The sequence below is a fragment of the Ambystoma mexicanum genome, chromosome 5q (genome assembly GCF_040938575.1).
Source record: "Ambystoma mexicanum isolate Mex_15411 chromosome 5q, UKY_AmexF1_1, whole genome shotgun sequence".
In the NCBI taxonomy this organism is placed as follows: domain Eukaryota; kingdom Metazoa; phylum Chordata; class Amphibia; order Caudata; family Ambystomatidae; genus Ambystoma; species Ambystoma mexicanum.
Window position 1 is genome coordinate 855,696,947 of NC_090933.1, and position 72,089 is coordinate 855,769,035.

The following is a 72,089-nucleotide window of genomic DNA, read 5'->3' on the forward strand; positions in this document are numbered from 1 at the left end:
ACAGCGCTACTGTCCGCGGACACACCAAACACAACAGCGGTGCCTACCACCTAAATAGATACAATATTTGAACCAACTCTTACTCCCCCACCATCCCCAAACAGTCTTACAGACCAACACACTTACCAAAATTGTATCTCCCCACCATTTGACACTGCGCTGTCCGCGGACGTCCGCGGATACAAGATGGCGGGCGTTTCCAAAAATCTGATGCACTTCACGCTCTTCACCATCCAATCAGCGGACACGTCGTATGCCCGCGGACATGACGCAAGTCGTTTAACCAATCAGGACACTGTCCGTGGAGCGAACAGGGAAAAAGAGTCCTCAGACCGAACATAGATATCACACATTTTTTTTTACATACTTTTTGGTCATACTTTCAAAAACTACTGGACGGATTTTCACCAAATTTACAGAAGCACGCTTTCGGGATCAAGCCGCTGCCCCTGCCGCAAATTTGATGAAAATCCGTCTAGCGGTTTGGACTGTAGGCGTGAGCAAGTTTTTTCCCCCATTCAGTCTATGGTAAAAAAGATGTTTTGGGACCCCCCTATAACTTTGCCCCCCCTGAAACAAACCTCACCAAACTTTGTAAAGAAATTCAAAGTGGCCCATACACTGTTTCTGCAAGGTTTGGTGAGGATTCGTCCAGGGGGAGCGCAGTTATAGGCCACCACAAAAGTGCTCTTCCTATGGAAACAGCAACTTAACCATAACTACATGGCCACTACCGTGGGCCGTGTAATTCAGTAAAAAAACTTTGGTAAAGGGAGGTTATGGTTAAATTGCGCTATTAAAAACCTATGAAATTCACCTCCATCATGTATGCTCCACACAATTCCTATGTTTCTACATGAGTATCTTAGTATACTAAACAATTTATAGAATGCTATGTGTATCACTGCATTGCTTAATGCACTACGTACCTCATGATATTTATTCCAATGACCGCTGACACTTCATCAACATTACAATGAGAACCCCTTGTACAGACTTTTCATGAAAAGTAAATGGACATGTGATATCATCATTGATGTCATCAATGACATTTGTGATGTCATCTTTGATGTCCTGGGTGTTTGATGTCCTAGCAGTGCATGGTGGTGGCGCGAGTTATGGTAGCTTAGCTTACCATAACTTGCGAATTTCAGGGGTTTTTTGGTTTTACTTGGAACCATAACGTTCCTGTAAGAAAGTTTTTTTCACTGAATTTCATAGGTTATTAGTAGCACAACTTAACCATAATGTCCCTTTAACAAAGTTTTTTACTGAATATATATATATATATATATATATATATATATATATATGTATACACATTACATGGCCACGGTAGTGGCCATGTAGTTATGGTTAAGTTGGTGTTTCCATAGGAAGAGCACTTTTTGGGCGGCTTATAACTTCGCTCCCCCTGGACGAATCCTCACCAAACTTTGCAAGTATATGGCCCACTCTGAATTTTTTTGCAAAGTTTGGTGAGGATTCGTCCAGGTGGGGAAAAGTTATAGGGGGAGTCCCAAAACTTTTTTTTTTCCCATAGACTGAATGGGAAAAAACTTTGCGCACGGCTACAGCCCGACCTGCTGGACGGATTTACACCAAATTTGCGGCAGGAACGGCGGCTTGGTCCCGAAAGCGTGCTTTTGCAAATTTGGTGTAAATCCGTCCAGTAGTTTTTTTAAAAATGACCAAAATGTAAGGCAAAAAAATTAGTGATATCGCGGACGGACTTCCCTGTTTGCTCCGCGGACAGCACCCCGATTGGCCCATGGCCTTGCGTCATGTCTGCGGACATGTGAGATGTTTGCTGATTGGATGGCGAGGGGCGTGGAGCGCGACAGATTTTCTGTGGCACCCGCCATCTTGTATTCGCCATCGACCGCGTACAGCGCGGTGAAACGTGGATAGAAAATTGTATTTAGTGCCCTGTGTTGGTGTGTAAGAGTGTTTGGGGAGGGTCGGGGAGTATGAGATAGGTTCAATGTTTTGTTTTTTTATGTGCTAGACGTTTTTATTGTGTTCAATTTGGCATCAATGATGTCATCAATGACATTTGTGATGTCATCTTTGATGTCCTGGGTGTTAGTGTTAGCAATGCACGGTGGGGGCGCGAGTTATGGTTGCTTATCTTACCATAACTGCCGAATTTCAGGGGTTTTTCGGTTTTACTTTGAACCATAACGTCCCTTTAACAAAGTTTTTTCACTGAATATATATATACATATATATATATACATGTGTCCAACCCGGGTTAATGTAGTGCCTATGGGTCATTTACAGCCTGTTAGTTGGTTTGCTGTATTTTGAAAGAGGGCAGAATGGCAATCCCCTGTAGATACTTGCTTTTGCACAGGATCACACTTTATGTTTAAGTGCAGAAGCTGGGATTTTGGGAATCGCATACAGATGTGATGATTGCCTGGTCCTGACTCGTGAGGCTTTTGGGAGTAGGACCTGAGAGCAATATTCTATTTATAAAGTGATGGGGTTATTGAGGCAGTGGTGGGGATGTGGACAGTGGCACCCCAATAAGAGACCGTGTTGGCCAATTCTTAAGGAACATGTATTGCCAAAGCTGATGGTTTGGGCCTTTGTGTAGTCAGGTGCATGGAAAAGCTTCATGGTGTGGGCTGTTTTAATTATTTAAAACGAACAATCGTTGTCAAAGCCAACAGCTTGGCCTTTTGTATAGGCGTGGGAAACCAACTTTGTGTATAAAGCAAACTCAAATTGGTTAGTTCACGGTGCAATCAAACGTATGGGTGGGCCCTACGTCATCTATTTATACTAAATATAGAATTTTAATAAAATGTATATACAATTCATATCAAAAATGATATAAATAATTATATTGGATTTCATATAAAATGTATATCAATATTTATATAAAATGTATATCAAAATTGATATTAAATATACATCAACGTTGATATTAAAATGTACATTAATATTTACATCAAAATCTATATCAAAATGTATATACAATATATATAAAAAATGTATATACAAATGTTTATACAAATTGATATTAAATATATATGAAATGTATATAGCATTTATATAAAAATGATCGGGGGTCAATCAAATTGATGTAAACACATTGGGATTCTTATCAAATTTATATAACATTGATATCAACTTTATATAAAATGTATATCAAAGGGGCAGGACTATGGAAAATAAGCAGGGATAAGACCAGAAATGGGGGCATTTAACTTGGGACAGAAAGGTACCCCTTCTACTACTCATTCCTTTATTCTAGCAGACTGAATGTAACTTGTGTCGTGTGCTCCGGTAATGCATCAATGCAGTAAAAAAGTAATAATTGATTTGTTGCACACAATACTGAACACTATTGCTCCAAAACTCTGCATATTTATGTATCTGATTTATGAAACACTTATATGAGAAGTAAGGTAACGCTTCACATAGTGGATGCACCATGAGGGTTACAGGTAGACTACAAGGATTGTAGAGGTTGCTGGGATGTCGAGTAGAAACAGTGGGTGGGTGGGTGTTGAAGAAGAGCTGAGAGGAGTCATCAGAGATTGGCAACATGGTCTTTGAAGAGTATGTTCTTCAGGTCGTTCAGTGCTGGTATAAAGGGTTACATTGCTATGCACCTCTCTGTGACATGTCCTGTTCGTTTGTTGGAAGAATCGAGATCTAAAGTAAACTGATGTGAGAGTTGCTCTTTCGGTGCCCATTGTTCCTTGAAATGATCTACCAGATATTAAGAGTGGGTACCTACTGCTACATCGCCACACATCTGCAGGTTGCACACCAAGATAAAACACTCATGATAGCACACACTGTTCACAGGTGCAGACCAGACATTATCCGTGTTTGTCACTGCAAACTGCTGATTCACCACACACCCAGCCTACAAACTGCATACTGCTCACAGCTTCCGAACATCCAGCCTACACACATGCACGCATGCTCCTCACACACCAGGCCAACAAACTGCAAAGAAGTACTGCTGACAGGTAAAATCCAGGCCCAAAAACTACCACAGCACACACTGCTAACAGGTGTAATCCAGACATTACCCCTGTTCATCACTTCAAACTGCTGATGGCCCGCACACTGAGCCTACAAACTGCATACTGCACACAGGTTCCACACACACAGCCGACACACTGCATACTGCACAGAGGTTCCTCACACACTAGGCCAACAAACTGCAAAGAAGTACTGCTGACAGGTAAAATCCAGGCCCAAATACTACCACAGCACACACTGCTGACAGGTGTAATCCAGACATTACCCCTGTTCATCACTGCAAACTGCTGATGCCCCGCACACTGAGCCTACAAACTGCATACTGCACACAGTTTCCACACTCACAGTCGACACACTGCATACTGCTCACAGGGTCCGTACATCCAGCCTACACACATGCACACATGCTCCTCATACACCAGGCCAACAAACTGCAAAGAAGTACTGCTGACAGGTAAAATCTAGGCCCAAATACTACCACAGCACACACTGCTGACAGGTGTAATCCAGACATTACCCCTGTTCATCACTGCAAACTGCTGATGCCCCGCACACTGAGCCTACAAACTGCATACTGCACACAGGTTCCACACACACAGCCGACAAACTGCATACTGCACACAGGTTCCACACACACAGCTGACAAACTGCAAAGAAGTGCTGTTGACAGGTAAAACTAAGCCCAAATACTTCTGACAGCGCACGATCCTGATAGGTTCACACCAGACATTACCTGCCTATGCCAACTGCTGATGCCCGGTACACTCAGCCTACACACTGCATACTACACACAGGTTCCACACACCCAGCTTCAACACTGTAAAGTGAATTAAACCCGGTTGCAAGCTCACACACCAGGCCATCAAACTACAAAGAAGGGTGATGGGTAAACACCTGGCCTAGACACTAGAGTACAACAGCTGTACTGCCACTGTCAAAGACATTATAATGAACTTCAGTGCACACTGTTGACTAATTGCACATCCCGTCATTACAGGGACTGCACACACCAGCACACTGCTGCATAGTGAGAACTGCATAGTCCAGCACACTGTTGACAGGTTGTGAATCCCGTCCAGCACGAGATGCTCCATTGTGGCAAGTGGCACTCCAAGCAGACACTCGACAATGCTTCTTTGTAGCATATTCAGCACAAGCACATCACATGCAAGCAGCATGTCTATGCAATATGCTGATGCCAATACCCCGTTGTGTTTGATTATTTGATGATCACAATACAAGGGGCATTTGACTGATTTTTTTTCTTGTAATGTTTTAGCTGAAACCCTGATGCAACCTCTTAATGTTTAAACTTCAGCCTGGTGCCCAGGAGAACACAAACAACAATAAAATAAATATATCTCTATGAAAATAACATAGCTTCCTCAGTTTTCAGGAACGCTAGCCCTCAGCCCACATGCATGCGGTGCAGGCCCGCGCTATCATGAAATTGTGACTACATCACTGCTCATTAGCCTACCAAAAGCCACCGTTTGGTGAACGGAAGGGAGGACATAACAAATACCGTACTATGGTGCCTCCTGGTCACATCCTTTGCAGGTAGAAACGTGGAAACGTGAATGTACAGCAATGCTGCACTTAAGCCAGTGCTGGTTTATAATAGAAAAGCCGCATTAACAGGCAAATGGAAAGGGAATGTGTATTCTATAGAGACTGCATTCCCTGAATGGCTTCCCGGTAAGATGGACGGCCGTAATGTGGCATTACACAATGAAATCCGACGAGCAAGAAAACCTCCCAGATGAGACGGAGCAAGTTGCAAACTGCAGCATCTTGTGCAGCTTCCTTCCAAAATCACTGATCAAAAATGCAAGGCTTTCTCTTTAGCTCTCCCAGAGGTAAGGCGCAGGAAAACACTGCATGCTGCACAAAGGAGAATGATGGAGCAGTCTTGTTTAATATCTTCCCTGGGCTTGAATCTGTCGGAAGGTGCCGCCTGTGCACTGAATGCAGATAGAGCTATATAATATTGATTTAAACAACTGCTTCCAATGTGTACATTCAATGAACGCACATTGGAAGTAGAAATCATAAGAGAAATATGAAAATACATGCTTTTTACAAAAGCCAGACCAAATAATAGCAGGTTGAATCTATAGTTTTCCTCTCTAATTTCCATTTTTCTAATGTTGTGTTTGCCATCATGGTACACTTAGAAAGCAGATTTGTATATATGCACCGTTTGGCAGTAGGAACATACACAACTTGCTGTATATTTTCTTGACTGTCCGCTATTGCATTGGATATAGGCTGGTGTCCAAAGGATAACACAGTCTAGCACGAGCCTGTCTACGAGTAAGACTGCAGCCTCTCTCTCCCTTGACTCTCAAGAACATTGCAGGCATATCTTTGGGGTAGAATGTGGCAGCATGGGCGGGGGTGAACATAGGCTAGATTCCTCCCACATACCCAATGATTCTATTAAGCTCCCGAAGACTTGTGTATTAGGCCAATGCAAAATGCACGGGAGGCCTCAGTAAACAAGGCTAGGTTGCATTGCGATGGCTGATTTTACTTGTCTGATTTTGCCCAAATCTAGTGGAATACATCTGTTGAGCATAATATTAATGGAGTACAATATTTACCCAATTGTGAGTATTTTCCTGTGGCATGAGGTATGCATGTATCGGTATAGACTTGAGGGATGTCTCATAGCTCGAACAATCAGGCTTAATAGGCATCCTCAATGTAAGAATGCTGTGAGCTTTCCTGGGAAGAGGAGGACGTTCCATAGCCAAGCCTACTGAGCAGAGTAGCATCATCCTCCCATTTATCAAAGGTGGGAATAACCAATAGATTGTTATCACTGGAGCCTGAGTGCACTCTATCAGGTCCATTTATGTTAGTGCGGATTACACGTCACAGCATCATTAGTGGTAATACGCGGGCCACTTTCCAGCTTCTCTAAGTAGAGCAACACATCAATAAACAATGCACACTCTGACATGTTTTCAGTAAGTACAAGAAAGGATTAAGTCAATCAGCTTCTATCTAACTGCCACATGTTCTGGTTGGAATACAGGTCAGGTCAGCAAGCCATTGCCAAGTGCTGCAACTGGTGTATGTGTCTAGGTACATCTCTTATTCCTCTAGCTACCCTGAGAGTCAGATCCAGGACCTGTAATGAAGCTTGGAGAAGGAGCAGATCCAGGACCTGTAATGAAGCTTGGAGAAGGAGCAGATCCAGGACCTGTAATGAAGCTTGGAGAAGGAGCTTTAAAGACATTAAAACAAAACACAACATGAAAAGAAAGCTTGGTCAATGGGAAAGAATTGGGCAGAAATTGCGAATTGTAGTACAACTGAAAAGCAGTTGCTGGGCATTAGGCAAGATATTGAAAGGGTTAAATAGGCACAAATGTATGATTTGTGGCCTGTACTACCGACAACAAGGCTTCAACCTGAGCTGCAGAGAAAATTGCGGGGGTGGGTTGAAAGCAAATAATGCAGAATATTGAAAAAATACAATTAATATACTTCCAAACAAGCAACTGAAGGAATATCTGTGTTTTTACAATGTCACATACGTTTCTGTAGGAGCTAAATCCCCCTCCACTCCTGCAAACCCAATCTGTATAACTTCTAGGCTCTCAGTCACCCAATGCCAGCAGGAAGGTAAGCGGCATAGCAAAATACATGCTGTCTTCTAAATGTTCTAAATATTCTGTATCCTGATATCTTTGAGAACAGTAGTTATCAGGGAAATGTAATAAGAAAAGAAAACGGAAGCCCAAGGGACACCCAAGCAATACCGCACATAGGATGCTGTGTGTTGTAACAATCACCTTCAGATGCCTGCAATAAAATACAATGAAGAAAGCATGACTCCATTAAAGTACAAATCATTAGAGAAGCAGTAAAATAGGGTTGAGTGAGTGGTAAAATGTCCTACTCACTAAGGAGAATACATAAAACAATCCTAGAGGTCCAGGCCTAACAGCTTGTACTCCTACAGGAGGGCTCGTGTGCCCTTCCAAAGAACAACTAACTTGCTACATACCTGTGCTAAGAAGATTTTCATCAGAACTAATGCATTTACACTTGACTTTGGCTTTCCTGGTTCCCTTACAGTAAATCTTCCAATCTTTTTGGCTTTGGCATTGCTTGTTTCCCTCCAAAACCTGAACTGTTAGGGAAAGACTGCCTAAACCTTGCTCAGAATTGCTACAGTGCTGCTTACCTGTTGATGTTGCTCTTTGCATTCATGAAATTACTTATAATAATGATGAGTTAATTCAAATAAGTGCATTCACTTACCTGACTGAAGTCACTCCGTGTGTGGACAGGAAAAGTACATAATACTTTACTCACCTTCTTTATTTCTCATTATTACCCTAATGTAAATTTGATGTTGCTGGTTGAAACAATATGTCTTTAGTTTCTAATTGCCTTGTGTATTTATCAAATAAATAACTATGTGTGTGAGAGTTTCTTTGGATGCATGCATGTTAGGCTTTCTGTCTACTGATTTACAGCTCATATTCCTCCTCCTAAAATAAGCCTGGCTGCTCTGCCACTCTACCAACCTTGGGTAGTACATGCCTATATTAGAAATTGGGGCCCTAAAATCAAGGGATACACTTTATAGAATGCAATCCAATTGGACTTTAAAAAAACATGCCTAACACTGCTGGTAGGTGGTGGGATTTGTGTAATTAAAATACACTGACTATTGGAAATGCTTGTGTCCAGAGAATCCATCCCAAGTTCAAGAACACAAAGAGCAATCAATCGGACAAAATCAAATTCCAAGGACAACTCAAAATATACAAATCAGTAGTCCGTAAAGCAAAAGAAATATATAGTACACCACAAGAATCCAATTGGCAACTGACCCTCAAAAAGAAATCATCAAAGAAATCAAAAACCCTATATTCTGCAACAAGGCATCATTCCATCTTAATCAATGTGTGACAATATCACCAACCACCTAAAAACAATATCAGAAGCAATCCAACAGACTATTGAAGCAAGCCACGAAAGAATAAAAACAACCACAAGTACGGAACTACTAATAACTAGTGCGCCACGGACCATAACAAATCTCAACCAATTTGAACCCATTGATGAAGAAGCCTTCTCCATATTAATAAATGACACCAACCTCACCATATCCCCAAGTGACCCATGCCCCCAGGCATCTACAAAGAAATCCTCAGCCACTGCACCCCTTCAACTTACTTCCGGCTGCTGATGAACCTATTCCCTAAACACAGGAAAAGTACCAAATTCCTTCAAATCAGCATAAATCAAGCCACTCCTAAAAATCAAAACAGGAAGTGCAGAAGAGCCCACTAAATACAGACCTATATTTAACCTACCCAGCGAAACTACTGGAGAACCACGTAAACAAAATTCTACTCAACCACGTAGAAACAAACTGAATAATTGACCACTCATGAGAGGAACGGAATCAACACTTCTATGCATATCGCACAACCTAAAAATAAATCCAAAGAACAACACATGATCTGGCCTCATATTACTGGACATATCAGCCACGTTTGGCACATTCAGACATACAACCCTAATCGAAAGACAGGAGCAATGCGGGGTAAAACACTGTGCTTTACAATGGCTAAAATCCTTCCTCACCACCGAACGGAAAGGACTCAGCAACAGCAATTTACCTGTGACACCAAAAATATCTACTGTGTCGTACCAAAAAGCTCTAGCCTTGCCTCACCCCTATTCAACATCTACATGTCCGCTTAATGAAAATCATTAGAAACCATAGGCTGAGAGCCTACAACTACACAGATGACACCCAACTCATCGTCAAGATAAACGCAGCGCATGACGCAAAAAACACTCTGAACAACTGCCTCAATGACATATACAGCTAGATGACAACCAACAACCACAAGCTTAACTTGACCAAAATAGAAATAATGATCTCACCCCACAGACAATGCAACAGACACACAGCAGAATTGGCCACCTTGCATGGGAACCCAACCCGAAACATCAGCCATGATAACAAATCTGGGAATACTCATGGACACCGGACTCCCACTAGAGCTGCAAGTCAATGCTATAACTAAGAAATATTTCTACCTCCTGCAACTACTTAGAGGGACCGTCCCCTACCTCTCCTTCCCACACAGAAACCTTGCAACCATTTCCCTAGTACCATTAAGATTTGACTACACAAACAGCCTCTACCTTGGGATGCCAGAATGACTCACTAAAAAACTCCAACACATACAAAACACTGCAGCAAGGATTATCTTCAGATAAAGCAGAAGAGACCACATAACACCAGTCCTGAGAAGCCTACATTGGCTCCCAGTGAAAAAATGCATTCATTTCAAAGCCCTCTGCATCGCCCACAAATAACGGCAGGGACAAGAAGCCAAATTCCTACAAGCCAAGATCACTTGCTACAAAACAGAAAGAGACCTAAGATCGAAAGAAGTCCTCCAGATCTAAATGAAACTGTGTGAGAAAAGGAAATGCACAGGAACCACATTCTCACGTCTAATTGACAATCTATGGTACTCAATCCTGAAGGAGATAAGAATGGCAGAAGAACACCTCACGTTGAGACAAAAAGTGAAAACCTGGCTATTCAACTCACAGTGATTAACATAAACCAGGAGCTCCCAGTATCATCACTAGGAACTAGAGACCATCCGACAACTGCATGAACCCTGTGACTAACAAAAGATTGTGTAGAAAGAATGTGGGGTATTCAGCGAGATAAATTCTGCGACAGGGCAGTATTCAGTGAACCTACTAGGTTTAGACACTTTGTCACATTTCTAGTGTCAAATGAATATCCCCCATGTTCCAAAAAACTATTGATCAAAAAGACACTGAGTGAAATGCTCATTTATTGTTAAGCCTTTATGTCCATTGGTTAACACGTGTTTCGGCCTCGAGGCCTTTTTCAAAACTGGACATACACGTGTTCATCATATGAAATGCACCATCACCAATATTAGTACATCTGTCACTTGTAATGCAGAAAAGTACATTTTGAAATGTAATTTTTGGGTTATTCCTCGTTAGACATAGTCACAAAGTTAAGTTCACCTTGCAGCCATGATCCCTGTAAGAATCTTAGTGTACGAAAAAGTGTATGTCCGGTTTTGAAAAAGGCCTTAATCATTGCACGTCTGCAATCATTATCCCAGAAATGGAGAGTTCAGAAGGACTAGCCTTGTTTTAGTATAGGTGGTAATTCATTTTAACGCAAATGATAAAATCAGAAGTGAGCTGACGGTTTTTCTATTAAGTGAGTTTAGAAGTGTATGGTGTGTGTGTGTGTGCAATCACCTGTTTACAACATAAAATGTTTGCAGTTTGCCTATTTGGGCATAGCTCAGCATCGTAGATAAGTTGCTGAGAAAAAAGTGATAATGTCACATAAAAGTGTAATAAGTCCAGTGTCTAGGACAGGTGTTAGGGTATATTCTGATGGGAGTGTTACCACAATAAAATATACCACAAAAACAAAAATGTCACAAGATCAGATGTATCTCCTCCAGAAAATATATCCAACACTCTGCTACATGGTCCCCCCACTTGTGCAATATGAAGCATATCTGGCTTATCATATAAATATATAAATGAATGAATGCTGCTCCAACCACCAGCCAGGCCTTTGTTATTGTGAGGCACAGGGAGCATAGGAACTTTTTGGTTGTCTAATGCCTCATATTCCAAATAATGGGATAGTAGTTGCTGGTGAGTGTGTTACCCCCAATTTCTTTTTTCGCATGAAGTGGAGTACAATGACGTATGCATGTACTGCTGTTTGAACAAAAGGGTGCAATTGGAAAGCTGCAGAGCCTGTTCTATTTCTGTTTCGTCTGCTTCACTGTCCGACATGGAATGAAAAGCAGAAATCAATGGTGAGTTTGCTTCAGGGATTGTTATTTACTTACCAGAGATTGCAAAATTAATTATGATGGCTGCATTAACACAGATTAAATAATAATCCTGTACCACTGCCAGGACACAAGAGATGGAGGGAGTGGGAAAAAGAGGAAACCAAAGAAGTTAGAGCTGCAGAAGTGAGGGAATCAAAATGACAGATCCAAGTTTCAGTGAGATACAAAAAATCATACTTATAAAACAAAGACAAATCAAGAACAAGATCAGTTTTAGAGACAACAGCTCTTTCTTCCCTTTTATTCTGCTTGGGTAATAAGAGGCTGACGTCATAACAAAATTCTCATTTTTACTATAGGAATGTCCTGTTGTGATCAGGATATTACCACTCACCCGTTGATAGGCAGATAGTATTAAAGGTGGTGCAATGAAATAATAATGAGATGTGCTTTGGGGTATGTCATCACTAATGGTGGCCACCCCTGGGAGAACAGCCAAATCACCTCTAATGGCAAGTAGGGACTCTTTAGCCAACACAGAGATACCAAAACTCAATCGTTTGTAATATGTAGTCCTGAATGCATTGTGAATGTTGTAAAATTCCTGAAGGCGATATGTAATAGGAGCTGATGGTAACCTGTTTTTCCGACTAACTTAGAGAAACATACACATTGCAAGTCCATAATTACATCATCATTTGTAGGGATGATGTGCCCCTCATGTGCAGACAGATTCTTACAGGCCCATGTTGCTTGGGTTTGTTGCCACGTCATTCGGGGATCCGCAAGGAGTGGGACCATCCACGTTGTTGATCATGTCTGCGGAAAGTAGCTTATCCAACTCCTTTTTGACTGAAAAGGAACTGGCTGTGTTTGAGGACCACTGGCTGTACATTATCATTGATGTGAAGTCTTATTGGATTGTTTTCCAGCTTCCCACCTCCTTTGAATAACGAGCTGTAGCTGCTGACCAGGCTGTTCATATCCTCTGCCTACACCCTATATTGAAACTTTATGATGCAAGGGGCTTCTGTGGAATCAAAGCAGTCTAACACAGAAATTCAGTATAAATGTAGTGATATGGATAATCAGTTAACTCAGAAGGAAAAGCAATTTAGGGAGAATGAACAGGAACTGATGCACTTAAAAGGGGTCTTAGATGCAATAAGACAAGACAAGGATGATGCCATTTCAGAATTACAAACACTTAGAAAGAGTAACATGGAGAAAGATAAGGAATGTCATGCCATAGAACATGAAATGGTTAAAATGTAGGAAGAGAATGACAAGAAAGACAGAGATTTCTACCAGTGTCAAGTGCAGGTATGCGAACTGCAAGCTGTGATCAATAAAATTAGGGATGAGAATTCTAATATTTGTCAGGAGGGAGACCGACTTCATAGACAATGCAAGGATTTGGAACAGCAAATATTTAGTTTTAAATCTCAGGAAAAGTGACAAGGCACTACATTTAATGGAGCTGAGATTAACCCTAGCTCTGCCCGAGGGAACAGTGTACCAATGGCCATTCATGTGGTCCTGCCGGGGGATACAGTCATTCCTACCCACCAGAGAACAGAAATGAGTGACAGAATAATGCCCCCCAAAATGCACCCCCAAATGCACCATGTAGCCCTTTAAAAATCATGAAATCAATCAAAACTTTGATTAAACCATTCAATAAGGGAAGCAATTGTTGCATAGAAGACCATTTAGAAACAATCCACAACATATTTAAAGCCCTCCAGCTACCTAGGGAACAGCATAGACAGTACCTTCACCTAACACATGACTCAGCAGCATTTAGGGTTTCAAAGAATAGGAAAACCTTTCATGGGCAGACTTTGAGAAAGAGGTTAGACATAAGTTCTCACCTTACCAGTCAATACAAGAGGCCAAAAAAGCAGCGTATACAACGACTGCAAAGCAAGATATGTCACCTCGCCAGTTCCTCCAAGAATTAAAAAGAGCATTTTCCCATTTTGATATATCCTTTAATCCTAATTCTGTGGAATGTAAGGCTGCATATTTTTATGGTCTCCAAAAAGATATTAAATCACAATTAATTTGCAAATTTGACAGGGAAAAATCGTTAGAACGGATAATAGAACAGGGGACCAAACTATATGATGTAATCTATGGTTAGAGAGAGGAAGGGTTTAGGAATAGGGAGACAAAATCAAAATCTAAAGAATCGACACCAGCAATAATGGAGATAAAATCTGCAAAAATGCCACTTCAATCAGCCCAAACCCAAGCAAGGAACAACATGACAACTAATCAAAGGGGCACACTGCCACAGAGGACACTGCCCCAAATTCCTATGTTCCAATCAGTTGATCCAAGCATTAGAGTGGCTTTCATTAGTCCGAGATACATGGGCCATGCCCCTAGGGTGGGATTTCATCCTGATATGTCCGACATGAATAACAATCAAAATCAACAATCAAAATCAAATTAACAATGGCCCGTACCAGACATTGGGGCGTAGAGCAGATTTGATCCTAATACAATGATGATATATGGCCACCACGAAAGACCAAGGTGCATGGATAGATTCATTGAAAATGAAAATCAGCATAAGGGACAATTCCCTCCCAATGAAAGGCAAAATATGAATTATGTCCTGCGCCATTATAACCAATCACCACCACCAGTCAACCATGGTCAAAGAATGGTCACGCCACGCTCCCCACCTCCTATAGCCCATGACTTCAAAAGCAACACAAATAGAAATCAATCTCCTGACAGGTACCAGAATAGGCCCAATCAGAGTGAGTTTAATCAATATCGACCCAGGCCGCAAAGAGTGGAATCCAGGGACATGGACAGATTTCAATGCCTAGTGGACCAAGTTAGAATTTTGTCTGAGCAAATAGGAAAACACTGTGCAATTCAAAGACAGGAGCCAAGTGAAGGTGCAGAATGTCATAGGAGTGATCGTGTGTGTTCTGACAAGAAGTGACCATTTAATAGCCCCTGCATTTACAGAAGCTCATGACTCCCTTTTGTTCTGAATTGCATGCTGATCCATAAATAAGAATACAAATGAATGAAATCGAGACAAGGAATGCCCACACACGCAAAAAGGGAGTGTGATTCAATTTAGAGATGAACCAGACAATTGAAGTGTGTGCAGATGAATAACAAAAAGTGGAAAATTAACAAGAAAAACCTAAGAACAGAGAGACAGATTTAAAATAAACCCCCTGATGAAGAGCTGGGATTAGTGGTTAGAATATCCTCCCTTGATAGTCAGAAAACTGTGGAGTTCCAGACAGAAAACACGGTAGCACAAAAGGAGGGTGCAGGTCAGTCACCTGAGGAGTATTTTGAGCCACAAATGTTCCAATAGACTGAAGGGACAGACACTATGCAAAACAAAGGTCGGCGTCCTGCACCAGAAAATGACAGGCTGCCACGTGACACTTGTGAAAAGTCAATCAAAAAGCCGCAATGTGAACTCTGATAGTCCCAGGTCAGAGGGGCAGTCAGTGGCTGCACTCCGAATGGGTTCCGAGCAAAGAAAAATAGACCCAGAAATTCAAAATGAAGTGGGCAAAATATAATTTCACATGCCCATGTGTTTAGAAGAAGCGAACAGGCGTTAAGAAAGGTGAGTGCTGAAATCAGCAAAAACTCACACTTTTTGTGTAGGCTAGAGGAAGTTGAAGACAGGTATTATGCCCCTATCACTGTGGAAGAAACATGTAATGCATTTGCAATGATTGACACAGGTGCACAGGCCATGATAATGTCCAAGGAGTTGGTAAAAAATATCAATGAAGGCACATTCCTACAAAATCATATAAAGGTGAGGAAAAACAAAGGCCCTGTGCACAATTTCAATGGTGAGGAAATACCTTTGGAAGGTGCGACTGAGGTTGATATATTGATAGGGAAGCATCGGGTGAGACAGGATGTATTGATTACATCCATCAGTGAGATACCTTTCCTCATGGGAACAAATTGACTGAAGAGGCTGTAGCCCCTCATTGATGGAGTAAATGGGGTCTTATGGTCCCTAGCCAAAAAACCATTGAGGCCTGAGAAAGTGATGTCACAAAACAACAGTATAAAAGAATGCCATACAGTGGCTAAGTCAGAAAGTGCAGTGGAAGTGTAGCTTGTGAATGGCTGTGTGCCTAGTGTCACTGCCATTCTCATATGTTGGGGTGAAATGCGAGGTGATAAATAGAAGCAGTCTTTGGAGATTTGTTTGGACTACAAGAAAAAATGTCAAACAGAAATAGATGAAAACACATTATGATTTTATTTAAAGGAAGAGAAATGCAAGCCAAATGTCATTCCAGAGAAAATCACAGGAAAACACATTTGAACACTTGTTGAAATACACATGGGAGATGGCGAGCTGTGGATCCCAATCCATATAAATTGGCATTCTGAAGTGATAGAAGCCACTTTAGCACTTGAGCAGGAAGGAAGTTTGATTAACGAGAAAATACTCCAGCAGATCATTCACAGGGAGGATATCCCAAAATTCCGAATAAAGAACCAACACTTTTTCAGTTTGGATGACCCAGAATCAGGACAAAGGGTTGTAGGAAGATGCATGTTAAAGATTACAATTGGTCCTATGAATATCCATCACAATGTGTGGATAGTGAGCAGGATACATAATACATGTTACATGGGAAATGACATCATGCACCGAAAGTGTATGGTGTTAGACTTCCTCAATCACAAGGATTGGTCCAGATGGGAGGAGCTGCGCCTGAATTTGAGTACAAGAGACACATTTATCATTGCGTGCAGATGGCCCTATATGTGATTGAATTGTAGGTGAGAAAGGATGTTACTGTTCCTGCATTTACCAGACATGTTACAATAGTATTAAATATAGAAAGGGACAACAATTAATAAATTCTGATGTGTGTGTATGCCTAAATGAATCCATGAGACAGCAAGGGATAGAATGTGAATATACACCACTGGTAGGGATTGGGGATGGACCCATTAAAATCCTGAAAATCCTGGTGGACAATAGAGGATGCTAGGATAGTCATTTAGAGTAGAATGTTGTAATAAGAATGGCAATACAAAGATCTCATTATACTACTGATTTCAGTAATGCAGTGATTGGGAACGTCCCTTAGAGGTATGTGACTGCGCAAGGTGAGTTGCCCGAATTCTTGGATTCTCAACGTAAAAGAATCTTTAAAATGCAGTCAGTGTATCCTTATGAATCAAGCGAAATAGTGTGCTGTCATCAAGATGATTGTATCCTATTTGATTTAAACGAAAAGAAAAAAGAAAAGCAGCATATTGAAATGGAAGTCAATGTTCCAAAGTATATAAATGTGTCAACTATCCAGAGATAAATCCACCCGGTTGGAGGACAGTATGGAGGTTCCTCCTTTGGAGAATTTCCCAGAGTTCTCTAAAATGGTAGAAGAGCAGATAGAAGCTGCAGGTGCATGCACAACTGAAGTAGAAAAGGACCAATTGAGAAAAATATTTGTGGAATTCAGAGATGTTTTTGCCAAAGATGAATATGATTGTGGGTTAACAGATTTGCATGTTGCCACATTGCCAGAAGGGCATGGTAGGGAACCAGTATATGTGTGATAATATCGGTTGCCCCTGGCATGTTCGGAATCACTAGCTGAAATAATTAAAAATGTAGAATCCAGAGGGATCATTAGGCCCATTCATACCACATCAAACACTCCCATATTAGGTGTGTTAAAGCCTAATTGTTAATGGCGTCTGTATGCTGATCTACGAGAGTTAAACAAGAGAGTGCCTGTTTCAAGGTGGCTGCTTCCATTTATTGATCAGGGTCTCGCACAGGTTCACGGCTCAAAGATGTTTACCACATTACATCTTACAGATGGATATTGGTGTGTGCAAGTCATCTTCATTGTCCCAAAATATATGACACCTCATTGGTTACACAAACTATACATCTGTTTGATACCTGGCCCTCTAAAATTGGTTGGCACCCTTGTACCCTTCTGAAATATTCCACACACCACAAGCAGCACAGAGCCTGGTACCGCAGGTGCTTGGGGGTTTGGCCTGGTCATGCCTCCCCACACAATTAGCCCCACAATCTTCATCACACTTGCAGTCTGCCAGTCAATTAAGGCTTTGAACTTTGCCTTGCAGAAGCTCTCTGTGCCTGAGAATTAAAAGGAGTATCCTCTGGTTTCGGTGTAGCTCAACCCAATTTCCATTTTGATCTGACCATGTGACTGGAGACCGCATTTTAAAGCTCTTCGCTGAATTTAAGGCTATTAAATGATGCACTTTTGATGCCTTCAGTGTTTCTCCATTCCACCTCAAACAGAAGTTTGTTTCTTTCTCACGTTCATGTAACTACTGAATGGACAACCAGGTTCACGGTGGCCTCGACTTCTTGGTGCTGGGCCAGCCAAGCCTTTTTTGAATTTCTCCTTCGCATCAGCTATTTTCCAACTGCCCCACACTGAAACCCTTTCCAATCACAGGGTTTCAAGCCCTGCTAAAGTGCATCGTGTAACATCCAGATCCTATACATTCCTATGTATGTACATTGGCGCAAAATATTCACTACGTAGCCAGCCTTAAGATCACTTTGGGCCTCATTGCGAGTTTGGACGTAATCATGGCGCTATTAGCGCCATGACTACCTCTAATACCGGTACCGTGTCCGCCCTCGTTCAATAGGGACTTACCGGTCTATCCCGACTTTTGCGGGACCGGTAAGTCCCCATTGAAAAAGCCATTCCCATTCCCATTTCAGACCCCATAGGACTCAATGGGAAGGGGAAAGACGCTAATAGCGGTACCGCAAATTGCGGTACCATTATTATCTCTAAAGTCCCTTAACGGGTCCCATTCTTAACGCCTGGTAAAACCAGGGGTTAATGAAAGGACCCGCTAAGGGTACTCGGAATAGGGCGTAAAGGGATTACTGGCACCGGTGTCCTTACCGGTGCCCGATATCCCCTTGCGCCAAACCCGGAATGAGGCCCTTTGTCTACTTACGCTACTGCATCTGTACAAGTGTAAACAGATTTTGCATTTTCTTCAGCGTTTCTGTAGCATGAGCATCTTCATCTCAAGCCCGAAATGTTGCTCCTATTTGGCACCTCCTCTTCAGATTTTATAGAATGTCTATGTTCTTTTGCCTCGTGTATCTTTTCTGGGTGTGTCAGTTCTGCTCTGCATGATGTCACCAGTCTTCTTTTTCACTCATTCTCACACTTCTTCTGGGACTTTGTCCAAAAGACCATCATATCTTCATGAATGCATATAGGGTTTTCTCATTGGATACCTTGTTTCAAAAATTCTTTGCGGTACAGGCATCCTTACTGTTACTGCTTATGCCACAATGTCTGCCTGCCAACATGTAGGCAACATGGGGTGGAGATTCTGGTGGGGGTACTTGACTCCTCCTCTACATACACCCCTCTGGGCGATTCATCAACCACTCTCTCTTCAGTCTTCACATCAAGACATCCTCGTCTGAAGAAGTGCTTCTTTGGTACCCATATCGTTATGACTCCTTTCAGGCATCCTGATGATTTCACATGCTCATCAACACTCCAGGTCGTAAGTATGCATTGTCCATTGGGACTGCAGTACTTCCATTTCTCACATACTTCTTGTGTTCTTTTGGGTACAGAAACTTTGTTTCCTCAGGTGCATGAATGATGGCATTTACTTAGTCTCTGATTTCTTCATCTGTCGCTCTTTAGGTTCAAATCCTGATTCAACATCAATCGCAGTCTTCATTCCTACTGATTTCTTTGCAGTCTTCTTGCATTGTGTGATTATTATCCTGATCACACAAGATCCAAACATGACCATAACCAACAAGGCTCCAAGTAACTTAAAAATGTTCACCATCCATTGTGGAACCCTTGAGAAGATTTATGCGAACCAACTGTCATCAGTAATATCTTCCACTTCGTCTTCCATATTGACGTTTAGGTTTGTCAGCATCGTTATGGCCTCTGTCAAGGTGCCATTTTCGTAGTCTCGAAAAGGTATGAATGTACAACATGATTCTCCGATTTTGGCACCAACACCTCCATCCATAGCTGTAAACATGTCCAAGACATCCAAGACATATCTGTTCTGAAGAGTCATCAGTCTTATGCATCTCAGCTCCCCCTTGATAGCATTGAATCCTTTTATAGTGGTGTTGATTGTCTGCAGAAGCTCCCATCTGGTTATTTGTAACCATTTGGCATTCATCATCACCTGGATCCTAGGCATAAAGATTGTCGTGAATATTGCTGAAGTCTGACTGAACAATCAGTGTTCTTATGGAATGGCATCAAAAGCTTCTTTCGATTTTTCTGAGACATAGTTTTCCCTCTTCATTTGATTCAAGAGCTCAGCAGATCTCTTCTTCCTTAGGGGATCATCTGCTTTTGGAAAATCACCATTGTTCAAGTCACTTTGAGGAATCACCAATGCTGGAACACGAAGAATCACTATAGAACATAGTCCTCCCCAATATCTGGGCAGCTTCAGGTAAGCTCTGGATCCACAGGCCCAATAATGATCCATTATCACTACTGTCCCATCCTTCATTCACGGTACATCAAAGATTTTTCTGCACTGTTGATTCTCTCCAACTTTTCTCATGCCATTGTTTCTGAAACATAGCTCTGCACTAGCCAGAGGCACGATCTGCAAGGGTCCTCCTTTTTCTTCAACCCATGTCAGGCGCTTTGCAAGCCTCGGCCATAGAGGTTTGCATCCATTTTCCACTTGTTCGATAACTGGTTTGCGAGGACCAGTTACTGCCACAGCTCTGCATATGACTACACCTTCCTCCCATCCGTCTGGAGAAAGCACTGTTCCCCAGATCTGCATCTGGCCTCTTGCTTTGCAACTTCGAATTTCTTCTTCAGTCTTCCTTGACAATTGAGTCTTTTGTTTACTTCCCATCTAATTTCGATCCCTTCATGCCTGGCTATTCATATCTTATCACATTATTTCTGGTGTGTGCTCTCCCTTTTGTCTTCAAATCTTGGACATAATCATCTTCATCTGGTGCCGTCCATTCTGTCACCCATATCAAGGATGCCGTTCAGCCCTGAAACTGACCTCTTGTATGGCAGAGTGCAAGGTGAGTAAGGCAATGAGCTGTATGAACATCTATTTTGGTAGCTATGAATATCTTAGATTTTCCCATAGCATAAGGCAGGAGTGCATATACACAGCAATCCTCCTCAGAATTCTCTTTCCAACCACTTTCATGTGCTGATACCACATGTTGTTCCCTAAATGTGCTTACAGGCCCATTTTGCTTGGGTTTGTTGCCACGTCATTCGGGGATCTGCAAGGAGTAGGACCATCCACGTTGTTGATCATGTCTGCGGAAAGTAGCTTATCCAACTCCTTTTTGACTTTGCTCCTTAGATTGAAGAGGAACTGGCTGTGTTTGAGGACCACTGGCTGTACATTATCATTAATGTGAAGTCTTATTGGATTGTTTTCCAGCTTCCCACCTCCTTTGAATAACGAGCTGTATCTGCTGACCAGGCTGTTCATATCCTCTGCCTACACCCTGCCCTGTCTAAATAATGATTTAATTCATAATCATCCTCTCTTGCACTTCTCCTAGGTCTTTTTCTTGCCAAATGAGGTTGTATAAGCAAATCATGAAACGCAACAGTATACATCCTCCACTGGGGGAAGCATAGGGCCACTTGTCAGAGATATCGGTGCCTCCACATGAGGTACTGGAGTAGGGACAATCACATAAGGCTTCAGCCTTCTCACAATGTCTAGTTCTGCCAAGATGATTGGCAAGGTGACTGCAGTGGGAAGGATCAAAGGGACCACTGCTTTCTTGGGACCAATGAGATACACAGTGTGGATTAGCAAAATCAGAAAAACAATGATAAACAGAGAACAGGCATATATTATGCACCAATACATGAGGCTCCACCGTCAATGCCTTCCCCACGTTGGTGACTCTGCTCACTTGCTGGACCTGCAATATGCTCTATGGACCACATGTTTTCCTGTGATTACTTTTAAGGAAGGAAAAACTTGTTTTATTCAGGCAAACATGTCAGATGCTCTGGTAGTTGTCGAATGTGCTCTATGATCTACACAAGTAACTGGCTGATTGCTGGACAATTTATAGGCTTTTGCATAAACACGAAAGTGTTAGTTTTTCGCCAAACAAGATAAGGATGTACTTAAAGCAAATCGTAAATGATCATAACAGGTCATTTGTGGGCATCGTCGTTAGATGGGACCATCTGTGCATCTGGAAAGATGTTCAAGCAATAGTCTGATCTGTTTGTGTGCGAGAATCAAAAGAACTCCTCAGAATAATAGGGGATTCCTAGAACTGGTGCTGTACATATTGCCTTTTTTAATTCATCAAACCCCTCCTCCATTTCCTCAGTCATTCAACTTTTTCCTGTTTCTGCTGTGCCTTTTTCAGAGCTTGCAACTAGGGTCTTGTGTACAAACTATAATCAAATACCCATGCTGTGACAAAATTGCATAGTCCTAAAAACTGTTGCCTTTGTTTTATTGTGTGTGGTGTTGCTGTTTTCAAACTTACCCCAGCTCTTTCAGGCATAACCTTCTTTCCTTCATGTGAGATTAACTGCCTGATGTACAACACCTCTTCCTGGCAGTACTGCAATTTCTCTTTTTCTACCTTATATCCTTTTTCTTTGCTAAAATACTCATTTACTCCATCAAATCCCATCTGCACTCTTCTTCTGATGTGCTGCAGACTAAAATGTCATCAACTTATTGCTGCACGACACTCAGAAAATCAATGTTACTTGGGTCCATCTGCAGGACCCTATTGGAAATTGATGGAGACTCACAACACCCTTGGGGCAAACGTGTGCTTTTAGACTTAGTCTGACCATAAATGATGTAAGATCCTGGGAGTCTATATTGAATGGTAGCGATAAAAACACATTTTTCAAGTCAATATTGTGCTTCTACCGGGATACTACATAGGATCATCACCAGATTTGAAACTAGAGGAAACTCTGCCCCTACAATTGGCCTCATGTCTTGAATTAAACACCATGACCCCCCTTTGATTTTTTGATAGGGTACACTGCGGTATTGCATGGTGACTCAGACGTCACTAAAATGCCTTGATGCATCATAGCTGATATAGGGTCTCATCACGACCTCGGCGATAACCCTTAAATCCGGCGGTAGCGCTATTACCGCTGGATTTAAGGGTCCGCCGAATCAGGGCCTCAGCAGATTTCAACCCAGCTCTGAGCTGGTGTGAAATCCGCCGAGAATTTGCGCTCATCCCGCCGACGGGAAATCCGCCGGCGGTATGAGTGCGAAATTTCCCCATTGAGCCCAATGGGGAATGGGGCATTCCCGAATGGGCTCAATGGGGAATGGGGACTTCCAAGTCCGCCCAACTCGTGATCCTGCGCTATTAGCGCCGGGGGATATGGGGGTCGCGCTAATAGCCCCCGCGCTAATACCACCGGCGTTACCGCCGAGGTCGTGATGAGGCCCATAGTCTTAAAAATCCCCTCATCTGCCTCTTGACACATGCAATACTGCCTGACTTGGGGTAGAATTGCTCCTGGCTTCAGCTTAATATTAACTTCTCCCACCCTCTTCAACAGGCCTACATCATAAGGACCTGTCGTCCAAGGGAGATTAGTATTTTCTCCATGTCCTCATCAAAATATGTGGGATGCTACCACACGATCACCATTCGCTGCAGGATCTCTCTCCTTTCTGTCTTGATCCAATATGTTATGCTCATCTCAAACATTACTTCATCATCTGACGGGTCCTCTCTGAACATATCCTTGTCAGTGAAGTCAGTCAATCGGTATCCCTCCCCAATAGCAATCACTGTTCTCCATGGTCTGCCTTCGTCATCGAATCCTTTGAGCATGGCCAACTCCCCTCATACCACAGCTGCCTGTAATTCCAGGAGAAATATGTGTCCCCCCTCTAACTCCATAGATATCTGTGGCCTGAGCAAAAATTCATCCAGTATTCTCATTACCTTTCCCACTAAACCAGGTAGCAATGTTAACAACATGCGTACCCCATAGTGAAAAACCTTTGGTTCTAACGGTTTTCCACGCAAAGCTATTTGCCCTGTGAACGCCATGATGAATTAACATTCAAATAATGTATTCCTGGCGTAGAACACACTATGCCTTCATCAGTGAAGGGAATTGTCATGTTTAACTTTGTCATTAAATCTCGGCCCAGTATATTAACTGCCATCTGTTTTGAATACAATAATGGAACAGACATATCACATTTTCCTATAGACACTGGCAATTTTTCAGTAAAAGGAATCCAGTGTCTACTAAAAAAGAAAAGGACTTGCCTCCTCTTGAGGATTAGGCATCAAAGACAGTACTGAACACACACATCAAGTCACCCAGTGAGTTGTCCTATTGAGGATACATACGTATTCCCGTACCAGTGAAAGGATTCCCTCCCTCCACCGTGACATCTCCTATCCTAGGGGTCAATAACTGCCCCGTATTTGCTATTTGCTGTATTTGCATGGGTGCATGCTGTGTCTGTCCTTGTGGTGCACTCAATGGTGCTTGCTGTGATTGCAAAGCCTGTTGTGTTTGTGGTGCTTGTATCTGATACACTGTCTGATCTTGGGCGAACATGTCCCTGCTTTGTGGGCTGTATGCTGGAGGAGAAGCTGTTTCCCCTCTTGAGAATTGCCCATTCTGTACATACCCTTGGCTCCCACATGTACACGGTATATGTCCTGTCATTCCACATGTCCAACATACAAGAGGGAGTCTTCTAACTTGCCCATTCTGCATGCCTTGATTGACAACTTGGTTATTCTGAACGCTTCCTTGATTACTCCGAAAGTTTCCTCTTCCACAGAGCCTTCTCTGCATCTTGGCATGAATCCATTTCCTCCTTGATCTGACTGCCGTTGGTTATTCACCTGCAGCATACCTGCTGCTTGTTGTGATCCTGGCCCTTCGCCACTAGTCAACATTGCCCCTTCTATAGCATATTTGGACAATTTATTCTGCACTAGTTTAGCTTCCTCGACCTTCCTAGTGTCTTCTTTCTTCATATTTTTCTCTTGCAACAATTGGCAATCATGTGCTATGGTCAGCTGTATTTCTGGCCATGGCTTCGCCTCCATACCCTCCAGCTTCTTAAGCTGTCTCTGTACCTGTTCTGGCAATCCCTGACATAAAATATTATCGAACCGGTATAGATTTCCCCCACATTTCCTGCGTTTCCAAGCTCCACTGCTCTTGGAAATTTTGAATGTAAATAAGCGGATCCTCCCCTTCCTGCATCTTACTTGCCATTATTGCTCCCCTATCTGACATGTCAGGATATCGTACTCTAAGCGCTATCCAGACTGCCGCTCTACAATTATTAAATGGCACGCCATTGTGTGCTGTGTTCTGCGCAGTGACTCCTGCATATCCTGCTCTCGTCTAAATGCCGTCAGCCCTTTCCCCAACGATTTCGGGTGTAAGGAGACCCTGAATGTCCCTTATAGCTAATGTGTTTCCTCTGGTCAACTTTTCTAACTCACAAATCAATGTTGCTACACCCGACATTAAACCGGGCAACTTACATCTTAAATTGTCCTTGTCCATATGGTGCCATAGAATATACTGTGGTTTGGCCCCTCTTTTTTCTAACAAGTGAAACTGAGATCCCAAAATTGCATTCGGCTTCCATCGTTTGTCTACCCGTAGTAGAGACAATGGTTCCCAGTCGCCTTCTTCCTGGCAATTACCTTAGTCTGTTCACATATGGTGTTGAGTCCCCCCTTCCACTATGGAATCGCCATTTAGTTCGACTTGGCCACACCACAAGTTCTGGTGTCCTTGGTTTTGGTAGGTCCAGATACCACCATCTAACCTCTTTGTCTTCCGAAAAACATCCCTCGGGACCACATACGCTGACTCCCTCTTCCCCATGGAAGGTTTCCCTTTCTTCGTCTGACATATCTTGTCCCCAACTCGTATGGCTATCCTCTCTCTCGTACCTATTCAGGCTCAGCCTGTCCAAAGACATAGCTTGGTGCTCAGGACTGAATGGACTTCCCCCCTTGACTCGTAACAGGGAAATCTCAAATTAATCATCTCTCCCCTTGTTTTTTAATATGCTTTTTGTCCTCATCTTGTGATATGCTTTCGCAATTCTGTCTCCTATAGTTCCCACTTCAAATTCCTCTTCTAGATTAACCCTAGTGGGTCCTGGCATTGGTTCCTATGGTGGGAAGAATTCTTCTATGTCTTCCCATGCAACTACTGGATTCGGATTCATTAGCTCTTTCTCAATGCGATCAATGTTGCATGCTCTCTGTCTCCTCTTTCGTTCCAATTCTTCATCAAATGCCCTTGGTTTTTTGCTTCTTCTCTAACCTTCTCTTCCTCCTGTCTTTTTGCTTCCCTTCTCTCATTCGCCCTATGCACTTCTTCATCATTTCATCTTTGCATTCTTTTCTCTCTTAATTTCTGTTCTTCTTCTTCTTCTCTCTTCTATTCTAGCCTGTCCTCTTCCTCGATCACTCTCTGCCTATTGTCATATTTTCTTTGCTCTTCTGCCCTTTTTTCCTTTCTTAGCTGCTCTTCCAGACACATCTATTTTTGTCTGTGTCTACTCTTTCAATGAAATCATCTTCTTTCAATTGTTTCTCTGGTTCCCTGTCTTTTTTATCTTGCCCATCCTGATCTTCTCTTTGCTGTACTTCATCAATGCTCTTCCCATCAAGTTTGAGCAATATCTGACCACCCATCCACTCATTCTGCATGCGCACTATATCGTCAGTTTTGTCTTTTTTTCTTTCCATCTCTTAATTTCTCTTTCTATGTCCAGTGCCACACCTTGTTGTTCACTTCTTTATTTGTCCCACAGGACTTTAGAGATCACGTCTTTCTCTGGAGTTTTCTCTTAGCCCTTGTCACTGCTATAAGCAAGTGGTTCATATTTTGGATTACTATATCCTGCTGCTGCTTTAAGTTCTCTGAGCGGATACAGTCCTTCATCTTTTGCATTATCGCCATTTACTTCAGGTGCGGTAGGGGGAGCAGAAGGCTCATCACCCCCCTCTTTACACTGGTTAAGCATCCAGTCTTCAGTAGGCGGGTCTTCCTGTTACTCCTGGTACATCTTCCAAAGCTCTAGGCTAGCTAACCTTTTTTCTAGCTACTTGTCCGTGTACTCTGCGTGCAGGTATGTGGTCATGTGTTGCAAAACCGCTTGTGACAGTGATCCCCCTTAAGGCCATGGCATGAACATTTTATCTGCCATATTCTTAACCCATTCTGAACTGTACTGCTTAAGTTTGGGTGCATATTTTGGCAACTGTTTGCACAAGTGTTTAAGCGGAGTAATATCTTTCGTTGTGACAAGGCTCACTCACCTGTCAATACTGCGTTTTACACAGACAACACTTTTCAGAGAAATAACACAATATGAACGTGCACAAATCATCACAGCTCCAAATGTCTATATCTCACTTTACTTCAATCACCTACTCAGTCAATACTTTCAATGACTAAATAAATAAATATTTTTTCTCTCGCCTCTGAACATAATTCTGTTATTTTGTCGCTCTTCGACACTTCACTTTTCCTTTACACAAACATATATATCATACAAAACACATAGACAAACTGGCTGGCCCACATATATCTTGCCAACACTCCTTGTGGCTTCTTTCCACCCCTAAATTACTCTTGATAGGGAGTTTAGATTGTTTTCTTTAACAAAATCTATTTTGTTTGTCACCAATATTATCCACCTATATTATCTGCTTTGGATTTCAAAACAATCTCTTCTGACATTCCTCGTCCATGCACTCCTTGTCACTAACCTAATACCCAGCCAACCCTCCGATACTCTTCTCCATGCAATGTACGTTTTGCCACATTTCTCAATAGTATTCACCATTCATTTTTCAGCTCCTGACCCTTGGGATCATCTCCTCCTTAACCAGCCACTTCAGCCTTTGGTCCGTTCAGCTGCCCGTAGAAACCGGGAGGGGAATTTCGTGAAAGAGGGACCTGTCAGACCTATCTTTTTGGTGACTTGCAAGTTTTTACTAATGGCCGCTATCTACAGGGAGATTCACGTTCCTCTAGCTAAATGGTGGAGGACATCCGATAGTTCGAGACCCTTAAAAGCCTACTAGGTCGATGGTGACTTTAACCATCACCTCTGAACATCAATAATCAAAAATACTCAGGAAGATGGCAAAACTGTGTTCTGTTTTATTATCAATTATCTAAAACAGGGAGTACAATGGACATAATCTGAAGTCGATCTCAACATATTTCAGAAAAAACAGTACTTTTATAATAAAAACTTGTCATTGCTGACGTCATACTATGTGGCAAACTACAAAAATGTATGAGTAACGGTGGTTGACTTTCAGGGAACATCTAAGTATACGTTCTATATAGACAGAGGTTTTGATTGGATATCTTAAGTCAGGTGGGCAACTAAGCCCATCCCAATTAAGTGGTCATCATCATCATCATCACTAAATACACAATGATTAATTGGTTACACAAACTATAGGGTTCTCTGTTACGTGGCCCTCTATGATTGGTTTGGCACTCTTATACCCTTCTGGAATATTCCACACGCTAGCAGCATGCAGGCTACCATTCCAGGTACATGGAGGTTTGGTGTGGTCTTGCCTCCCCACCAATTAGCCCAACATCTATCATCAATCCTACAGTCTGCCAGTCAATTAAGGGTTTGAACTTGGCCTTGCAGAAGCTGCTTGCGCCTGAGAAATAAAGGGAGTGTAGCATTGATCTGTCTTCTGGTTTCGGTGTAGCTTGATCCAAGCTATTTTGATCTCACCCATTTGACTTGGAGACCACTCTTTTGAGGCTTTTGCTGCATTTAATTCTATTAAATGATGAACCTTTGATGCCTTCAGTGTTTTTTCATACGACTTCAAACAGAAGTGTGTTCTTTTCTCACGTTCAATATAGCCTTTTTGACAGGCGCCCAACTCACTATGGCTTGGTCTTACTGGTGCTGGACCAGCCAAGCCTTTCTCGGAATTCACCTTTCCATCAGTAATTTCCAACTTTGCCGCACACCGAAACCCCCTCCATGGAGTTTCAAGCCTTGCTAAAGTGCATTAAGGAATATCCAGGTTCTGTACATTCCTATATGTATATGTTTTACATCGCCACAATCTAATTTACTATGTAGCTAGCCTTTATGATTACTTTTCCCTACTCGTGTTTTTGAATCTGTACAAGTGTAAACTGATTTACATATTCTTTAGTATTTCTGTAGCATGAGCACCTTCATTTCAAGCCTCAAATGTTGCTCATCTTTATCCCCTCTTCGTTCAGCTTTTCCAGGTGCGTCAGTTCTTACTTCTCATGACATCATCAGTATCCTTCCGTGTTCAAATGCACACTTCTTCTGGCACTTCATCTAAAAGAACACTATGGGCCTCATTAGGAGTTTGGAGGTAGCCATGCCACTTTTTGCGGCATGGCTGCCTCCAAACTCGGGTCCGGGGTTCCTTGAATGAGGAATTACCGGGCCATTCCAGCCTTGGAGGACCCGGTAATTCCTCATTCAATTTACCCATCCCCATTCCCATTTCAGCCCCCACAGGGCCCGTTGTTAGCTTCCCTGGTCCCCTCGCGGGTCCCGCGAGGGAACCTCGTAATAGGGCAGAGTGGGTTTAACGGCGCCAGCACAATTACCGGTGCCGTTAAACCCATTCTGCCCGCCTCTTAATGAGGCTTTATGTCTTTGTGCATGTATATAAGGTTTTCTTAACAGATACTTTGTCTCAAAGGTTTTTTGCTGTATAGGCATTCTTACTGGAACTGCAAGTGTCACCATTTCTGGTTCCCAACATATAGTCAACCTGGGGGCAGAGCTTTTGATGGGGGTACTTGACTCCACCTCTTCATGCTAAATACACAATCACACTATTTCTTTTCTAGCGCTGAAAGTCTCCAGTAGCTGACTGCCGTCTTGGTGAGTATGAGAACCCAACTTTTAGGATCACAAAACCTGTTTAGAGATTACACTGAGTGTCTCAAAGGCCTAAGGCCTGCAGTCACCACCCAAAAATATAGAGCCACACGTGGTGGAAATTTTATAGAGAGAAATTCAACAGCCTGAACTGGTGGTCTCTGCCATACAGTCAAATCAGTGCAGCAGGGCTGTGGCTACAGCTCACGCACCTCTTCCCCACAGCCCACCATGTTTTTACACAAGACAGCCACCACTGGCCTGGCTCTGTAAACAGTATATCACTGATCACTTTGTGCAGGGGGCTCATCCGTTGGGGATTGTTGAGAGTTCACAAAATACCCACACACGAGGGAAACAGGTGATATTTATGATGGCTCAGAATGGTCCAAATGCACCCAGGCCGGCAGTAACCACCCAAAGCAAGATCTCAAATTAGCGAGCAGCCTATTGTTTACCAAAAGCAATGTTATGGACAAATCACTGCCGACAAGGGCACTGCCGCCATGAGTAACCCATCTCACCTTTTGGCCAATAGGAAGGGTACTTTGTCACGAGTAATCAGTCCACCCTCTTTGGAACAAGAATTCCACCGCCCTTACATTTGAACAGCTTGGACTGCTGTGACTGCCTCTCTGTTGCCTCTCTGTGCCACTCCACGGGAGTGAGGGGTTTTGTTGAATTGGCACCACCTTCACACAGCCAGTGCACATAAACACCATTAGCACCTGCGTAGGGAACTACACGGTTGCTAATGGCGATATACACCTCAGCAGTGGGTCGATCCTGCTAATAACGGCACCACTGCCCGCGTTAAGGGACCCTCATTTCACTTGGGCCCTTAACATGAACGGCAGGCCTTTACCGGCAGGGTCGGCCTGCTGCAAAATTCGCCCTTATAGCGATGATGCTGTCTTTAGAAATATATATCAACTACAAATAAATTCACCTAACTACATCTTGCATTAACTTTAGTTATCACATTGAAAGGTTTAACACATGTATTTATAAATGCTACCTGAGATCTTATGTGAACTATGCATTAGTTTCTGGGATAATGTTCTTGGGTTAAGTGTCTATGTGTGTTTAGCTAGGACAGTCAAAGTTGAATCCTCTTCTCTTCACAAGTGTAAAGCGGCAATTTACTTATTATGCAGCACTCCTAGCTTTCTTTCCCTATTCTTTGAAGGAAAACACAAAATGAGCTCACTAGCTCTGCTAAGTGTGAATTTATAGACATATTTTAGAAAAGTCACTAAAGTAACTGCAACAATCATTCATTTTACTGCCATCATTGAAACTGGAAAACTTACAAAAAATCTGATATTTTGTTGTCCCTGTTACAACCAGTGATTATATTTCTCATTTAACAAATCCATGAACATTCCTCATGCCTGTCACCTCATCAGAATTTAACCAGTATTTTGAAAACAAATGCAAACCTGACTGAATGCATATCCTTTGTGCGTATTAAGAATGCCATTGAGTGGCCATGCAGTATCTAGAATGGCAGTTATGTATGGCTCTTACATTTTCTAAAATATGGTCTTAGTCATCTTTTTTCGTGCTGCCAACACCTGTCTAATTACATAGACATATCAGTTTGTTTGTGATATACTTTGAATGACAGTTAATAGAATCCTTGATTCTGTACCATCTAGAGCCAGGAAGAGCTGAAATTACGTTTACGCCATGGTGGTTGGCGGACTTACCGCCCCATTCCGAGGTTGGCGGGGCGGTAAGTCCCCAATCCCCATTTACCCTTCCCCATTCCCATTTTTGCCCCATAGGGCATAATGGGAGTGGGGAAGGCGTTAATTACGCCACCGTAAATTACGGTGGCGTAATTAACAACAAGGTCCCTTAGCGCCATGGATTTTAACACCTGCTAAAAGCAGGTGTTAAATCCTCCATGGCGCTAAGGGACCTCGGAATCAGGCGGTAAGGGTTGGCGCTGTTTACGCCGCCGTAAACCCCTTACCGCCTGGGTCGTAATGAGGCCCATTGTGTTTTACTACTATTGCTGCTGAAAAAATACCCTAAGATACATTTTTGACAGATTTCCACAACTCTCTGTGGCCATAACCTCTTGTTTTAAACATTTCACAAATCTGTTACTTTTATGCTTAAAAAATGTCAGCCTCACTACAATTTAGTTTTGCCACAGTGTGTTTGTCACTTGGTATATTGTGAATTACTTTGTCACAGTAGGCACTGTTGGCATGCAGCATCACATTAGGGGTATTTGACTTTCAGGATGAAGTGCTTTTAGTTTGTTATCTTTTGCATGCAATTCTTGATCCAGAAATACTGCTGGAGTTTAGCCATGTGTGGAACTCCAGCTATTCCGAGTGTGCCCCCCTCCATAGCATTAGCATATCACTGATACATCTTAGAAAGAGAATTATTGATTTTGACTAACCAAGCTCTTTGTCATTCCAAGCATGATGTAGTTTATAATATCACATAAAGAGGTTGCTGTTTTGCTCCCACCCTAGTTTGTTTACACTGTTTGTAAATTTCACAGTTTAATGTAAAAGATATTGGGCCTTGTTACAAACATGAAAGCAGTGGTAGTGTTAATTCCCTCATAAAGAATTACAGTTAGATGGGGTGGTAACTGGTGAAGTTACAACTGATTATGAGATGTGATTTGTCCCCAGTTTGATGTCACATAGGACTGCATTGGGGAATGGAGGAATTACCACTCAAGGTAATTCCACCCGAGTCAATTCCTCAATGTGTTGAGGTTATACCTCCATGCATATCCTGGTGATATTAACCCCTTATTGGTTTGCAATTCATAACCAGGAGGAGTGGCAAAACAGGAGAGGAAGCATTACATGCAACTAATAATTTTGATGAAGCTTTTTTCGAATTTGAAACATATTCTATAGCTCGTCATCCTAAAGCATGATACAAGCTCATGTGCAATATATGTTATATCCACTAGAAAATAATATTGCTGCCATTTCAGTTCATCATGTTTTTAAGAACATTCATACTATCTCTGGGGTAGGATTTTAGCACATATGGAAGGAGTAGTGTCTAATTATGTTTAGAGGCAGATTCTTTGGTCACTCTAACCCAACTGATAATCAATCTACATGACTGAACGATCATGCCTTTCTTACACATTTCCTGTGAAAAGTTAATTGTGATCATGTTTGAGTTTTGGCTAATAGAATTGCAATGGAGTGACGTCCAGGACTCTCTAGATACGTGTCTATCACAGTAGCTTTAATACACATCTTTTTATGTTAATTCCTTGTAAGTTACATTGAAGTTGGATCCACTCGTGCCCACCACCCAGGCTACATCCTTCCAACGGACAATCCTAGAGCCTAGGGGTGAGTACCATTCTACTTAACAGGGCATTCCACACACCACCTGTGACATTATTCATCCTCTCTGAGAGTAGGCAGATACAACACAAATGTTACATTTATTTTGACTAAGAAGTCCTCTTGTTTTCCATTCTGATAATTTGCTAATGCATTACGAGTAGGATCCTTAATTAATTTCATGTACATTCTTTATCATTCGTTCTGTTGAACTATGGCCTCATTTGTGTAATATAATGTATTCATTTTAGCAATATTTCTTTTTTGATTTTTTTGGAAACTGCCCCATGTCAACTTGGCAAGTCTATTAATGTTTTTCTTTTTACAAAATATGTATTTATTTGTAGTAATATGTGTCTTCCCGTTTGTATAGGTCTTGTGTTACTACCTTTGTGAAGGTGTCAATTATATTGTTCTAATTTTGTGGTTGTACACATTTGGATCTGCACTTCAGATTAGTATCAATGCTTGTTGGTATTTCTTCCAATAACTTTGATTATTGGGGATGCTTTTCCTCATTACGTTGATGTCATGTTCGTATAACATGTACATCATATATTGTGTTATCACTTTTAAATGATCTCATGTCAGTTCCATTTTTGATTGTGATGTTCTTAAAGAGGTTGTTTAACTTCAATGTGTGAGTAACCTCATACTTACTTTTTAGTCAGTCCAATAAGTTGCCGTCTGCAAATGATGCAAAGAACAGGCCTTATCACAGAATTGTTTTTTATTGTCTGAACTTTCTCTAGAATTCATATTTTTAATGAGATCCTCAGTTGGGTGTTCTTCAATTGTAGTATTTACTTGAACGTGGTTATTAGTATACGTCTTTTGGTGTTCTCTCTTTCAATGTTGTGTATTGCTTTGACTCTTTCGTAAACAGGATCCGTGATGTACCCGACCCTCAAACAGTGAGTCGAACAGGCTTGCTATGGAATTGTCAGTGTCCTTGTTGGGTTTTGTTGTTGTAAGAGTTCATCAGAGCCCCAGTTGAAATGTGTCGGGTGCCTGGTATGATGTGATCAATATCATCTGACCATTATTGGTGTAAGTACTGTTATGCTCAAAGTCTACTCATGTGGAGTAATATTTCCCACTGTGGGTGTGTGCCTTTGTGCAAGACAGGTAGCTGAAGAGTTTTTTTTTAAAGCCTTTGCCTTTGTGCACATGCTTTACATTGTGAAAGCAGATTAGTGTGGATTTCATTTGCTTTGGTGATCTCCATTTGCATATGTGAATATTAGCTAGATTAGCAATATTCTGCAAGGGTGTGGTGAGGCTCGGTGGCATAGTCAATCATACCTGTTGTCCGCTCCACACACTTCAAAGGATAGGTTGGCTTAATACATGAGCCCATTCTCCTTTATTGGGGTATACAGATGGGGAACTATACCAATGTTCCTCCAGGACAATGCGTGCTTGCGTAAAGTAATGACAGTAACACATAGCATTGCTATGTCTCGGACGAACGTTGGTGTTCTGGATGAAGTCTTGTGTCTCTATGCACGCACTGCACATTAGCACAGGCTTCTTTCATCTGATTCCTTCTGTCAGTGTGCTGTATAAATGCAGTACATCCATTCAAACACCTTTAGCTGTATCTCTTAGTTAAGCCCTTAGACACATTGATTGTAGAAACTCTTTTGAGGCAAGCAGAGAGAACAAAAGGCCATTAACATTAGCTCAATTGAACAATTCACACTGTAGTGGATCGCTTAGCAATACGTCAAACCGTTCTCTTGGCATGTGCCACATTTTGAATGCCGCTGAATCCATGCATTTAGCATGCTGTTTCTGTTTCATGATTGTGAGTTTTGCTTTGTGTGATGAGTACCTTTTGTCCTCATGTTGGTCATAGATACAAAACAATCTGCATCTCACTTTCATGACTTTCAAAGCATGCAGCAAATAAAGAGGTTCTTATTTTGGTTGCATGTTTACAGAATACGAAAAGCAGTATCACACTGCGCATTTTCCATAAACGCCCCATCTTGCCAAGTGCTGTTGTTACACTTAAGTTACAGTAGCATTCTTCAAACACATCAAATACAATAGTTGATATCATTTCGACATACATTTTGAAGGAGGCACAGCCAGACCGCTATTTCATTTCTTGGGTTCTGATGTTATGGTCTGTGTATGTGTTTATTATGCCGACGACTAATGTCACAGTGTCTTAGCATTATCGTGTGTTTACTTCTCTCCTCAAGGGAACTTTCTGTGATTGCTCTGTAACGACAGTGGAGATGAAATGAAGCACACTTTTTAATCTGGACTGGCAGAACAAATATATTGTTGACAAGATACCACCTTTCTGCTTCAACATGTAACTTAGTTTGTATCCGTTCATATTGAACACAAAAATGCCACGCAGTCTTCAAAAGCTAGACTGTACTATAGAACTATCCACTTCCTTTTTTATACATTTATATTGCGTGTTCTACTATAAATCGTAAAATCAATAAAAAATACCATCCATACAGGTTAGTTATGTTTGCAATATTTCTCGAGAAAGCTGTAATCTTGCGTCTTCATTCACAGCCAGGCAGTGTTGGTGCATTTTGCGGTTGAAACAAGGGATTCACAAGGAAAGTGTCAGCATACTGTAACTATAGTTGACGCCCTGTGCAATTATGTGAATTTGTAAACATCCGACAACTGACACATACTGAGATATATATATATATATATATAGAGTTATTATAGCAGCAAATATTGTATTTCTGCCTTTATTTCTGTATTCACTATTTATATACCACCTTTATCCAAAGTTCATAGCAGAACATAGGCTGTACAATAACAAGATGCAATTGATAGCTCTATAGTACAGTTAGTTGCTAATGAAAGATGAATAATTAAAAAGGTTGACCCGTTGACAAAGGGGCAGAAACCTATGGACTTCTGGCATAGTGTATCTTGAGGCACCTGGTGCGAGGAGTTATTTATTTATTTCATTTATTTCTAACGCCCTCAAAGGAAGCCCATAGGCATAGAACCACTCGAACAAAGAACATACACACAAAGAACAGGAGAGCGAATCAAGCAGCCGAATCATACATTCAAACTAGGGTCAAGAGGACATTAATTATTCAAAAACAAAGGTCTCCAGCTTAAGCTTGAGGTTGCTAAAGAAGGGCACGATCTGAGGTCCGGAAGCAAAGTGTTCCACAGGTGCGGAGCTGCCACGGGGAAACACCCATCTGACATAAGAGGCAGTTGTGCCTTGGGAGTTTGCAGAAGGCTTGTGTTATTTACCTCAACCTATGGCTAATAGGGAGCTAGGAAAGCTGGTTAGAACGATAGACTGCACTTTTCCCATAAGGCAAGCATGGGTAAAACACAAGGTCCTGAAAGTAATCCGTTTTCTGATAGGAAACCAATGTAGGGACCTCCTTGCCACCATAACATGATCAGTTTTCCAAGGCCCTTTGACTACTGTGTTATTTTGCAACACCTGTAAGTGGTGTATTTCACCTCTACCTATACCCTGGAGCAGACTAGAGCAATAATCGAGGCGTGTTCCAGTGATGGCACAGGCCAGAGTGGCATAGTTGGACAAGTCAAGGAATGGTCTGATTTGAGCCAAAAGCTTGACATAGTAGAAGGTACTAGATACAAGGCTACTAATGTGAGCTTTCATAGTAAGCTCTTCATCAAGAACTATTCCCAAAGTCCCAAGGTCATGACTTTTGGAAGTGTCGCCAAGGTACAATTCAGAAAAAACAATAGGCAATATCCAATTTGCGTAATTTGGGTGCAGTGCCGACAATCATAATCTTGGTGTTGGCGTTGTTGAGTGCCAGCCCGTTGCATAACATCCATGCACGACATCCATATATGTATGTGGTTGTAGACAGTGTTAATGGTCACGGTGTCACGAGTATGATTACCTGTGAGTGTTTGTATGTTTGTTTATTTGTTTATTTATTTGTATTGCGTGTCAGACGCTGAGGTATCAGGGCACAGGAGATACAAGAGGTCTTTCAGCTTAGGTTACAGAATGGCATATAAGGTATACATAATGAAATCAAGAAAAGAGGAATGAGGCACTGTGTGTCATCTGCATAGTTGGCATACACTATGCCTTCTGAATCCAACAACTCGAAAAGAGGGAAGGTGAAAATGTTAAATAGAGTAGGGGACACACAGGAGCCCTGTGGTACACCACACGATAGCACATAACCATCTGCCATGGCATCCTCATGATGAACTCTAGCGGTCCAGTTAATCAAAAATGAGTGAACCCTGGAAGAGGCCTCACAAAGAGAATGAGGCATACTCTTGCAGTCGAGCCACAAGGATGGAATGATCTACCAGATCAAATGCTGCAGTAAGGTCCAAAAGCATCAGAATCACAGTGTTTTCCTTATCACAGTACATGCTGGTTTTAAGATCCAAAAGAGTAGACTCAGTACTGTGAGTGCTTCTAAAACATGATTGCTTTCGATATAGGATGTTGTGTAAGCTTAGGAACTCTTGAATTTAGGAATGGGCAATTTTGTCCATAATCTTCAGTACAAATGGTGTGTTTGTGATGGGGCGATAAATGCCCGCTAGGTTAGGATCCAGATTAGGATCCTAACCTAGTTCGAGTTTTCTGGGCTGACGTTAGGATCCTGGGTCCAGGTTAGGATCCAAGGTAGATTTTATTAAGAGGGGAAAGTACAAGCCTGTTTTATCTATAGTGGCACATAGCTCTCTTGAAAGGAGGCATTGACAAATTTGGTGATAAGAGGACGAGTGAAACAGCACAGGATTTAACAATGGATGCCAAGCAGATATAGTTGATTTAATTCTCTTTAAGAAATCCAAGATATCTGCTTGCACCACCTCCCTGAACTTGAACTGAGACAAAGAGGTACCTGGCCTTCCACACTTGCCCGTCAGGTAGCAACAGTCCAAGGAACTTACATTGGCCATGATGTCACCCTTGATTTGTTCGATTTTGTGTAGGGGATGCTGGACCTACTGATACAGCCTGTGGATTTACAGACCATAGACCTGGGGATCTTGTTATCTGCCTGACCTGAGTTGTACTTCTGACTGAGGTCCCATGGCAATGGTCTTCTTAGCATTGATGGGAGATGTCCTGCTGTGGTTGTCTTCCTTTTTTTTACTTACCACAAGTATCTATTACCCACTCAATTGCATTGATGGCTGCAGAAATTTGTATCTATTTTCAGTCTGGCCCTAAAATGTCTCCTAGTGGCAGAGAATACATAGACAACATTCTTGAGAACTATGTCCTCCAAGAAGGGAACATGTTTAGTATGCCTTTGTGGATACATTCAGCTGAACCCCGAATCACATAATTGTCACTTAATTCTGGTGATTCGAGTTTGGACCATTTTTTAAGGGATTCAGTGTCAGATTTAGGTTAAGCTTATGACAATTCATGCTGATGAAATGTTGCTGTAAACATTGGAGTGAAGAGATAATACCTTTTCCTTCCTGCACATGTTCAAAGCAAACAAAACAGAAAGGAAATGGAGTAGGTCAGACTTCAGAACCTTTTATGCCTGGGAAAACAAACTGTCTAAATGACTAATGACGTGCATCTGCCATTTTCTTTACTATAGAAAATAAAATTAACTCTTTGTTTGCAGCCGACATAGAATTACAATCATAAAAAAGTAATACGAAAATATGTAGAGAACGCATTTTTAATTTGCATAAAATTTGATGCGCAGTTTACCTTACTCCAAATGGTGTATGTGCATTACTGGGGGATGTGCTCCACCACAAATGATGTTTAGGCCAGCCCACTTGTATACATTAGTGTAGAGAACATGAATGATGCTCCATGAACCCATAGGCTTCCTATTGTAGATACATATTATGTGTTCTTCCCAGTTGAAGTGCTGATAACATTTCAATCCTACCTGCATAAATAGAATTAATTAAAGGAACATCGGAGTCTGCATCATGAATGCGTGACATGTGACAGACTCTGCCTTAGGTCTACTGGTCTTTCTGGGATCCTTACCTGCACCCAAGGACTCTCTCTGTTATTAAATGAATAACCTCAGTAGTCCTCATGGAAGCAAATTAACTAGGAGGAAACCTGATGTTCCCCAATTGCATGATTGACCCCTCAACAATCCTATGGGCTTTTCAAAGGTCAATGTCTGTAATGAATTCCAGTTATTAGAATATTATAAACCCCAATATTAAACATGTTGCCATCCCCCCAATGCTTGTTCAACAGGCAATTGTACAATCCTCCACTTTGACTTTACTAATTTGATCCACTTCAGAAGGATTAAACTTTGAGCTCTTATTTTATTTATTATTTATTACATGTGTTACTCGCCCAGACCCGAAGGTATCACGGCGAAATTGCAGCCAAATTATCACATTTTTATGCAGTGTTACAGTTACAGTCAAATAAAACACATGTTTTACTAAATTACAATTAAAGTCACATAATCAGATTTCTTATACTAAGTTACAATCGGTCAAGGTAGCAAATCACAGTTCGTTTAAAACACTAGTTGCAGGTCTAAAGGTGACCACTGGAGATACATGTGGGCCATGGGATCTGCATTTAGTGTTCGGTTCAAAGAAAGGAGGTAAACCAGAAACGTTCTAGTACTGAGGTGTAGTGGGACTAGTTGAGGTTAATATTTGTTGAATTATTTTTAATTCTTCTCATCCAGACCTGCAGGTTGCACATAAATCTCTGCAATAGGTGCATTAATCTACTGAGATCTCTTACTACATAGTTAAATGTGCTTTCCTTCTTAAATAAAAGTCATAGATGCACAGCACTTCATTTCCTCTTGCTAACCCCCGCCAACCCAGCCTTCCAAGATCCCTCTCCTTTCACTAATCTTTCTCTCCCTTCTTGAACTATTGGACGTTCTTTTGTGGAAGTTCTTGTTCATGGATCAGCCAAAACGCACCCACATTGCTCCCAAACCTCCCTGAAAACTTGGGCAAATATTGGCAGAAAATGAAAAAAATGCAGGAACCTGGAAATCTACCCAAATTTCACTAGATTTCAAGAACCCACAGAACAGTTTGGGGAAAGTCTGCCTAGGCTTAATCCTTACAGGTAAAGGTGACTAATCTATTCTCTCCCCATAACAGGTACAAACTGCATAGTTGGAAACACCACTATTACCTCTCCTGGATGCCCACATAGTGGTTGATAGCTCCCACACAGTCAAAGGTGTGTTGCTTTTGCATCCAACATTGGGTGTTGCACACTGTGGGCCCAATACACACCTTCCATAAATCTTTCTCTCCCTTCCTGACGAAATGGAGATTTTTTTGTGGAAGTTATTCAAGGATCAGCCCAAACGCACCCACATTTCTCCCAAACCTCCCTGAAGATTTGGGCAAATATCGGCAGAAATTGAAAGAAATGAAGGAATCTGGAAATCTACCCAAATTTCACTTGATTTCAAGAACCCACGGAACAGTTTGCAGAAAGTCTGGCCAGGCTTAATCCTTAGAGGTAAAGTTGACTAATCTATTCTCTGCCCTGAACAGGTAAAGACCGTGCAGTTGGAGACACCTACTTTACCTCTCCTGGATGCCCACATATTGCTTGATAGCTCCCACACAGTCAAAGGTGTGTTGCTTTTGCATCAAACATTGTGTGTTGCACACTGTGGGCCCAAAACACACCAGCAGAACACTAGAAATCAGTCCCATTCCATTGGCAACAGGACATCTCTACGTTCCCTTTTGTTTACGGAGGAACTGGCTCATACATAATCACCTTGGTGTAACCTAGATTCTGGCTATCTTGTGAACACCCCCATCTGTATATTGTACTGTTATAATTATTATGAGTACCCGCCGAGAGTCAAGCCGAATGCAACACACAATCTGATTGGCTCTCGCTGGGTCGTTACCTGGCCAAGAATCCCTCGATTCTCGCCCGGGATTCCAGCTGCTTTGTCCATGGCGGGGGGGCGTGGCAGCCTCTCAGCCAATGAGGTGGCTCGAAGTGGGGCCTTCCGTGCTTCAAGCCTCCGCAAATCTGGAGGCTTTCATTGTCCCCCGCCGGGGATTCAGGAACGTTTCTTTTTTCCATTTCTTTAAGCTCCCTCCGTCCCTCCTTCCCCCCAACCCCGCTTACTTTTTTTTCTGTCGTCTTTTGGGAGCAAATGCACTGGAAACAATTCTGTTCCCATCGAGTCTGCTCCCGATGGCCGCCTTGGAAAGGGAAAACGGACTCTGTTTTCCCTTCCTGGCAGCCATTTTTTGTGTCATTTTTATTTCTTTTTTTTCTGTCCCAAAACGCTGCAGCGTTTCGGGACAGAACAAAAAGCTTTTAGCATGCCACGAGCAGCAGAGGCATTACCGAGACTGGTAATGCCCCGGGCCCTTCGTTAACTATGGGCCCCAGAGCATTACCGACTCGGTAATGCCCCCACCGCTCGGGGCATATTGCTTACATAATGTTTTCTTGTTAACCTGTTAATTCCTACTACCAATGTTTGTCCCTGTGATGTGTAAAGTGCTCCATTGCTCCCATGTTATATAAAGTAATAATGACAATAATACTCAATGTTCCTTTGGTCACAAGTGATGGAATGTGCTAGCTCCCCAAAAAGAGCAAACAAAGTCATGTATTATTCACAAAGAATGAGAAGGTGTGTTTCCTTTAAATGGAACAGCAGTGTGATGAATTATTACTGTTCTCTTTGCTTTTCTAATTCTTCATCAGAGATAGAAAAGTTTTTCTACTTTTTTGTCATTTGACAAAGCTGGGGTTTGTCATTGTGAAAGGAAATCCAAACACCCATGCATGGTGCTGGGGGCTAAACACGCATTAGTGTTGTGGAGCATATCCTTGACAATAATGAATGCAAGGGAGTTGGAAAATGTATCATTTTTGCTTGTGGGCAGCCCCCAGATATGTGATAATCACCTTTGTTAATTAGGTGACCGGCACATTTCTTAAAATCGCATAATAACAGTTAATTAGCTGCTGCAGTTTCTGTATTTATGTAGTTTTTTGAGAATCAGACAATGTGTTTTTTGTTCCTGAAGATCTGAGCTTGGTTCCATGTGGGTAGGCTAGGCCACCCACATTTCTCTCTGCTCAAAATATGACATGTACCTTTGCACCTTTACAACCTGAGAATCTTAATGCATACTACATCATTTTGGCCACACATCTGGGTGCAGTGTGTCAATGCCACACATGACTTTTGGTAATGTTCCCTTCATGTTTGTGAATTTAGATGTGTATCTAACTTGTGCTTGAAATGAACATCACTGTTAGGCCTCACCAGTTCATGATGTATGTGTGCACAACCATTCCTTAGCTGACATCATTGTCAACATAGAGTCACATCTGTCCACGTGTGGTTTGATCAATCATGAAAATATCCACAAGCGAGAGAGTAAATCCTATTCATTCCTACTCAACAAAACCATTGTATTAGTTCTATTTATTTTTCTTAATAAAAAAAAACCTTAATAAAACATATTAAGTGTTGTGTGCACCCCATGAAGTGATTTGTGCAAAACATTTAACTTTAACAATAATTAGATGTCACAATTGAAAACATGATTCAATTATCAACTGTTAGTGCGATAGGCTCCTGGCCACTTTACATAAAAACATGTACAAGTTCACAGCTACTAATCACACGTTCAGCTATTATTTATAGATGCAACAACACCCTTTTCTAATGAACACAGGGCCTTGTAACTTCCTGCGACTGGATGCAAAGCATCCAAAACGCCTCTAGAGTTGTTCAAAACAAATGTTCCATAAACGTTCTGTGTTCCTTGTAAACTAACAAAAAATCAATAAAAAGATTGTGTAGGGTTCAGAGAATGACTCCCTTCTCCTAGCTGGCTCCCCAATGTCTTTTATAGTTCTGAATAAGGTTTGTGTTCCCTTATGGTGGTTTTCACAATCTCTAGGTTTTTTCCTATCTCCTGCTCTGCCCCCACTGGGACAATGAAGCCATTCCTGGAGTCCCTCTTGACTTTCCAATATCACCCTTTTGTGGATTTGGCCTGGGAACTGTATCAAAAAATAACTTACTGTTTTCTCTTTTTCCTTATGGTTTACAGTCTCAATGGATTCTTGGTCTTCTGGGATATTTTAAAAAACAAAAAGAAAATGACAATGACAAAATGTTTCTTCTTATCTTGAGGAAGGCAACGTTAAGGTTGTCAATTGAAAAGATAAGATTCTTGGCAAGATCTGGTGTTGACCAACCAGCAGCGGGTAGCAGCCTGATGACAGAAGAGGATTGGACTTTGGCACGATGGGCCAGCTCTAGATGATAGGACCCCTCATCTCTATCAATGATTGCCTTCGTGAGAACTCAGTTCCCGTTGATGATTGTCCCGAAGACCCGTTGATGGGTTTCAGTTTCTTTGGATTGTACTCAAGAAGGCTACCTCTTGAATATGTTTCAAGGTGCATCTGTTTTCCAGAGCCGTACTGACAGACTTTTATCCCAACAGCCAAGGTGAGGCTTAGCTTGGTTATTGATCTTTATGCTTATTCAGCTAACAGTTCTTTACACCCTCCTGATGTTATTGGCACCCTCTGAGGATCTCTTAAGTTTTTCTTGGCCCTCCCCCAGACATTAATAATTCTAATTACCTGGTGCTTGGTGTCTGAAATTTCACCGGTTTGGCCTTGGTTTTCGTGATGGTCAATTGCCTTTTTCTTCTCTTGTCATAGCTCACCTCCTGGGTGCTGTACATCTTGCTTGTGGGAAGCGGACTATGGTCTTGACCTTCCTTGCCGTTATGAATCCAGTGGAGTCATCACAAATTCACCGGCAGTGTCCTCATCCCATCTGGCCAGGGGACAGCAGCCGCTACCTGATCCTGATCATGAGGGTGGTTTCATGAGGGAGGATCACATGGGAGGAGACAACTACCAGGGAGACCTCATGACTTAATTGGAGGAGTCATATTGTTTCCCCCTTCCAGATAGGGAAGTCCCTCTGATACCCGAGTTCTTAATGGCCTATTGTTATTCTAGTCAGGCTCCCACTTTTCACACAAACACTCATGACTCACACACAATACTTTTTGTTCTTGATGTATCTTTTGTGAAAACTATGGAGAAACCCATCCATGAGTTAAAAGCCCAAAATAAGTTATGGACTTCAACTCCCATAGCCACTCAAGTACTGAGATGAGGATGAGGACAAAGGAGTTCATGCAGAGTGAGAGGAGCTCAAAGTGCAACATGCAAACTGGTTGTTTTTCCAAACCTGCAATGAGCGGCACATTTAAAAATGGCCACTGCATTATGGAAAAGGGAGATGCAGCGGGACTCGTAGAAACCAACGTTTCCATACACCCCAGGGCTCCTGAATGCAAAGCACATTGACAGAGCCGGCAAAGCAGAGAAGGCCATTGGGAAAGTAGGAGGATCGTTGTGTGTGAGCAGGAAGGACCGTGGAGATGCCAGGATGCAGAAGGTCCTGCATGTTTGGACACTGAGCGAGGCAGCAGACTTCACCCTGGGCCAAGTAGGAGAGCTGGCTTGTGCCAGCAGAGTGACTTTGGAAGCTGGGGAATCATCCGCACACTCCAACCTAGAAGGCAGAAGAAGAAGCCATACTGAAAAGGCACGAGGAACATCAGGAATGCTGGAGACGACTGGTGAGTCTGCTCAAAGCAGCTGTAGACCCTGGGGAATTCCGACAACCATGCCAGCAGGTGATTGAAAGGTAGATTGATAATTCAGAAAATATACAAAGGCAAAGTTTGTTTGAATGCAAACCAGGCAAAGAACCAAGTAATGGTGCCATAAGAAGAATGTTTCAATGCAGACAAGACAAAGGGCCTCATTACACGGACAGCGGTAAGGGGTTACCGGTACCGGTAAGGGCACCGGTAGCGGTAAACCCTTACCACCTTACTATGAGGTCCCTTTGCGGGTTGGTACTTTAATGCCTGCTGTTTAGCAGGCGTTAAAAACCAACCCGCAAAGGGACCAGGGTGCTAATTACGGTACCGCAATTTGCGGCACCGTAATTAGCACCTTCCCCATTCCCATATAGCCCTATGGGGCAAAAATGGGAATGGGAAAGGGCAATGGGGGAAGGGGAAATTATTGCCCCGCCAACCTTGGAATATGGCGGTAATTCCCCTTTCCTCCAAGGCGGTGCCAGTATTTTGCCGGCATGGACCAAGGTGCTAATATCACCTTGGTCCTCCGCCTACCGTGTAATGAGGCCCAAAGTATAAAAGCAAACCCCAATCAAATACACAAACGTGGGATGCCAATGTGGGGAGAAGTTTGAGAAAGCACACTTGAGCAAATTATTACCACAAATAGGTATACCAAGCATCACATGGTATATGCTATTGTTTTATACTTGAGAACTGTTAAATGCATAAGAAAACTGGCAGGTGAATACCCCAGACAGATGAAGTTGAATATAAGAACTGTGAAACACATACATAAAAAGTCCTGGTAAGTGAGTTCACCAGACAGTTGAAGGATGTCCTGGCAGATGAGTATACCACGCCGATGAGATTGTGCAAAGACTTCTGGCAGGAGTGTGCATCCTAGAATCCTAAAGAGAAACCCTGGCATGCAAGTACACCTGGCAGTTAAATGTGATATTAGGATTCCTTGCAGGGGAGTATACCAGGTAATCTGCAGAGCTACGAGAACTCTTATGCAAAGACTTTTGCAGAACCTTTTGCTTAAACAGAACTTTTTGGTTAAACAAGAACTGTGTGAGTCCAGTGAAGACACCAAGTAACTGTTAGCTAAGGAGACATTTTGCCATCCTGTTTAAGAATCCACGGGAAGGGGACCATGCTCTGGATCCAAGGGTCTTTACCTTTGGGAAAATAAATTTGGGAGACATTCTTACACTTTTGCATTTGAGCACTTTTTCTAACATAAAGTTAAAGACATTTTCTTGTACCTTTTGTTGTTTGTTTATATGTGTGAGGGTCAGGATAAGTTGTTTTGGACACAAGGATGGTTTTTCAGTTACTGCCATCTTGACACAGACAGATCCTTAGTTTTAGTTCCTAGTTATGGATGTTTCTCTTTAGAATAGGGCTAGAGAGGCGTGTTTTCCAACCCCTTTAATGAAAATGTCTTCTCTTGAGAATACAACAACCTGTGCCGTTTCTCATTTCTGAGCCCTCATATTTCCTTATAGAACAACCAGCCACCACCTCTCTGGACACTGTTCAGGTCTGTGTAGGTGGATGTGCATACGGCTTAGTTGTTGGACTACCTGGTCCACCCACTACAGGTCACGCCACCACAACCCAATCTCTGTTCCTCAGTAGGGCTGACTCTCGGCCAACTAGTATGATGTCTTCCAAGCATCTTACAGATAATATGACTCTGGATAACTGGGTTGTTCGGCCACTCCTTCTCTTGCTTGGCTTGACTCTCACCCACCGGCCACCAAGTTTTATCTGTAAAATGTTTTTCGTTCTTCCACCGTGCGGGATGCCTATTCCTTTCTTCATTTCTGCTATATCCAAGGCCAACACCCCATCGGCCTGCGAGATGTCTTTGTGCATTCTCTTGAACAACACCTTCCACATCTCGAGCTTGAGTTCCTCACTCTGAAACCTGCCTCTGTGTTTTTATTCGCCTTCGAGCTGGTGCTTAATTTCTTCCACCACCTCTACCATTATCTATGTTTAGTTTTCTCTCTCCAATCCTCTCTGTGGTACTCTCCTCGGTACTCGCCTCGGTACTCTTCCTGGTAATATTCTGCCTTTGTTTGTTTCTGATGCCCTGATATAGTAGGCCCGTCCTGAAGTAATGTCAATTCTATTGACTACAACTGTTCCGGTAATTGTCACGGTCACTTGCATCATTCTCGAGTGCTTCTTCGTATTGGTACCTACAACACCAGGACGGTTCTATGTTTCACAATAACACATGATTTTGGTAATGAGCTTAGACCCATAAGGTTCTGCCTCCCAATCGCGTCCTTATCCCCAGGAGATGAGTCTCTCTCTGTGAGATCCTCCCGCATGTTACCATCCCTATGGGAACTGTTGGTTAGCGGCCTCATCTCTCGATCCTCATTAAGAGGGGTTCTCCCCTGGGGAAAAGTGACGCGATCTAAAGGATTATCACAACTTGCATACCTATGACAAAAAATGTAATTAAGAAGAGTGCTGAGGTTAAAAGAGATTGAAGGAAAAGATGCAAGACGATTTGTGAGACAAAGGTATAAAAATTGGGTCAAACGGTGTACATATAACGTATATAATTAGGATAGCCAAAAGATGGTAAAAAGTGTGTGTTGTAATTTTGAAACTACTTTGTGGAATCTAATTAATGATTCTTGATCTGCTCAGGTAGGCATGCTCATACATGCAATAGCAAAGAGGGTCACACACCTTACAAACATGTATAGAGCATCCAGCTCTAGCTCCAGGGTTTTCTATGTGCAAGCTGAAACTTTTTTCAAAGAGCTCCAAAAGCAGCGGGACCTTATGTAATGTATAAAAGAACGTCCCAGATTATTGGGCTCTGGTCTTTCAACATTTATTTGCGAATATTGTTAATCCTTCATGAACTCGTGCATATGTCATTCCCATTTTTAAAAAGGGTAAAAGGCTGAACCTGGGAAATGATTGCCCAATATTCCTGATGGATGTGGCCAGTAAAATCTTGACGACAGCGCTACTTAAAGAAGTGAAAGTTTGGGCCTTTACATTTGGTATGATTTTCAAGTTTCAAATAGGTTTTGGTAAACATTTGGGAACAACATTGAACAGTTTGCTATTGTCAATCCTTCATAGTAAAAACAAAGAGGTGATGGCTGGAAGGTTTAGAATGAGTCTTAACCACTGGCATTGCTCTGGGCACCCTCCAGACCATCGTTCTTCGCCTACCAAGCCATTACAGAAGGGGAAAGACCATATGCAAATCAGGCTTGGTCCCACCCCAAAAGGGGCAGTCCAGCCCGAACTGCTAGGTCACATCCCTTCTGCACGAGACCACAAGCATCCCCAAACATGTTTCGGCCTTGTTGGGCCTCATCAGTGAGGAGTAGCTTGGGTCTCTAGGCCCAGCAGGCACGGGACCCACGTCTGGGCATACCAGTCACACTCAGGGTGACAAAGCAAAAACAAAGAGGTGGTGGCTGGAAGGTTTAGAATGAATCTTAACCACTGGCATTGCTTTGGGCACCCTCCAGACCATCGTTCTTCGCCTGCCAAGCCATTACAGAAGGGGAGAGACCATATGCAAATCAGGCTTGGTCCCACCCCAAAAGGGGCAGTCCAGCCCGAACTGCTAGGTCACATCCCTTCTGCATGAGACCACAAGCATCCCCAAACATGTTTCGGCCTTGTTGGGCCTCATCAGTGAGGAGTAGCTTGGGTCTCTAGGCCCAGCAGGCACAGGAACCACGTCTGGGCATACCCGTCCCACTCGGGGTGACAAAGCAAAAACAAAGAAGAACATAGGTCTATGGTTAAAGCCAAATTTACATGGCCAGTCTTTATCTATCCTTACCCTTTGATTGTGTGAACATGACTCTTTTATGGAACAAATTAAGAATATGGAACATGCCTGAGGGAATCCTCAAATGGCTGATGGTTCTTCATGAGGATAATTCTATACAAATTAGACTAAATAGAGATGGTGAAGTAGTAACTAACCAATTAACCCCTCAAGAGCTCTTCACCAAGGTTGTATATTGGTGCCTATACAATTCAATCTGTACCTCTCTGACCTAGACACAATCTGGACAAACATAATACATAATCCAGTTAGGCTGGGATTACACCGACTGAATTGGTTGGCATATGAGTATAACCTCATGCTCTTTAACACTACAGGGATTGGTTTACAGCATGATTTAGACACATTTTCTGAATCGGCTGATGAAAATGATTTAATAATAAATCCACCTAGATCTAAGCTATTGATTTTCTCATCAATTTGGCACATACAATCACTGGCATGTAGGTAACAAACCTAGTCTGAAAATACAATGTTTGATCTACTTGGACTCCACTCTATCTAACTAATTTGCCACAAGTAAAAATATATGCCATATTAAAGATTAAAGTTACGTCTTTACGGGCACCACTGAAGAGAATAAAGACCACATATTGTGAATACTCCATAGTTTCACTCATTAGATTTTATAACATGAAGATAATCCCTGCAATGATTTAGGGATTAGATTTGAAAGTGTATAAAAACTGGCAAATATTTGATTGTTTTAAGGGGTGTATTATCAAGCCAGCTCTTTCTCTTCCTTCTTTACTCCCTACTGCGATTCTGTGGCATGCACTTGGTTAAAGCTCCCTAAAAGTGAGATTTCAGTTAAGTAAAATAGAATATTCAGAAGCTCATAGATGAACCCTAGGTAATGCAATGTGTTCAAATTTAAAGTCCTTGTGGGAGTGGGATAACAATCTGTTTATTTACAATTTTGGTCATCAAATGGAAGTGCTCTTGCTAGAATTGGAAGTATCTGTAAGTGAGAAGCAGGTTAATCCTATGGACGTAAAAATGAAATTGTTTGACTAGGATTGGAGGAAGAGCAATGGTAAGATATCACTTATTCTGTATTTCAGGACTATGCAAGAATGAAAGAAAAAGGGGGTCATTGCTGCAGTATCTAGTGAAATATCCTTGCCCAATAAGTAGAGCAATATATTTAATATTTAAATTAAATTTGATTCACACGTTAGATGTTCTTGGTGCCAGATGTAAAATCCATGAGCGTACTTGCAGATTATGTATGATCTCAGTGTTAGAAACATTGAAGCATGAATGTGATCAAACAGTGGAGTTTAGGTTAATTCACTTCACTAAATGCATGAAAAGTGTTGAATAGGTGGTTTCAGAGCAGTTCTGGTGGCACCTAATTAATAGGGACCAAACTTCATTGATTATGAATCTTTTTGGAGTCTTGTGTAAATTATACAAATTACTTGTGATGCAGAAGAAATGATATTCATTTATACGATTAAGATTAGGTGCTGAAGATGAAATATTCATAATTTTGTGTGTTTGCTTTATTTACAAATTTGTCTAAGCCCCTAACTTTTTTTTATTTTACTTAGATAGTCCATGTGGAACATATTCTAATGGATTTTTCCTTTCAGTTACATGATTATTATTGTTGCATGAGTCTGTTAGAATACTAACTTCTTTTAAACTGTGAATTTTATTGTTTTGTACTTGATGTGAAAGGTTCCAGTAATTGTCTTGTCACACGTGAAATGTGTTATCAACCAGCATCTAGTATAACCTCTGAATCCATTAAATTTGACAAAGCACTTTTTTTTAAAACCTGGGGATCTAGAAGAACATATTAAAACACATCATAACAATTGTATAAGAGGTGAGCTGAATGCTATCAAAAATCTAATTGAAAATGATGATATTATCATCAAACCCACAGATAAGAGCAGAGCCATAGTAGTCATGAACAAATCAGAATGCATAGAAATGGCAAATCAACTGTTGAATGATAGATCTAGTTATCTCAAATAGCAGGTGATCCAACCAACACTCTCAAAAGAATCATAGATCCAATTGTAGAGGAAGCCCTTCTTAGTAGTTTACACCAGCAAAAAAGAAGCTGAATTTCTGGTTCCAACACACCCCGCCTTTTATGTGCTGCCCGGAATTCACAAAGTTCTTCCACCAAGACACAGTCAAGCCATTGTCTCTGGAATAGGCTCCATTTTGGAATCATTGTCACAATTTATTGACTTCTTTTTAAAAAAGGAAGTACCAAAATTTAAACTCCTACATAAAGGATTCAACTTCAGTATTAAACCAGGTGCAAAAAAATGGCCTTTGATTCTCAGTCTCAGATTATGGTGACATTTGACATTGAATCTTTATACACCAAGATTCCATAACATAATTCACTATTAGTTGTGCAAAACATTTTGTACAGAATAAAATATTCCAATATTCTTAATTGTGCAGCTGGCAGAGCCTGCCCTCGCAAAAAAAATGTCTTTGAGGACCAATTATTTGAGCAAATACCTGGCACAGCTACAAAAACGACTTTCACTCTGAATTTTGCAAAACTTTATATTGCTGAATTTGAGAATACATATATCTATGCTAGGGACAAGCCTTTTGATGAAAACATCATAATATGGGTATGTTACATTGATGAAGTTTTTGTCATATGGCTTAATTGCCAAGATAAAATATAAAATTCAAAAACAATTACAGCAAAAGTCATATACAATTCTTAGACACGACACTCATAATCATATACGGAACCATTAATACAACTCTATTGCATAAACCCTCCCTCGGACACAAATGCATTACTGCCATATAACAGTTATCATCCTCAACACATTCGTGACAACCTACCCTTTGGCCAGTGTTTGCGATACAGATAGAATTGTTCCAAGAATATGAAACACAAGCTAAAAATCTCAATTTACGCTTATTCTTCAGGGGTTATCCTAAAAAACGTCTTAAACAGGCCTATAAAAGAGACACAAACATCCTGCGTTAAACTACACTACAGAAACATCAAACAAGAAATGACTCACAAGATGTGATATCAGTAGTATTAAGTTATTCACCATTACGTAACAAAATAAAGAAGGAAATCAAAAAACTATGGCCCATTCTAAATGTGTGCACTGCCCAATTTTGTGACACAAGATTGGCCATAGGGCCCTTGTGGCTCTTGCTCAGTATGTGAGCCAACATGTTGGAGCACCATGGTGGACATAGAGCAGCAAATGCCTTGTAGACAAAAACACCTGACAACCTGCAATTCCAATAGTGTGATTTATCTAATCACTTGTCCGTGTGGCCTGTAGTATGTTGGCATGACCAATAGACTTGTCAAGAAATGAATTATAGATCAGATAATATATAAGAACAAAAAAAGAACATGCACCAATTTTCACACTCTTTCTGAAGGAAAATTACAATGAAAAGGACTTTAAATTGACAATTTTGGAAAAAGTGAAAAAGAACTTGGGGTGGGGATCTGAATGTCTACTTCTAAAAAGGGAACAGACTAGAATTTTCCAGCTGGGTGCTGATCGGAATGATTAACTGAAAATATATCTTGTCAACAATGAACATCCTTATAACAATTCAATGTGTTCCACTGTTCCGCATTCATCCCGTCACTAACAATCAACTCTAGCACACTCAAGACTGATATTTCAGCATATGCCATAATGGGAAATTAATGCATCCCATGGTTGATCAATGAGAGGTATCTTTAGAACTAGAGAGTAGATGTCCCCATGGTGAGTAGTACTTTTTTATAGGTGAGTGTATACATATACATCAATACATGTATATATGTATACTGATATACATATTGACACAAATGTTTTCTTCTAATGTTTTTCACTCATATATACCAACATGATAGACTGCAAAATGGTACCAATTGTGGATCTAATCTGTTGCAGAAAACAAGTACAAACAGGAACAAAAAAAGTAATTAATAACTTACACCATTTGGACCAAGTAGCAAATAGACACTGGGTCCCGTATAATATAGCCCCCCTACAATCTGGGCAACGGTGAGGCTTATGGACACCAAGCCAATATGGGGCCTGCCTTCACATATGCCTGGAAGAGACATGTGGCATTCATTGTGAAGGCGCGCCCCTGATCGCTCACACCAGAAAAAATACAACCGCTAGGGATAAAAGGCCAAGAGTTTCTTGCAAGGGTAACATGTTAATTATACAAAAAATAGATGTGCTAGCAAAGAACTCTGCTGCCCAGGAACGTTCTGATCAAAAAGGATGCCAGCAAGAGCTTAAAAAGGGGCACAGCATCATCAGTACGTAGTAAAACCCCACATGGCTGGTTGGTGCGACCCTATACATGGTCTGCTCTAAAGGAGATGCCAGGCCATTGACCCCAACCCCGTCCATCCGTCTTCATCACGTAGGGTCTGCTGGACCCATCATTTCCAGGGAACCAAAGTCGGGTTGGCAATAAGTTACAATATGAGACAATGTTAATCTATTACTGTGCCATCCACCTGGAAGGCTTGGGGACTGGCACAGGGGGAGTCTTGAGGACAGGGTAAGCCGCACGTCCTTTGCTCCTTTAGTATTGCACCATCCGCACCCAAAGCATCCACTCTTGCTTTGGACTATAATGTATTCCTCCCTGTACCTCACATTACAGATCTTGACATTATGAAATAAGGTGGAATGGCTGTGTTCTTTAGATCTTTTATGGCCAGTGGATTTATGGTTGGTGTTTTGGGTTCATCTACGATCTTGGAATTCAGGCATCTTTGGACTTGGGCAGTCATAATGGCTGTAATTCATACTTGGCTGGGTGGGGGTCAGAGCCTGCACTGGCCTTGCTGCTATAATCGTGCACGGCCGAGGCTAATGGTACTGTCTCATGGCCTTCTAGGGCATATTCCTTCTTGCGATAACATGCATTGGCAACACTTGTAGAACAAAGGGAAGTTTCTGAAAGATACTAACAGCATGGGTCTCTCATCAGCTCTTGGGCCTCTTCAGATTTCTTCATTAGGTTTGTGGTCTGTGTCTATCGCGCTGCCATGCAGCCCCAAATGTTTCTACCATAGCTACAAAATGGTGCCTGTTTATATGTGTCTAAACATCTACAGTTTGCGTAGTATTGTGTCCGTGTGGGTTCTCTTAGCACACCCCCTCCCCTCTGGCACATCACAGGTGTCTTTATGGGATTCGCCTTACCCTAAAGGGGTGGGATAGGTTAATTTCCTTCCTAAAAGCAGATAAGGGATGATGTCAGTATGCCAATCCCAGTGTTATTGCTTCTAATGGTCCTCGCAGTGGACCAACTTATTTGGCACATTGCAGCATCTTTGCAAGAAAGAGCAACACTTAATACAGGTGACAATCAGTGCTTTGTTAACAGAAATGGTTTAGTATGGAACCCATAGCTCAGATGGGGGAAATCAACACTGTGCACCTTATTTATACATCATGTTTTTGTTACCTTCTCTCTCCACACAGAACACGAAACAATGAGATTTCATTGGAACAGGGTTTAGTGTCTATTACCACTACCTCTACTATATATTTCAAAAAGTTTGTTCTTGAACTACACTTAATGCTGTTGGTTTAGCATGCCAGAGAGATGTACAAAAATAAAAAGGTCTCTTGTTTTTTCTGTTTATCTTTCCATATAGATACAAAAGAAATAGGAAAAATGTACAAACTGAATTAATTGTCGCAAGACACCTGCCATTAGATGTTGCAACTCAATGATAACAGCATCACATCCGACCTATTCATTGGAATTAAATATGCTCCCTACAGTCAGGGTTGAGCCCGTTTTGAAGAAATAATGTGTAGTCACTGAAACCGGGTGACCGTGTTTGTGAATAGGAATACATTATAATGTTTGAAAAATCTGCTTTGAATTACTTGTCTGGGAGTGCTGTTGGTCTGCAGCTTCCGAAGATGCAAGTCTTTTTAGTTTTTAGTTTTAAAAAATCTGGCCGGGGGATTTAGAGGTAGGGAGAGTAAAATTGAGAATCGCCCTCATCTTCCTTCAACCTTTTTTGAAGCACATCACTTTTTGGTGGTTTTCTGGAATCTCTATAGATTTCTTGGACTATTTCAGGACTGCATGAAATAGCTTAAAAAAAGAAATGTATTTAGAATTTGTGATATAGGGGCACACATTATAGTGAGGATTAGCACCTTCGTTTCTATCCACTTTTCTCGATATGCGGCACATCATCTCTCACCAGGAACAATCACCATTTGTTTTTTAGTGAGTTTAGGATTTTCTATAGGTCAAGAGAGATTTACACACTTGTGCTTAAAAGTGATTCTTTCTGGAACCCTTCTTCCACCCCCTACACGAGCCCGAAGCATGAACATTCCCCCTGCTCACCTTCACCCAACTGAGAGCTACTATCTTCGCACCTCCCCCCTCCTGGCCTTCCCCACGGACATTTCTCTGACCTGTTGTTGTTGTTTTTGTTCTTTCTGCTTATTACACGTATTTATAAGCACTGTAACGCTGCTCGCAGTGCTCTCAACTCATATGCCACAAGTTATATGATGAGTGTATAAAATCAATAAAAACATATTTGAAAAAAAAAGTGATTCTTTCTGCTATGTGTTATATATGACATATGAAACTAAACCGCAATAATAAAAAAAGGAAATGTGACAAAGATATCCACAAAAGGCTGCCAGTGGCTACCCCTGCACTCTCGTAGTGTGGGACAGTAAATTACAACTCACAGAGAATCGGGAGGCGAGATAGGCCTTTTATATGGCCAACAAATCACTGAAGAAGCTCTGGGGCTCTTACCGGCCTGCTGAATCTCTCTGTGAGGCTTAGTGGTTCTAATTGGCCAGTGCCTCTAGCCGGGTTTGAGCAGATTTGTTTATGCTCCTCGACAGGGCTGTTGCTAAGTCTGAAACAGATCTGGGGCTACGCTGATGTTGTAACTGTTGGGACTCAGAACTAGCTAGCCTTTTGGTTGTAGCCCCCGAGCTTCTATCCAGGGATATAACCAAAATACCTAGAGCTATAGCCCCAACAGCCACCCTAGCAACTGGTGGGAATACTCACAATATCTCACAAAGCAGCATACTTTATTTGTCTTAAGTACCATGTTCAGGCAGGCAGAAGGTCGCCCTGGATTCCTTTTTTAATTACATTTGTTTTTCCATGTTCTATTTAAGCATATTGCCAAATGCTGAAAATAATCCAAAATGCGGGTGACATACTCAAGGAAATTAATTAAATTATTTATTGTGTGACATAGCTTCAACAATTGAAACTTTATACACATCAGAGAAGTAAAAAAGAAAATAAACATATATAAAAGAGAGTAAAAGGTCTTAAAGAAAATCACATATACAAATTCCTAATAATTGAATTACATTAAAAAAGCTAATTGAGTCAATTACTATACTTAATACAAAATGCATCCTAGTCATAACCAATTGATCAGTTGGCTCTAAAAGAACATCCCACCACAACATTTCCCATGTAAACAGTTTTCTAGTTTTAAAATATAGATTAAACATGTTATTCTGCTGTTTAACGAGTGCTGGACCTTCAATAGTTAAATGCTTTATGGTGTCTTTGCATTTCCTACATAGACGTCACGCCTGTTGTTCCTTCGGCAGTCTGTTCTTTGCACCTAAGACATCATTAGTTAATAGCAAGTTTAATTTTACATGTAGACAAAACTCCTTTGTTTGTTTAGACGGATATCTTCCCATACATTACTGTATATGATTATATGGTTTGATATCCAGGGAGAAATGGGCAAAGATTTTGTAAGCCTCAAGGTATTGTCTATTTGCAATCCAAGCATTTTCAAGTAATTTCTTCTTAACCCTAGCTGGTCTATACTCCAGATCCTCCAACAATGTACCATTTATCTCAAGGGTAGATAACACACCTTTCATCCAAACATTCAAGGGGGCGCAATCGTCCTCTTTAAAGACAACATTACGCTGCACAAAGACGGAAAAAGCTGGAGGGCATAAAATAATTAGCATTAATAAAATTCGACGCCAAGTAATTCCAGTGGAACAAGTCCCAAAATGTGTTGTAGGGCTGCAATTGACGTACCCATAGGAAGTGCCAGCACTCGCTTCCAGATGAACGACTCAAGCCCAGGCCAGGATAGACCCTTTTCTCGCACCTCTGCCCCACAGATCAACTTTGGAACTAACATTTGGTTATACATTTTCGCAACAGGTAGAAGGGAGAAGCGTCTGTACTTCCTGTCCAATACTCGCAATTGGGTCACTACCACAATTGCTACGCTGATCGTGATGATGTGTTGGAGTGTTTTGAGTCATTGGAGATGAGTAGTTTGAAAAGTGAGAACCCGGCTGGTCAAAAATCCTTTGCTCATCAGCGTGATTCAAAGAGCTATGGGAATATAGGGGAGAGTCAGCATCCTGTTGGAAGGCAACTGGCGTAAAAGTCAGAGAAGATGTAAACAGCTGGACCTCCTCCAGTTTACAATCCGGGCAGCTGGAACTACTTTTTTGAAGGTGTGTGGAAACCTCTAGAGAAAGATGGATCCTTTTTTCCAGTTCACAGAAAATTACGGGAGCTAGAATTGAAACGTCAGAAATTAAGTTAGAGTCTGCACAATCCCGCAGATCTTCTGGGTCCACGTGAGTGAGGGAACAGAAGCCTTCACTATGAACCTGTGTGAGGTTAGCGTCCTTTAGGAATGTGCATGTAATGGATGGGATCACAAAGACAAACTACGAGACCAAATAACCGAACCAACTCAGGAAAGCAAAGTACTGTTTGATTAGCAATTATCTAAAACAGGGAGTTACAACGAACATCAACAGATGTGCGCTCCATTTCTCTCAGCAATCTTTTCACAAAACAAAGGTTACATATCCAAAATACGTCAGAGGTGACATCATACTATGTGGCAAATAATGAAAAACCTATTGAGGATCAGGATAGGCTTATGGCGAACATCTAACTAGGATTGTAATTGGCCGCCCAATGTCAGGTGGACAACATATGCCTAACTCTAAAACGTGTAATCTTCAGAGACATTAGATACACAGTTTCTCATTGGTTTTCAACCCATAAGGTCCTTCGTTATATGGTCCACTACAATTGGTTGGCACGCGTGTACCATGTCTGGAACATTTGGTTCACTTAGCAGCATGTAAGCCCAGACCTAGGTGCAAGGAGATGGGGCCTGACTCTACCTCCCACCCAATTAGCCCAACATCTCTCATTGCCCATGCCTTCTGCCATGAAGATTGTCTTTGAACTTGGCCTTGAAAAGTATCCTTGTCTCTTGAGTGAAAGCACTCGCTATCGTGTTTTAGGACTCCAAGATCGAACTCTTTTTAAATCGCTCATGTGACAGGAGACCACGATTTGGTCCATTTGGCAGCTTTTAAATGTCTTAAATTAATTAAACTTGGCACTCTTGGTTGTCCTTCTTTGCACCTTAATAAGGGATGATTCATCCTTTGTACGTTCGCTCCTTTCCAGAATAGATAGCTGACCTTGACTGCTTCAGTCTTGCCACCAGGTCAGACAACCTTGCCATGTGACTCAAAGATTCAGCTTATTCTTGCTGCAACATAGTTTTCTCTTTTTCCTGCATGGGGCCTGGCTTACTAAAATTCATGTTACTGATGTCTAGCTTTTATATAATAGTGGCATTGCCTGTATTGTATTCACCAACTTCAAAGAGCTACAAAAGTCCTCTTTTTAGGGGCTGTGTGGGTGAGGACAATGAAAACCAAAATACAAAGAGTCCCACAATACAGCTTCCTTCCCTTGCTGATCAGAATGAGGCACTATAGATGCATGTCAACTTGCTTGTGCTCGCCCCTTATCCAAAAAGACAAGCGAAAAAACATGTACTTATCAAAAATATACACATATTTTAATGTCTATCAAAAAACACATCACATTCACAACTGAATTTTCTTAAAAATAACACATCATTGTGGTCTAGACACATCATAGACCACATATATCCGTGTATACATATTTAACAACTGGCATAGAGACTGATACTTCCAGAGAAACCTTTTCTATGCCTCCATGTGGGGTAGTTTTATGTTTTATATTTTAGCCACCACTATTATTCATGCCCTCCTTAATTTCTACGGACACCAAGGCTGTGCCAACACTTCAACAATGTGTTTCTAGAACCAACATAGAATTAAACATGTGAAATATACATAGAAATTCATCCGCTCTGTATATTCTGTTGGTGCTGTCCTCAGGGCACTCTTTATACATGTTCTGGTATTCTCCCATCACACTTCAGTTTGCCAAAATCTCAACAATTCTAAAAAACAAACAGACATTGACACTTAAAAACATGGTTTCTATTCTTTTGTGCATCACAAGTAATACATAGCATCTATTCCAACTTCATCTCTATTTTTCATGAAAACCGCAGGGAATTATGACTTTAACGGGCTATTTCTTTTCCCATTTTTATTAAATGTTTGCAAGTTTTGCATGTTTCAATTTTCTTGTTACAACATTATTTAGACAAAATGTTTACCCAATTCGCCTCTTTCTACACATTTAGTTTATTAATCCTAAAACGGGAATTGCCAATGTCTGTCTCTCAAAGATTTTTTGTAGACTATGCACTTATTTGCTATCTCGATTCTCCTTGTCATGAATAGATTCTACAGGAAACAATTCTTATTCTATGTTTCCCCTCGAGTAATGAGAAAGCAACTATCCCAACGATCACACTAAGTAAGAGCTTACCTATTGGGAACTCTGTAATTATATCCCTCTATGATCCTAGCTTTGAAGGATATCTGCTGTGCTTTTACAGCTGGAACGGTGGTGGAATCATCTATCTAGACGCCTTCACCAATCTACTGTGACAAAACGAAAATGCGTTTTGAAAAACTGGGTTTTATTCCTGAATAATACTGTAATTGTACTAATTAGCTCTTGGGGCTTACCTCTTACTCATTCACCCATAACCTCATTATCGGGAAATAGGGGATTACCCACTGTAGACCACAATATTTTCTTGCTGCAAAGTCTATATGGCCAGAAACGAGAAGAAGGAAAAGGAAAAAAGTAATGATTAGATTCCCTTACACAGTACATTAGTAAGTGTTCCCTTATTGCGCATCCGTCTTACCTCGCAATTCAGTCGTGTCCTTGCAGTAGAGCTCGCACACGTTGCTCTCATCTCGGAGCGGTCGAACAAATGATACCTACCCTCCACCGTCTTAAATAGACAGCCTCGTTAACTTGCGTACGCACGTAGCCGCAAGTCGATGACCCAGCCGACCCTGTGGAATTTACCACCGGTAGTAGGCCACTTCACCTGTGGCCATTGCTCAGGGTGCAAATTAACATCCAATATGAAATGTGTCAATCTTAAAGGAAAAAAATGGGTGTTAAAAAACTTCACCAATTGTAATTCCAAATGGGTAGTCTATGGCATTAGGTGCCCATGTGGTTTACTATATATTGGGAAAACTAAAAGACCGATTCGTCAGAGAATCTGCAAACACAGATCCTGTGTGAAAAATCAGGTACCAGAGAAACCCCTGGTAGCACACTTTAAGAGTGTCGGCCATGGGGTGGATGACATATTCTGGTTCATCATTAAGATGGTACTTCCCCAACCTAGAGGGGGTAACAGAGATCTGAAATTAAAACAGGCCGAACAGAAATGGATTTATTCCCTAGACAGTGTAAGGAATGGACTTAATATTTCCATTGAATGGTCCCTATTTATTCATCATAAAAAATGAATATAAAGGGTAGTTTGGGAAGAAAAGTGTTGGAATATATGCAGTGTTCCAGCGCCACTGCTTTAATCAGGAAACGTCTATTCCCCCCAAGGAATACATGCAGCGATCCCGCTAACATCTCGGGTATATTGTCACTACAACAACATGGCCGCGGGTCACGTGAGCGGCACACAAATGCGGCTACGTGCGTACGCAAGTTAACGAGGCTGTCTATTTAAGACGGTGGAGGCTAGGTATCATTTGTTCGACCGCTCCGAGACGAGAGCAACGTGTGCGAGCTCTACTGCAAGGACACGACTGAATTGCGAGGTAAGACGGATGCGCAATAAGGGAACACTTACTAATGTACTGTGTAAGGGAATCTAATCATTCCTTTTTTCCTTTTCCTTCTTCTCGTTTCTGGCCTTATAGACTTTGCAGCAAGAAAATATCGTGGTCTACAGTGGGTAATCCCCTATTTCCCGATAATGAGGTTATGGGTGAATGAGTAAGAGGTAAGCCACCAAGAGCTAATTAGTACAATTACAGTATTATTCAGGAATAAAACCCCGTTTTTCAAAACGCATTTTCGTTTTGTCACAGTAGATTGGTGAAGGCGTCTAGATAGATGATTCCATCGCCGTCCCAGCTGTAAAAGCACAGCAGATATCCTTCGAAGCTAGGATCATAGAGGGATATAATTACAGAGTTCCCAATAGATAAGCTCTTACTTAGTGTGATCGTTGGGATAGTTGCTTTCTCATTACTCGAGGGGAAACATAGAATAAGAATTGTTCCCTGTAGAATCTATTCATGACAAGGAGAATCGAGATAGCAAATAAGAGCATAGTCTACAAAAAATCTTTGAGAGACAGACATTGGCAATTCCCGTTTTAGGATTAATAAACTAAATGTGTAGAAAGATGCGAATTGGGTAAACATTTTGTCTAAATAATGTTGTAACAAGAAAATTGAAACATGCAAAACTTGCAAACATTTAATAAAAATGGGAAAATAAATAGCCCGTTAAAGCCATAATTCCCTGCGATTTTCATGAAAAATAGAGATGAAGTTGGAATAGATGCTATGTATTACTTGTGATGCACAAAAGAATAGAAACCATGTTTTTAAGTGTCAATGTCTGTTTGTTTTTTAGAATTGTTGAGATTTTGGCAAACTGAAATGTGATGGGAGAATACCAGAACATGTATAAAGACTGAGTGCCCTGAGGACAGCACCAACAGAATATACAGAGTGGATGCATTTCTATGTATATTTCACATGTTTGATTCTATGTTGGTTCTAGAAACACATTGTTGAAGTGTTGGCACAGCCTTGGTGTCCGTAGAAATTAAGGAGGGCATGAATAATAGTGGTGGCTAAAATATAAAACATAAAAATACCCCACATGGAGGCATAGAAAAGGTTTCTCTGGAAGTATCAGTCTCTATGCTAGTTGTTAAATATGTATACACGGATATATGTGGTCTATGATGTGTCTAGACCACAATGATGTGTTATTTTTAAGAAAATTCAGTTGTGAATGTGATGTGTTTTTTGATAGACATTAAAATATGTGTATATTTTTGATAAGTACATGGTTTTTCGCTTGTCTTTTTGGATAAGGGGCGAGCACAAGCAAGTTGACATGCATCTATAGTGACTCATTCTGATCAGCAAGGGAAGGAAGCTGTATTGTGGGACTCTTTGTATTTTTGTATTGTATTCACTACAGATAGCCAGCTTCTAAGATGACTTAGTCTACTTACGTTTCAGCGTCTATACAATTATTGAATGGTTGTTTCTCTGCAGCACTTTGTGCACGTGTAATCTTCTTTTTCGTATTTGAAAGTTCACTTGATTCTTTACTTCATCATTAGTCTCTTTAGGATCAATACATCCTTTCAGCCAGTATCCTGAGACGTTGTTCATACTTTTTTATGACGTCACAGGGTTCTTTTCTTTGCTCCTTCTCATATCCTTTCAGGGAATTCCTCCCTCAAATTGTCGGATGTTTGGAGATACATTTGATACGGTTGTTTCAATGGGTATCTTCTTTCAAACATATGTTGCAGTATTGGCACAACTGCTTGTGTCAAACACGGCACAATCTCAGGCTTCCAACATATGAGAAGTAGGGGGGGCAGTATTTCCTGCAGAGGTATACTGCTGTTCCCCTACATGTGCACTAGATTTTTCAGTGAACAAGGGAATACCCTGGCCATTAGATGGAATTTGAGTTGGCCATGGCTGTCAAAATGCACTAGTTTGTTCCGATTTTATGGAGGAAGACATAGCCTCCTGTGCACCCGTATTTGTAGAGGTAAGAGGAGCTGTGTTAGTTTATACGTCGGGTAGCCCCGACAGATCAAGGGTTGATCCTACTCATTTCCCACTGCACAGACCATGCATACTGAGGGGATGCTTTGACATCCAAAGAAAATAAGTTAATAAGCGTACCTTCAATAAAGGTCGAGGTCAGCTAAAGGAAATAAGCACATATCAAATGTGATTCAGAAGTTCTTCTGCTCCTCGATGCCTCTATGCCCACAGGAATATGAAACACACTGCTCACACCACGCGCTCCGCGATCAGTGGGGGTTTTAGGGACTGCCTCCTGGCAATTGAAAGAGAAGAAATACTCCGGCAATTCGCAGGCTCTGCTCTGCTCAGGTCCAGTAGCACAGAGTGACACGGAGCACACTGTGCACACTACACGTTCCGCGATCAGTAGGGTTTTCGGGGACTGCCTCCTGGCTGCCCCCTGGCAATAGAAAAAGAAGAAAGACTCTGGCAATACGCAGGCTCTGCTGTACTGAGGTCCAGTAACAAAGAGTGACATGGAAAACACTGCACACACCAAGGAAACTAATTCACCCATCTCAGTCTCCCTCCCAACCACGCTCCCTCCCATCCTCAGCCTTGATTATGCCACATGCTATGTCGTTACGGGAAGTTTTGCAGTTTCATTTGCTAAACCAAGAGGGTAGCTAAAGTTCCTGAATGCATCTCTAGAAATCACACACAATGGTAGGTGACATTAATTCAAATTTAGCTCGTACAATAGTGAACACCATATTTATTGCACGTTTATTTTTCGTGTTCGTAAAATAACACTTAGTAAACAGTCTTTCAACTTACATCAACTTGTTTATTCAGGAGGGACATTTGTGGCAATACATTGGCTATAGATTTCAATCTCATTTTAAGTTTCCTTTGTGGGAATGGAATCCACTTATGCATGTTGTTATTCTGATCTGTTATGTATCCCCTATGCACAGTGTAGGTTATGAATATCCCATTTTAGTGTGACCAGTACATTGTAGATGGAATATCCGGTTTTGCAAAATTGAATGATTATGTATTATTTATAGAGCGCTTGCATCCGTTCAGCGCAGTTCTGTAGACTGGAGCATGGTATTATGATACAAAATAACAATGAAAGGAATAACTTTGCACCTGGGATTTTTTTATGAATACAAATAGAACAATAATGTGTTTTTCAGTTGTAGTTTTTGTTCTTATTGTAGTAATGTCTCCTTGCTACTGCCTTATATGATCTGACAGATGCCTTTGAGCCAAAACCAACCTTGTTAAGTGAATAATTGAAACTGCAAAGTAAATCTGAGCTTACATATGTCAAAAAACGGTTTAAAAACCTAAAGTTCTATGCTTGCAATAGGTTTTCCCTCACTATTATGTTTCGACATTCAAGACCAGCTATTCACATGGCTCCCTTGCCATGATGCCATTAATGCTGGTTGCTGTTATATGGTTGTGTCGTAAGAGCTGGCCAGCAGAGATGAAATGTTACCTGTTACATCTATTTTGTGCATGATCGATACACACATTGTCATTTAGCAAAATTGGGAGCCCGTTTTACTGGAAAATTGACACACAAACGTGTTGCCGCTTGACTCTGCTGTCACACGACATTGCACAATTTCCTGGCCCGAATGTAGTAAACAAACAGCATAGAGCTGGCAACATTTGCATGTACAATAAAACGTCCAGTGTTGTGCTGTCCCTGGTGGTAACAGCTTGTCTCCAGTGTTAACATGCCAAAGTGAAGAGAGGACCTTGAACTAGGGGTCTGCGATTGTTCCGCCCATGAAGCAAAAAGTGTGAAACTCGCACTGGATTCCACTTCTGCACATTCTGCGAAATCAGCGTTATGGTTCCGCCGCCACTGAAATCTTTTCCGGTTAGGTGTGGTTTTGCATGCAGTGTGGTGCTTCATTTCCATGTTGGTTTCACATAACGAGATGAGAAACTGTGCACAAGTGTTTTTTTCAATCCGTGCTAGTTTCATGCAGTAACACGGGAAACTTTGTGCAGGTCTTTTGCAATCTGTGCTAGTTTTGCAGAGTGAGACGAGACACTTTGCAAATTCCTTTTTTTCAATCGGTACTTTCGCATTTCGGCACTAGAAACTTCACACAGGATTCTCGATCCATGCTTGGTTCACGTGGTGACACAAGAAACTTTGCAATATTGTTTGTATTATTCGTACTAGGTTTGCACAGTGGTACAATAAACTATGCGCTGCTCATTTTCGATTTGTATAAGGTTCGTGCAGCAGCACGAGAGCCTTTGTGCTGCTCTTTCATTCGTGTTAGGTTCGCGGAACGGAAACAAGAACGTTGGACAGCTCTTTGCAATCCATGCAGGGATCACGAGACGGCATAAACAACTTCACACCGCTTCTTTCTCGAGAAACTTCGCACCTCTCATGTCGATATGCGAAACAGAGTGCAATCGCACAGATTTGCCTTCTGGGGTTGGCGGAACCTAATCTAACAATTTCGCCCAGCTACTCCCATTAGCACCGTAGGGATAGCCTATACAAATATGTCAAAAATAAACTGCACAGGAGATGGGTAAACAGGAAAAGGCAAATGGAGCACTCATTAGTGTTCCTTTTGTGTTTCATTGGCACCCTACAGAGACGCAGATTAGCGGCAGAAGAGACAGGTAAATCCAGAGATGTATTTTTGGGGTGGTCTGTGTAAAGAATCCACGAGGGCATTAGAGAGTTGGGTGTGAAAGCAAGAGCAGCCAATAGCTTGCTTGGACTGGGGCCATTGACAAAAGATTCAGCAGGTTTTATAAGTAACCTCACTATACTATTAAAATATCATTCTTCGTATTCGATGGTATGGACCATTTCCACCTGCCAAAACCTTCCTTTTCCATGATGTATTCCTCCTCTGAGGCTGATGACCCTGTCTCGATTCTGTTCTGTTCCTCTCCATGGGGTTGGAGTCGAACATTTCTACAGAGCATACATCTGAAAACTTAACTTTTTCAGTGCCCAGGTACATGTGCTTACTCCTGTTTAATGACAATGGGCCTAATTTAGAGCGCGTTTTTAATGGGACTTTCCCATTCAAAAAACGCTTTTGTAAATCAGGCCAATGTCTTTCTTAGTTTGAGGATTTGGCATAAAGTTGCTACATGCACTGAATTAGGGCCCTAATGGTCCTACTCCAGTCTATACTTGTTATGCAAATTCCACTGTTCTTCTGGTTGTGCTCCTGAAAGCACTCTGGGTCTGATTCATGGAATGTTTTCCTATGGGATTGCACCATTATAAAACACTTCCATGAATCAGATCTGTATTGCTTTACTGAGACTGCAAGGAGATAGTGGACGGGTTTTGGTGCTCATGCAATATTGACCTTCCTTAGAGGCCCTGCAACCCAACCATTTTTTTAAACAGAAATAGGGCTCCATGACAGATCCCTCAAGCTTCCAAGTGAGTTAGCACTAGGTGTTATAATTACGCAAAGGTAAGTACTCAATTTATCGACTTTGAGAAAGTGAAATTCGGAGTCAGCCCTTTTGAAATTCAAGCTTGTGCCCTGTGGGCGGCATAGATATACTTTTCGTGAATATGTGTTCACTAAACTATGTAGCCGGTGCCTGAACATGGGACCCCTGGACTGGAAGTATTGTATGTAGATATGATGAAACAATATCCGGTTCATAGGATGTTGCTTGTGAAAATAACAGGTCGGAATACTTCCTTTGGCCCCTGAGATCTAGCGATTTGATCGCTTTTTGGCTATTTCAGCTAAACAAACAGGCATTGCGTTTTGAGAAGTCATGTCATTGACGATATACACCTTATATTAGCACAGTGATAATGTAAGTAATCTTCATCACTAAAGTCCTCCTTCCTCATGCCATTCCTTTAATTCATGATGTACAACAATGTGTAGCATACACATAATCAGACAATAGGATCCGGCAACTGGTAGGAGAACCCACAAGGAGACCCTTCACCCCCTACGCTCCATAGGTAACTGCCAAGGGCCTATGAGCAAGTCTAAGCCAACTACTGAGCAAGAAGTGGCATGTGAAGACTGGATGAGGAAAGAGGAATTAGAGTGCTGGTAAGCATAACTACAACATGGTCTATTCCAATCTGTAGATACTTATCCTGTCCTGGTTTTTTCTTTACATTCTGGGACTTGTTGTTCTTCTTTTTCCATTATGAAAACGAGACTACAAGTCCCAGAATGCAAAGAAAAAACAGAGCTGGATAAGCACCTACAGATTGAAATGGATCATGTTGGCAACTGTGGATAAGTAGTCATGGCGTTACCACCACATTCTCCATTCCTCATCCCATTCTTTTACTTCATGAGTACATACACAAGTGGAGAGGAACTAACCTTAGTGCAACACCTCCAAACTGAAAGAAGAAGGAAAGCATCCAATTGGTGATTTGGGGAAAGAAATCAGAGGGACCTGCCCAGGATGTTGCCCTGAAAGTTTCAGTCAGAGACACAGCCTCCCGCCTCCGCCAAAGAGACAGTTATTCTCCAGGTGAATCCTGCTGTTTTAGCAACTGAGTACTCCAGGGAGATTATCAACTTGATCCACCAGTTTAGAGTTGCGTTGGATGGCTCTAAACCTTAAGTGGCCTCTCTAACATTGACAAGAGGGGAGTAGCATTAATGAAAGATGCAGATCATTCCAACCAATTGAGTACCTCTCTGGTGGCATCTGATAGGTGAACTTGGGCTGTGTTTAGTAAAATGGAAGAATGAACAATCTCCAGCGCCATGTTGGATAAAGAGACCATTTTGGGAATGAAGCCTGGGCCATTTCAGTAAATTAACGAAAGATTGATGTCTAAATAGGCAGATGTGAAGAACGAGCAGGCAGGAATAAAGTCGACTTGCCTGTACTTTGTATTCTGGGATTCTGAATTTCCTGATGATCTCCAGAATTATCAAATAGTAGAGGAAGAAGGAAAACAATGTCCTGCTCCATCTTTCCCATCAGGCCTGAACCCTGAAGGGACAGTCAGTGGCCCATGAGCTCCCAAAGCTCAGCACAGTCTTAGACCAACAGAAGAAAACAACAACACAAGCCTCTCCAAACCAGGCAATGAGACTTCATGGAAATGTCCTGGGCTTTAACAGGACCAACAGAGATCCGTCTGTGGCTTGAGAGAAAAGAAGCAAAACAGAAGCAACATTGAGTGAGTGATGCCTTTTTGGCAACTCTCGGGTGGCTGGGTCCCAGCATTTAAAGCCTAAGGCAGTGGAAGGTGCCCATGTGGGGATGGAGAGGGATATCACTTGAAGTAAAGGACTGGGTTGAGGAAAGTGGGTAAGGAGACAATGAGGGGGCAACTTAACTGTTTTTTAATGGTGAAGTTGGACATTGAGGGCCCGATTCATGGACATTTCTTGCACGGTTCGAAGTGACTTTGCACTGCTGAAAAGTGTCTTTGCACTGCCGACACAAACCCTGATTCAGGGATCTGTGCAAAGTGTATTTTTGCAGTGCAAAGTCAGTACAAAGTCATGTTTGTAGTACAACATGAACTTTGCACTGACTTTGCACTGCAAAAATACACCTTGCACAGTTCCATGAATCAGGGTTTGTGTCAGCAGTGCAAAGTCACTTTGAGCCGTGTAAAACATTTTATGAATCTGGCCCTGAATATTTACAAATGGCTTAAAATGCATTACTGACTGAATTAAATGGTACCCACAATTCAAAGAATGCTAATACTTAGGGCAGGTGTGTTGCACTGCTACCGGCCATTTAAACAAACCAAAGTGATAAAATGGTCAATTCCAAATGTATTCTATTTATAAGCAAGGGCACCAGAAACAACCAATGTATTGATGCGCTAAACAGCACACCAATAAAGTACCAGAAAATGAATACTGATTCTAAAAAAGATAGACTCCAGCTTAGATTGCACGGTTCTGAATTAATAGCAAAAGGTGTAAAGAAACCTATCTTACTTGAAAATGAATCTGGCCAAGGAGAAGTTTGTGGGAAATCCACATTATGCCTCAGTCGCTGTCAAAGGATTGTGAAAAGCCATCTCAATGATATCGTCTACTCACAGAATCAAACAAACTGCACCAAAACCCTCAGCGCAACTATCAATGTGATATGTGATATGTCATGTATAACGCGCCTATACACAAGTGTTTCAAAGCGCAATCTGGACTGAGGCAATGCAACTGGGTCATTTCAGCCACACACTAAGGCCATCATTTGACAGTTTTAATAGATATTAAAATAAACCTGCTTCAATCAACTCATGGTGGTTTAAACAATCAAATTAGTCTGGGTTCAGTGATGGGCAGACTGGCAATGCCTACTTGCTTAAAGGACTAACTTCCCTTACCATAAACAAGCATCAATGGCTTCATTACACGTTCCAGGTTTTCGCAGTTCGGTGGTAATTCCCTGGAATTACCACCAAACTTGATTACCCTTATCTTCACTGCATCAGGTGGAATTAAGGCCACAATATGAGTGGTGACAATGTGGTGTTAATCAGCAATTTTGGACTGCGTAGGTTTTTCCCTCATGTTTATCATGAATGGTAACTCTGCCAATTTGTGGCGGTTTGGTGATGAATTAATCTCCAGCCATGTTTTGGATGTGAATCATCTACTTAATGTCTAAATGTGCAGTTTGGTAGTGCGCAACAATGAACAGTAAATAGGTGAAAGTAACGGAATTACCGCCAAATATTGCTGATACTGCAGAACTTCCTGAAGATCTGGGAAATTCCGCCAGAAGACGGGGTCTGGGTTTCGAACCATTAGTTATCAAATACCCGAGCTCCATCTTTGTTAAAATGTCGAGAAAGTGTGTATGGGGGAGGGGGTAAGAGGGTCAATTTTCCACCAGCATTTGCATTGTGGGTAGCATCACCCATTTCCAAATATGTTTTGCAGCAATGCATTATTGAACCAGCACATATCCCGCCTCCCTCCATGTTAATACTAATCTTTCTACACTGCTCAAGTCTTTTCTTTTCTTTTTTTTATTGTGCTTTTGGTTATAGGCAACAAACCTTTTGCACAGCTTGTATTCATCACAATTTTCAGAGCAATTATCAATTTATATTAAATGATCATATGATATGATAGGTTATTTGTAACGCACTTAACACCCTTAGGTTTCTAAGCACGGACCCCGGGATCGAACCTGTGTTGTTCCGAACCGTCTTGCTTCCAAAGTGAGCAAGTTGCCCCTGAGCTATCCTCCCGAAACAAATAATGAATTGTTTAAAATTGCTAATACAAAAGATAAGAACAAAGTTACAATTGCACAATTAAATACATTTCAGTAAATATCAAGTTGACGTGACCAGAATGCTATAGTAATATTAAAAGTGGAAACATTCAAATAGTCATCATTGCCCGTTAATACAAAGCTTATCTTACAACTACTAAGTAACAAGCAAAGTTAAATATTTTTTTGTCCCATTAACTGGTCAGCTCATGTGAGAAACAGAAGGCAGTAACATAACCTTCTAGCAGACTTGAGTGTTTTGCTTGTAAAGCTTGTTCATTTCCACGATGTAACCACAGAACAGTGTTACCTTTAAGCACGGTATGCCCAAAGTTAATGAGGCAGATCTAGGGTGCTGTTATGTCAGAATAAAACCAGAACACTATTTATATGCTCTCCTTGTATACTTAAAGACGAGATTTTCAAGTGGAAGGGTTTAATGAGACCCACAGATTGTTCTTCGGGCATTACAGCGTCCATGATCTTTTAACTGGAAACTGTACAGGTGCATTCTGTGCCCATGGGAGTGCCCATCTGCCTCTGCACATGTGCAGTGCAGGCTTGTGTGGTCTGAAGCTCTTCTACCACAGGGGGAAATATGGGAAACGACACGTTGTCGTCTATTGGTCTTCAACTATGATTGCCTTTTGTAAAGGAAGTCTCCTGTCCGCCGAGAGATTACTCGGGGACAGCTGTGCTATGATTTGACAGGTGTAGTGCCTCGGGAATCGTAAGTAGTTTAAGGAGCCATTTGCAGTTCCAGGAGACTGGCTGCGGACTCTTTATATGTGCATGGATGCACATTTGTCGGAAGCATATGCCGCTTGCAAGATGGACTAGGTAGCAATAACAGCGAGGCACGCGAATTCAGAACATCATAACTCACAATTGAAACATGACCCCATTTATATTGAAGAACCTGCTCTTTGGAGCAGGTTTCCAAGCTGTTTCGGTGTCCACAATACTTTGCCTGATGACTAAATCAGCCGAAACCTCTAAGGAGTTGATCACACTGGACAATCGCTTTATGTCATGAATAAAAGGCAAATAGAGTTCGGATTGCAAAAGTGAAAACAGGCGATCGAGAAGCCACTGTCTTGCGCAGCAGTCCTTTACACATGAATACCGTTCAGTATTTCGGATGGTGACCCGGTAAACGTTGTCCCCTCATTGTCTCATGTGGAAATCATGGCAACTGTACTCATTCAGATTAAACGCTTTAAGCTTTAAAAGCTATATGTGCACATTCAGTTTTGTTTATGCTCTTGATTCCAAGAGTCAATTTAGTAAGAAAAAAAAAAAAAGATTACTGTATCTCGGGATTAACTCGATTCCTTTTCCACTTCTCTGAAGACTACAGTTGGGAGAGCACTGATGGGGAGACTTCGGGCAAGCCTTGGAGCGATAAGACCACTACGGTGGTGTGTTAGCTGTAAGTGATTTCAATCCAAGCACACACCCAAGTCAAAGCCCAGCATGTAGTGCACAACTGAAACTCTTATTTATTTGTGTCTATAAATTCAATATTCTGAATGATATACCACTCATATCACACTTCTGAGACCCCTTCTCCCCCCTCTCCTCCTCCCCCGGTCACACTGAACCAGGAATCAGGCTACTTTGCAAAGGTAAATATTTATTTATGTATTGAAAATGTAATCACAGTAGATTTTAATAGGTACACAACAATCACCAAAGGGGTGACAGAACACTGAAGAATATCTTTAATACACTAGGAATAAGTAAGGAGCAAAACAGATGCAGCACAGAAATAATACTTTTGTGTTAGTTTGGACAGATGGCACTAAGGTTAGAGGTTCCCCCTGCAACACCCCTCAACCCCAATAGGCAATGTAAAGAGATGGGAGGAGAAGCAGGTATTCAGGAATAGCACAAATCACACTGAATATCAGTCATACTTTCCCCCTTCAAACACAAGAGAAAAACGGAATTGACTTTTCAGCTGTCAGTGGCTTTAAAATGATCTTTAGAATGGAATGGGCAAAAACGCCAAATGTGGTAAAAAAAAATACTTAAATTGCTGTAAATTCCTATGGGAGCCGCTTTGAACAGTTGCACACAATCACAAGCAATGATCTAGTCCAAAGAAAACATTTGAAATCTTAAAGTCCAAGTTGGAAGCAGTTTAAAGCTATTTTACACGTGTAAACCTTTC